Here is a 71,932-nt window from a genome sequence, read left to right on the forward strand (position 1 = left end):
TCAAGAGGATCATGAGGTACTTGAAAGGCACTTTGGACTTCAAATTGTGTCTTGGAGATGAAAGTATTGCTTTGCATGGTTATTGTGATGCGGATTGGGCTGAAGATGCAAATGATAGGCGGTCAACAATTGGTTATGTATTCTTTGTTGGAGTGGGAACAATTTCATGGAATTGTAAGAGGCAACCCACAATTGCAAGGTCCACAATGGAGGCGGAGTACATGGCAGCAAGCCAGGATGCAATGGAAGCAACATGGTTAAGGCAAGTTTTGGAAGACATTGGACTTGTGCAATTGGAAGCAATTCCATTGAATTGTGACAATCAAGGATGCCTTGCTTTTGCAAAGAATCCAAAGCATCATTCAAGAACCAAGCACATTGACATTCAACATCACTTTATAAGAGAGAAGATTGAAATGGGAGTGATTGACTTGAAGTATTGTGCAACAGAAGATATGCTTGCTGATTTGTTAACAAAGGCATTGGTCAAAGATAGACATCATATGTTGACAAAGGCATTAGGTTTGAAGGGCTTTGACAATAAGCAAAATGGGAGTGTTGAGGTAAAAGATAAAGATGAATAGATAATAGTTAAAGTAGAATAAGTTACCTCGTAAAGGATATTACGTTAGGTAAGTTGCTAATGGTCAAAGGCTTGACTCTTGGCATATAGAAAAAGTATCCTATGGACATAGGATGCAGTGAAAGACAAAGAGTCAAAGTCAAGAGGATAAAGTGTGTCCTAGGGAATATCCAAAGAATTAGGTAAGAGTAATTAGTATATGGCATAGGATACCCTAGTGGTATGTAAGATGCCATAGGATCCTTGGATACCCTCGTGGTATGAGCCAAAGGATCTAAGGAACATATGTGTAAAAGTCAAATGGTGGAAGAAGTCATTTTAGGGCAGCAACCACCACCTATAAGTAACGAGAGTTGGAAGAGAGAACCATCTCATTCCACACTTCTCTTATGTGCAACCTTGCTGATTTCTACTTACTTGTGTTATGCTTATAGTGTTCTTTTCTCAATAAGATGAATGCATATATAGTGTATAAGATAGATGCCATTCATTTTGGCACTGAGAATTTTAGAGTATTTTAGAAGCTATATTGGTTGATTAAATCTTTCAAAATAAATTTATATAATAATCAATTAAAAAATCCATGCCATGTAATAAAAAAAATTACCTGATCATATCTATCTTGAGCAAGTATATCTAGCATTTGATATTTTGTTCTCAAATCAAAGTTTTTCTTCATAAATAATATTCAGATGTATTTTCTTACATCCATCTTATTCATTTTTAATGCAAGAGGCTTCAAAAAGATGTTCTTTTATAACAAATATTTATTTTTTTGATACAATGCAGAATGAAGAGATCATGAGAAGGTTTTTTTTAATAAATAAAAATGAAAATGCAAATGAAAGAGATTTAGGAGTAGATTTTGTGTATTTATTATCATAAAGCTTTCAAAAAATAATTGCAATAATACAAGTATTATAAACAATCTATGCATTAAATAAAATTTACATATTATTTGCTATTTTTATAATCAAAAGGTATTATTATTATTATTATTATTATTATTATCAAAATTTATTATTTTTATTAAAAGACATTATTCAAATGTGAATTTTTTGCTCTCTTAATAGCTAGTATGTCAATCATTAATGGTTAAGCTATTACATAATAGAAACAAAGAACACTTGAACATATTGAGTGATATGTGGTAACATATAAAGAATATATAAGAAGAAAATTAAATGCCCAAGATAGGCGAAAAATTAATTTGAATAATGTTGCACCTTTTTGTAATTATTGTGCGATTGGACAACTAAGAAAAAAGGCACGTGAATACATTAAAGAACATAGTTAACAAAATGAATATATAAAAAAAGACATAGTAATATAATTATTAAAAATAATGGTGTTGGTTGAGACATTGCTTAACCTATGAATCATTAGAAAAATAGACAATAAAGACAATATGCAAGGGTTGAAGCAATTCTATGCACATTAAGAAAAGAAAAGAAATAAATGATAGAACCAAAGAAATTGATAAACAAAAGAATAACTTCCTTATGAATAATATAATGAAAGAAATATATTGAAAGGTTGTCATATATTGGAAATACAAACATTCAATGCTCACATTATAGAATTTTCCATCAAATAGATGAACAAACTATCTAATTGACAAAACTAAATCTACAATTTGGTACATATTATCTTCATAGAAATATTAAGCTTTTTCTTCTTAAAGATCTCTTGTTGTTAATTAGACAATTATTTTATAGAAAAGAAAAAAAAAAACAATGAGTTTTGAAAGAATATTTGATAATATAATAGAATACACATGTTTACATCTTTTAGTGCAAAAGTTGATAAATACTCTCTTAGAAGGATATGGTTCTTAAAACTTTTACAAACTTAGAAAGATTCCATATTAAATGGATATTCTTTTACTTGAGTAAGGTATAGAAGCAAGTTATATATAACTTTACATTTGTAAATCCAATATTGCACATGAAGTAATGATGGTACATAATGCCAATTTGTCAAGCTATATAATATCAAATCTTTAAGAATGTTTGAAATATCATTACATATTTTTTTTTTTACTTTGTCAATAAGTTCATAAAATATTGTATGAAGCAAAAAAGTTGAAAGAAAAATGATGATGTACATGAGTATTTCTACTTTAGTAAAGATTAAAAAAAAGACATTATAATCTTCCAAATTCTAATAAGGTTATTATTATTATATTTAATAATAGAAAAAATAAAAAATATATAAATTATATTTATTATTTAAATGGATTTTTATTTTTATCAATGTTTTTTTATAATTTAACAAATATTTGATTATCTAAAGATGTTAAAAGTTACTACAAGAATTTAATATGGATATTTGAGCAATAATAGAGTAGAATCAATTAAAATACTTAAATATGAATTAAGATGGATTATATACACATGTTTATCAAGGATTAGTAGACGTTTTTAAAAAATTACAAAATTAAGAAGTTAACATGCAAAATCTAGGACAAAGGATAATTCTTTAGTTATCTTTTGTTAAAAGTACAAAAAACTTGTTTAAATTTTTTCAAGATTCCATGACTGTTATTCAATACTTTTAATATCCAAATATATTTGAAACAATGATTGTAAATCCCAAATGGCTAGAAATTCAAGTATAGTCTTTTTAGGAGAAATATCCTAAGATTGTCTCAACTTAGTAGCGAGAGTATTTAAACAAAAGCATTGCATTGATTGATTGATGTTTGTAAGCATCACATCTTAAAACATGTTCTGGTAAAAGTCCATACTATTGAGATTCAAAAGCAAGGTCTTTTACACATGCACTTCTTGATCTTTTAAAAAAAAAAATAAAGTAAAAGATTGAATCAATGTTAATAGGATCATTTGTGCAAATGATTTTATTAAAAAAGAAGACATGTTCTTATTTAAGACAACCAATATTTGCATAGTTTATGGTCCATGTAAACCTCAAAATATGCAAGCTCTATATATGGTAGATAAGATATTTCAAAAGAGATATCCTAAATAATATTAAAAAATAACATCAATGAATGATGATAGCTATCTCTAATATTATAGAAAAAAGAATAAAAGAACTTTTAATATTAACAATCACATTATAGACAATTGAGATGTTATTCTATATTATTCTATTCTTAATAAAAGAAATAATTATCAAATCATTATTGAAGTTTTTGCTTCACTTCATATTATGAAACATATTTATAAATGCATCTTTAAAGGATATAATTATATAATAATAGAAATTATAAATAGAGAGAATAAGCATAAGCAATGTATTGATGCATGATATATTGGAATTTAAAAGATAGCATAGCATTTATTTAGAATGAAAAATGTATAAAGAAGTTTTAATGTGGTTTGATTGATATTATATTTTTTTAGAATGCATCAAGTAATTTTTGATTCAAATGATGATGCCATTGAAGTCTTAGTCTGTAGAAAGCAGATGAAAAATTTGATGATATTTTTTGAAATATATAAATTTGTAGAGATTACTTGCAAATACAAGTATTAAGAATTTCCATAGCATTTTATATAGAACAGAATTTCAAAGAAGTAGACAGTAAGATAACATGAATTTGTTTTGGAAGGTTATATTTTGTTGATTGTGTTCAAGAGAAAGATTCTATCTTTGGCTTATTTTAACAATAATATTTGGACCACGTTCATTTGAAGATTTGTATATTATAAATGGAGTACTTCAATTAAAATTTTAAGAATACTTGATTAGAAATGAGATTGTTGGAGGATGATAAAGAATAGAATCAATACTTGGAAGAAGCCTCCATAATAATATTAAAAAAATCATAGTAATTTTATTTATTATTATTATTATTATTTTTTGATGTTCAAACCATGTAACATGTTTAAGGAAAGTTTTTGTAATAATGTAGATTATTGATTGATTCAAGATCATGAAATTGAGATGCAAATAAAGAATGAGATATTAGATTATAGACTATATCTACTTAATGAAATTCTTTAAGAATCAAACAATATGCTTTCTGATTTTCTATTAATGCTTATAAAATTTTTGAAATTGCTAGAAATTGTATAATTATGAAGCATATGGGATTGAATCATAATAAGTTGATACAAATAATAAAAAAAAGTGTGAAAAAATTGAATGATGAATAATATATAATATATTTGGATATTATTACTTTAATATATAATAATCTTAGAAAATTATATTTCTTAGAAGAATAAGCATGAAGTGGAAAAATATTTGTTTATAATACAACAACAATGAAGTTTTAAAATTATAGAAAGATTAATTTGTATATTTCTTTTTCTCAAATTGTAACACAATTTTTAAGTGGTAAATGGATTCCATACTCTATATTTAAAATTCTACTCCATCTTAATAAAGAATTATTTTGTAATAAAATAAAGAAAAAATTATATAAAAATGAATTAAGAAAGATGGTTCTTATCATATAAAATGAAGTACCAATGTAATATTTCTATTATGTTGAGGCAATCAATAGAACTCTCTAAGACATAAATGACATCTATAAGTTATTTAATAGAATTATATTAATATATTTTAGATATTTTTAGCAAATTCTTCTTGTTATTATTAAAGATTTAAGAGAGAATTTTTTTTATGCTTCTTTGTAATAATAAAAGATTTAGTTTCATATTAAAGTATGTAAGTTGACCAAAAAAATATATTTGAAAGGTGAATCTAATAAAAACTAATTATATATCAGGGAATTTTTAAAGGTATATATTATATAAGAATTTTATTTTTGAGAATTTTTCCATGATACAATGTTTATGTTTAATATATCTAAGAATGATATCTATTTTCAAATTGGAAATAGATCAACAATTATAGATGAATTGAAAAGTCCTTTGATTCTTCTAAAATATATGAAAATAAGTCCAATATCAAATGATTTAATTCAAGCACTTTATTTGGAACTAGATGAAGATAAAATAATTATTGATGAATATTTTACCAAAATGTCAATTTTATCTATATAAAATTATAATATTGATGATCTAAATATGTGTACTATGAAGAGAATTCTTAGAATTTCACATGCTTGTCTTAGCACAGATATAGTAGTTATATAAGATGATAATGAAAATAAAAATTCTTATCTAAAAAAATATTTAAATAGCATAAGTCCATCTAAATTACTACCATTTAAAATAGAGCTAAAAATTGGATGTCCAATTATGTTTTTGCAGAATATTGCTTCACATTAAGGACTTTGCTCAAAGCTATCAAACTTGGTCATTACACAATTGATTGATTATATGATAAAATCAACATTGTTATCTAAAGACTTTAAAGGATAATTGGTTTTTCTTCCTATGATTATATTATATCCATCATTTGAAAGTTTTTGATCAAGTTGCAATAAAGGTAGTTTTTAATATAGATGGCATTTGCAATGACCATTAATTTTTTTTTCAAGATAGTCATTGAGGAAGATAGGAATAGAACTTAGAATCTCTATATTTGCATAAGGATTTGTATATTTCTCTTTTATGATACACTTCTTCAAAAATGATCAAGATCATATATCTTAAAAATAAATGTAGACAAAAATACCACCATAAATGTGGTCTAATCTAAAGTTTTTTTTAACTTAGCTATTTGAGTTATGGTAGTAAATAAGAATTATATTTATCAATTATATTAATAAAATATATATAATTTTATTATTGTATGTATAATTTATTTATTCTTATTTTATTTTTATTTTTTAAAATTTATTTCTTGATCAACACTTCAATAGGAGTAATCAATTTTTGACTAAGCTACCACAAATTAGAATTTTATAGCTTTTTTGTTTCCAATGGCATGGGTTGCCACTAGTATTACATATATGTAAATCTTTATCTACTAGTAATAATGCAATAATAATTTCAGTATTATTACTATCCATTTTTTTACCAAAACAACCATATTACATCTCAATAATGTCTCTAATATTAATATTGTTAACATCCATTATAAATTGATTATTTTCATCAATCCAATAAGTGAATGTGAATCCCCACTGTTATTATAATTCTTATTGGAATTAACCTAAATCATAATAGGTAGTAACTTTGCATAACACTGCCTGAATTTAGAGGAATAGCATGTAATACACAGCATCTCTTTAACCAACCGGGAGACTCTGCAGAGCCAGCTTGCAATCCAGAAGTTCAAAAAACGAAATATAAAAAACATGTAGAAAATATAATGAAGCTAGCATAGATTGTGGAGATTGGGCTACTTTTGGACTTGTAAAATGTCAGTGAGATTGTTTCAAATGACCAAGATTCTCGTGGTCTCTCAGCATAGTTTTACTGAACGTTATTTAACTTTGTGATCTTGCAGTGAATCAATCTCACTCCCAATCCAAATCAGACAACTTTCGAGAAAGATGATTGCTTCTTTTCCGGTAGGTAGTTGTGAGATTGTGTCTTCCAACTTGTTCTGAAGGAGTCTAGAATCTTCAACCTTGTCTCAGAAGTTTTTGCTAATTCTCAATTGTGATTGCCTCCAATTCCGAGTTCAATCGAAGCTGCATGATTGTCACAGAATGTTGAACTCCCCAGTTGTCCATTTCATCTTTGTCTCGGATTCCTTCTCTCCACATGTACCTCCTAACGGTCCACTCTAGACCACCATCTACGGTGTCTAACTCCATTTGTAATTGCAAAATAACATCATGGTGTCTCATTTTTCTGTTGCCTGTCGAGTCATGGGCTTCAGAGCTTTCTGCATGATTCAGCTTCGTTCATTCTTGCATACCATAATCTCCTAACCGTTTTGCAAGACCTCTTCAGCATGTGTCTCCTCAATAGGTGCGATTCTCTTGGCTCTTGGTGCATGAGTTTGTCGCCCCTTAGGTCGGAGCAACAGAAACGACTTGCAGTTTCCAAGTCGAGCGAAACTCACAGTCCCAAGACGAGAGAAAATTTTGAACCCGCCTCTAACGTCCAACCGCACAAGAAGTGCATCCTCAGCAAATTGGTTCCCGTGCATTGTCTCCGCTACAAGAGTTTCGATACAACTGTTTCGCTCCCTGGTATAGCGGTGAACAACAATGTCTAGCTGCGAAGTAGTATCCACCCTCGAACAGATCAAGGTGTGAGCCCATCGAAGCGAACCGTTTGTGACCATCTCGTTTCCACGTGACCGGACTAGTTCAGTGCAACGCACTTCAGGAGCATTGTCGCACAATGCGACATCCCATGGAGCGTGGTGCCGTTTGCTCTATGTCTCACATACAATGACATGCAACGTCTCATGACGGGCACAACAACACACCATAGGACTGGACCTGCATTGGACGCATCGCACACCACATTACAAAGGCTGTCACACGAGCACTGCGTGCCTGAGGTCACGGAACAGATTTGTCACATTTATAGATATTTTCCCGCTTTCACAGGGGAGTACACAATGCCACTCTACTCGGGTGCACGCTCAGAAGATTTCCATCCACTTCGACCCCACGTGGAGACGGCAGTGCTCCAGCTTGGACCCTGAGAGCTCAGCTTCCGGGGACTCGAATTCCTGCACAGCATGCAAGTCAAAGCCATGAGTGGCAACCCCATGATCGTGATCGGCTCCGCTTCGCACAAGGCGGTGCACTCGCCGCCGCACTGTCGGCAGCATGTCCACAACCATGACGTACGAGGCAAGGCAGCAGGAGCAAAGACATCACCGGACGACGCGAAGGATGGGACGTGACAATTCGCTGCTACAACCCACCCCCTGGGGCGGCTGGGCGGCTGGAAGGCAAAGAACTGCATCAGCGTGGGAGAAGGCGTGAAAGCGTATCTTGGCACACGAAGCCCCTCGGGACGGCGATGCGGCATTTCTGGGGGATGCCGAGAGCGATCCGGGGAGCCACCCCTTGCGACCTGGCCAGGGGGTGGTTCAGGAGAGAACACAGACAGTTGGCTCCCGGAAGCCCCTTGCCCATGCTGGCGACGTTGGAGCAGCATTGCCTGGAGGGCCTCACGTTGGCATTCTTGCTGGCTGCAATACACGGCGCTAGTTGGAAGACGTCGCGGCTCCCGGAAGCCCCTTGCCCATGCTGGCGACGTTGGAGCAGCATTGCCTGGAGGGCCTCACGTTGGCATTCTTGCTGGCTGCAATACACGGCGCTAGTTGGAAGACGTCGCAGCCGGCTGCTTGGGAAGTGACCAGCATCTGAGAGGTCACAAGCAGGATCAAGGACACAGCGGCGACCGCGAGGAGCTTCATGGCGCTGGGACTGCGGCGTAGTGCAGCTGCAACTCCTGATTGAGGGAACGAAGAAGATGGGGAACTCGGGGTGGCGCAGGCAGGTGCTCAAGCATCGAGAGCGGGTGATGAAGGTGGAGAGGGAGAGCGGCGGCGGGTGGATCTTATAGCGTTCAGCTGAAGCAGGGAGGGAGGGAGGGAGAGAGACACACGTGGTGTGTTGAATTGTGCGGCGGGGGAGGATGCTGCAGGGATGAGCAGGTTGGTGGGGGTAGCTGCTACAGGGAAAGGGGAAAGGGGCTGCTGTGCTGTCATTTGGATTGCGGGGGGCAGGTCTAATAAAGCCCGGGGCTGGGAATGTCAACCTGCTCCTCGTTCTGAGAGAGTCTGATGTGGGTGTGTGTGTGTGTGTGTTTGTGTCAGTCAGAAGTGTGTGGGATGAAGCACTCGGGCGTCGGGCGGAGCAAGTGGAGCTTTCGCTGGTTCGGTCTTTGATTAAGAAATCTCACCTGCTCGCCCCCCTGCAACCGGAACTCACCAAGATATCAGGTTTTAGTTTTCTGACATAAAGGTTATTTTATAGCGGCAGAGGCACATTAATATTGAGGTTTGAGCTTGCTAGCAGATGTCTTTCCAAGTGAATATTGGCGCATTAACATTGAAATTCGAGGTTGCTTTCTATTGGGTGACATCCATCTACATTTTACTTCCAAACAGTTCCTCGGATACTTATTGGTTCATTGGAACGTTATTGTTAGATTGCTACCATAACGATTAGATAGCGTCTGTGTAAGAGTGATTGTTTAACTCAGAGACTATAGAATCTGTTCAAGTCTCAAGTGATTTGTGTGTAGTAAATAAAGTATTGATTTTTGTATTACTGTAAGCATGTTTATGAGAATCCATTAACTACGTTAGGTGTTGGGCCACTTCCCAACACTACATTGAGCGATTTTACAGACAATCTCTTCTGCAGAGATTAACACAATTCAGTAGATAATATTTTTCACAAAATTATTTTCTTAAACAATTTCAGCATGGATAAGAACGACAAGTTGTGAACAGATTAGAGACACGTCCTATTATCGAACCAATCTCAATTACTTCTGATGATCAACTTCTGCTAGATGCTTGGGATGAGAAAAAAGTCAATGCTAGAATGTTTATTAGCTAATCTATTACACGAAAGATACTCGGAAAGCTTACTAGCTGCATGAATGCCGCTGCGATGTGGCACAAATTATGTTCGCTCCACCTGAAAAAGACCCTCGAGAGTATCTTCACTCTTCAAGGAATTTTTATTCGATTATAGGACGCAAGTTACAAACGACATTTCTTCACACATACAAAACATTACTGAAATGACAGGTATTCTTGCAGGTCTTGGACACAACGTACCAAAAAAAATGATTATATCAAAAATCATATACAGCCTACCACTTAGCTATAATAGCATTATAGCATTTTAGTAGCTTGGTCAAATGTTCCAAATATTAATCAAACCGTCGACAACTAGAGAAACGATTATTACGCCACGAAAGTTTGTTGCAGTGCCAAGGAGGAGCTGATATTAACGCAGATCAAGCCTTCTTTACCTGCTCCAATGCTTAACCTACAAGACCGCTGAACAGAAGAGAACTAAACAAGAAAGATATCCACTATATTCGTGATCTAAAGGCTCGCACTAAATGCTACAATTGCCACAAGCTCGGCCATTGGTCGTCTGATTGCACAAAGCCAAAGCGAAATTGTACAGCAAAGACCCTGGGAGAATCGATGGTGGTATGAATGATGCCAACTTCGCTAAAAGCCTCTATCTCTAAAATACCTCCGACGACGACTCCAAATCTGGATCCGACACAGATTTTGGATTCATAGTCAACACGGCAATTTCTAGTCATGCTAATGTTGTTCAATCTTCGGTTGATGCTTGGTTTGCGGAAAGTGGTGCAAGCGAGTACATTATCGATTGCCATGATTGGTTTTCACACACACACTATATACCCGAGGGCACACACACGATCCAAATCGCAGACAACACCAAGCTATGGGTTCGAGGCCGCAGCAGTATTCAGATCCAATGTTTAATCAACAAAAAATACAGAAATGGAGTAATCAATGATGTCCTCTATGTCTCGCAATTGAAGAAAAATTTATTCTCTGTGGGCCTCGTCTCTGAACAAAACATTTCATTTATAACACATCCAAGGCGATGTGAATTTCGAACAAAAAGTGGAAAGAAAGTGATGGAGGGCACACGTTTTCACAAGCTATATCAGTTATCTATCCATGTGATACCACCCCAAACAATTTCTTCAACTACATCAAAATCAGAAAATGATTATACTACAACAACTATTTTGAATTTTAAAACTGAAAATGATACCTTAAATTCTCAGCAGACAGCCAGTTTCCTCAAGCCAGCATGATATTTTTTTTTTCTTCATTTTTGCACACAGATGGCGCGGCTTTTTCAACTAGTACTTCTTTTTTGTCTAATGATTTACAATTATGGCATGCTCGTATGGGCCATGTTAACATTCCTACGATTCATGGGATGAATATTCGGCAGAGTCTACTGGATTTTAAGCTCGACAGCAACGATTTACTTCCGCATCCTTGTGAAGGCTACATGAAAGGAAAATAGCAAAAATAGTCATATAAACATGATCCAACAAAACAACGCTCGTCTTTACCAAGACAACTCATACATGGCGATGTCTCAGGAAAGAAAACAAGCATTCCTTCACTAAATGGTTCTCTTTATTACATTTTATATAAGGATGATGCTACAACATTTCGTTTCGTACATTTTGCTGAAAGGAAATCTGAAGCTTTTCCATTCTTTAAACAAGTTGTTAATCTTGTCAAACGGGATACAGGACACAATGTACTTGCATTTCGAACAGATCAAGGACAAGAATTTTGTAATATTGCTTTCGATCTATTTCTCAATGAAAGTTATATCAAGAGACAAACAAGTACAGATTACACACCACAACAAAATGGCTATATTGAAAGAGACAATCAAATATTTTCTCCATCAACATAAAAAATTACTAATCAAAAACCCTGATTACCTTCACCGCACTAAATATATCCATATAAAGTATTTTTCGATAAAAGAGCATTATGAAAACAGATTCATGGATTTCCAATACATATACATCAATGATTAGATTGCTCATATATTAACTAAAGCTTTGCCAAAAGACACATTTCAACAACTTCGTCATTTGCTCAACTTCCGACCATTCCATGAGAATAAGTGAGAGAAGGACTTGCATTCTTAGTAAAATGTTTTTGGATGAGTGGAAGTATTGGATGACATCCATCCACATTCTGCTTCCATCAAATTGAAGAATTCATTGGATACTTATTGCTTTACTGGAATGTTATTGTTAGTTCGCTACAATAACAATTAGCAAGTGTTTGCATAAAAATGATTGTTCAACTCAGAGATTAGAGAATCTGTTCAAGACTCAAATGATTTGTGTAAAGTAAATAAAGTATTGATTGTTGTATTACTATGAGCATATATATGAGAATCCATTAACTTTGTTATTATCTACTATTCTTTGTTTAAGTAAATATAGCCTTATTTAATGTCTCATGTATTTCATCTTTAAAGTTATTATAAATAAGATATTTTAAGCAAGACTTTAGAGCTAATTAATAATATAAAATAAAAATTATTTTAATTAAAAGATAAATACTAATTTTTACTTATAAAAATAATTAAGTTATTACAAAAATTAATGACTAAATTTTAGTTCAAAATAAAATTATTTTACTTTGCTAATTAATGTTAGAATCTTGCTTGAAATATCTTATTTATAATCATTCTAAAATTTATATGCTTTTGTTAAGGACAAGAATTCAAAAAAAGATATGTAAATAAGTGAGATATATATATATCAAAGAGAGATGAAAAAATTAAATAAGTATGTATATTCAAAAAGATATTAGAATGGTGTTAAAAGGCAAGAAAAACTAAAGAATCTTGAAACTAAATTAGAAATAAGAAAAGAGTTGACAAGAGTGAAGAAGACTTAATTCTTGTTTCTATATATATTATCTACTATGGAGCTATATGAGGATATTCTATAGGACCTTCAACATGTGTCTAATTTAGAAGACACTTGTTTTCATTTATAAAACAAGTATCTTATATATATGCCACATAGTTAATTTGTATCACAAGCTACTGACATATGAAACATGTGGCTAACTTGTTGACCAAGTGTTTATTCTTTTAATCACTTATTGACACTTGTAAAGATAAAATTGTATCTATAAAGCTTTTAAGAAGCTTTTCTATAAGATATCATTAAATTAATCTACTTTTATTTATTTCTACTTATTCATATTATTTAAAAAATTATTAGAATAAATATGTATGTTCCTCTCATTATCTCCCCTTTTAAGAACAAGTTCCACAATGAGCAGTGGTCATATGTTGATGAAGTCCAAAATTCAACAAATTGCATTTGTCACATATTTTCATCTTTTTTTTCTTTTAAAGATAATTGATAAGTCTTCTTAGCCATTGATAATGTCCCATTCTAAAGCAAAAAGACCACTCTAATATTTCATCATTATTGACGCCTTTATAACTTCTTTCAAACAAAATATCTATAATACTATCAAAAATTATTTCTACTTCCAATAAAATCACCAAATATTGGAAGTCTCTTTCAAGGTTGTGGTATCAAATTCATTTTATCTTACCATTTATTTAAGAAAGAACATATCATTTTTAAAGGTATTCATCTTTATTATGTCATCTTGAAAGCCGTAACAATTGCAATGACTTGTTTAGTAAGTTAACAAACAATAGCTTTTGAGTTGAATTTATTGGATGTTGGTTCTCTACCTTGTTAGTATCACTAATACAAAGAAATCACATTAAAGAATAAAAGATGGAATGTAATCTTTATTAAACATCTTTCTTTTTATTATTAATAAATTAGTTGATTCTGATAGATATTATTGATGAAAAACTTATTTTGATTTTGATACATATTGTTGATGAAAAACTTTGACTTTTTTTACTGCATTTATAAGATTCTTGATTGGTTTTTATGTATATTTACTAATATCATATGTGTACCAATGAATAAGCTAAACTTTTAAACCTATTTTAGAGATGTCTTGAGTCTAAGACTTCTTTCACTTCAAATTCTTCATTATTATCTATTTCTATAGAAGGTAGTGTCATTTGTCTCCTTTTTAAGATATTCACTATCATATATTACCCAAAGAAAGATAAGTAAAATACAAGATGGATCTTTATAGACTTTAATAGATGTAATCAATATGCAATTAGATTGATTTATTCATAAATAAAAAATGGCTCAAGTTCTTGGTAGTCAAACTTGTGACAAGCATAAATTGGCTTGATATTACAACAAAGTAATCATACCTTATCACCAACATAGAATTGAGATTGCTTCTTGTGATATATATTTGCATTGATCTTTTGTTATTCTTAAAGTCTTTTTACTTATATTTTTATTATTATATATAGCTCAAATAAATGATTTGTCATATCTTTTGCTATAAAAATATTAATTTTAAAAAAATCAAAAGCATCAAATTATAAATGATAATCATAATTAGTAAAAAAAAAAATTATTGAATAGAAAAATATATCATATTATTATAAGAAAATTCTACCAGTGATAAAAAAAAAGTTGTATAATCAACTTATTAGTAATTGATGATATATATTAAATATTATTTTAAAACTTAATTTACATGCTTTGTTTATCTATCAATTTGAAGATAAAAAACTGAAGATAGTTTTATGTCCACCTTTAAAATCTTGAAAAGAATTTTTTAAAATCTTAATATAAATTGAATCTTTCTATTCAATATAATATCCTTGGATAATCTATAATAGTATTAGATGTTGTAAAGGAAGAGTTTAGCTATTTTTTCACTTTTGATAGATTTTGTGCATGATACAAAATATACTATCTTGGTGAAACAATCTACTATCACAAATATAAAATCATAAGAACTTGAGATTGGAAAATTTGTTATAAAATCAATAAAAAAAAACCATGATTATTCTAAAACAGATAATAGTTAAAAAAAGTCCACAAGATTGATGACAAGGAGTTTTTAATCTTCAAGAAACATCATATGATTGGGCAAAGTCTTTAATTTCTATCTACATTTGAAGCCAATAAAAATCTTTGGATATTAGCTCTATTATTTTATTATATCAAAAATGTCATGGTACAAAAAGTTGTAATGAGCTTAAAGAACATGCAATCATTCTTCATCTTTTGGAATATATAAGTATTTCTAAAAAAAAAGAATAGATTATTTTTAAACTCAAACTTAGAAGTATCATGAGACTTAAAAGAAATATTCTTAATATTATGAAGAAGAAGATTAGAAGACATATTTGATTGAACTTATTTGAAAAAGATTGAAATAATAATATATATTGATTTCATTACTCAAAGATGAAAATGCTCTAATTTCAAGAGAATTATTTTTTATTAATCAAATGTTGTATTTTTTTTTTTGATACAAGATAAGAATGTCTAGAAAAGATGTTTAATAAATTTTGTTATTTTTTAATCAAAAAGTAATTTTAAATCCAAATTTCAATAAAGACATACTCTAATAGGCTTAGAAAAAATTCAAAACACATAGTGCCATGAAACACTCAAGGTTCTTGGATCCATATATATAATAATTGGATTGGAAGCACCTTCTAATTAATGATAATATTCTTGAATGAATTCATAATTGTAAAAAAACTCTTTATTGTAGATCTTATAGTTAATCTTGACTATGAAAAATTTCTTAGAATGGAAAGCTACTAAGTGGAATTTATTATCTGCTTTCATTTGTAACTATACAACACCTAAGATTTACTCTAATGAATTTATTTCCATAAAAAATGCCTTGAAAAAATTGATACAATACAAGATTGATATCAATATAAAAGGTGTCTTTAAAGTTTTAAAAGATGCTTTGGCTTCTTTTCTCTACTTAAGTTTATTTTTACATGTTAAATGTATAAGTAGAATTATAATTTTTAAAAACTTTTGATGAAGATATAATAATAATTGAAAAATTTTAAAAAACATTGGATATTTCTTATTATTTTTGAAACCTTATAATCCATGATAATCTAGACTTTTTTAAGATCCATCAAAAGGCTATCTTTTGAAATAATATATCATAAAAAGTTAACTTAAGTACTATAAAATTAACTTAAGTACATCATTTATTAAATATTAAAAAATTATTGGCATATTTGTAAGTCCAAAAGACATGACATTGTATTCAAAAAATTTATACTTGGTTTGAAATGTGATTTTTCATTCATCTCCTTCTTTGATGCATACCAAATTGTATGTTTCTTGTAGATCTATTTTGATATAGATCTTAGGATAATTTAATTGGTGAAGAAGTGATGATATTAAGGATAGAGGATATCTGTTTTTAATAGTAATCTTGTTAAGTTCTCAATAATCCATACATATTTGCAATAATCTATCATTTTATTTTTTTACAAATAAGATTATAGCTTATATTTAAGATTTAGAATAGTGTATTTTATTCTTGGCTAAGTTTTCATCAATATAATTCTTGAGTTCACTCAATTTATTTTATGAAAATTTTTAGATTGGTCCAATGGCAATTGGGCTCTTTCTTTAAAATTAATTAAGTAACTATAAGCGGAATGTTCTAGAAGAGTATCAATATTTTTTTTTTTTTTCCAAAAATATCTTTATAATCTTAATATTGGCTTAGAATACCAGCTTAAGTCTTTTTAACATTGGAATTAGATGTGGCATATATAACGTAAGATGATCATTTTTTTATAACATACAAAAAAATTCTTATACATATAAATATGGATTTGATCATATTAGACTTTTGACTTTCTACTTGTTTGACAAAACTTTCAATTATACTCTCAAAAAAGTCAAGTCTATAGAAAATCCAATTATTTAAGGATTATATTTTTTTAACTATGATAAATTCAAAATAATTAGATTAAAAAAAATTATATTAAATATCACAAAACTACTATGACCATTAGTTGCTATTTTTATAGGAAGAATTTTATGAATAATATCTTCAAAAGACAATAGAAAATTATCTATGATTTTCACATGAACAAGTTTAGTTTTTCCATACTATAGATATGCTAAGTTTTTTTTAACAAACCCTTCATGTAAAAAACAAGTTGAGACTCTTGAATTTAATGAGACAGAGACTTTGTGATGTTTAGATTTTAAACTAACATCTATTGTAAAAAAAAGAGAGAGTTCTAAGAAAAGGATATGACTTTCACTAGATATTACATAAGATTCCAACTCCACAATGTCTATTATAGCTTGACAAATTTGTTTTCTAACATATTATCTTTTTTGATAACCATACTTTTTATTTTGTAGTTACATTGCTTCTTTGAATAATGTTGAGTAATGTGCTTAAATTATCCATAATATAAATATAATTCTTTTTAATAATGACAAATCTTTTTTTATTCAATAAGAGATTTAAAATACATCACATCAATTTGTATATCCTATATTTTTAAGTGCATATATTGAAAAGACATTGGTATTGCCATTAAATTGTAATAAAGATAAGGCCTACTTATGTAATTTTTAAAATTGAAATATAAAAAATTGATTGTTACATTTTAAAGCAAAATTAATCACTTAACTTAATGTTTGAGAATCAAGTAAGTTGAGCATCAATTTCTTTATCTCATATTAAAATCCATAGAAAATTAGCTAATGAATGGAATATTATTCCACTTAATATTAATTGTAAGTTGTCAAAATTATGAAACATATAATATTATTGATTGATTGCCTTATTGTAAAATATAGATCTTATTGATTGTAATACAAATTGTATTATGTTCTTTATACATGAATTGAAACTCTACTAAGAAAGCCTCTAAATTATCTAATATTAGGCCATGTTATCAAGAAAAGATAAAAATTATAATAATGCAAAACTTAAAAGTAGTATTTCAATGTATTTGACCTATGAACTTGGATTTGGATAGCTTTAGAGTTGAAGTTTAATGACTAATTGTACTTGATTGATGAATCCTTGAAACTTTGAACTTGTGCCACTAAACTTCTTGGATAAAATAACTCTTACTATTTTAATATTTGAACAATGTTCCACCATAAAAAGAGTGACATGATTCAGTGTAGATATTGAAGTAGCTTCAATCATCTTTATATCTTTACTTCTTGTCAATCTTATTGTTTCTTATAGAGATAAATTGAATTGATGCATTGCAAGCATTAATTCAATAAATTGCTCTTATATTTGTACCATTGAAATCTTCATTTTAATAAGATGTGCTATGATAACTTTAAAGAAAAAGAAGATGTTTAAAATCACTTAAGACAAGTAGAATACAGGATTTGAAAACAAAAAAATGTGAAAAAAAATATCAATTTAGAAGTGGATAATCTATAACTTTTAATATGCTTATGTTTTATTTAAAAAAAAAAAAAAAAAAAAAAAAAAAAAAAAAAAAAACTTCAATCCACTTTTAATCAAGAAAAAACAAAGCTCTAGTATTGAAAATGTACTCTTGTCAATTTATCAAGGACAAAAATTTAATAAAGGCAAATAAAAAATCAAAAAAAGATGATAAAATAGAAATAAATATGTATATTTTGAAAGAAACTAAAATGGCTATTGCCAGAAGATAAAAAAATTAGAGTTCCTTGAAATTAGACTACAAACAAAAAAAGAATTGATAAGAGTGAAGAAGGCTTTATTCTTCTTTTTATATATAATATCTATCTAAAAGCTATGTAGCAATATTTTATAAGACTTGAAATATGTGTTGAATTTGTGAGACATGTGTCTTAACCTACAAGACAAATTTTCTATTTGTGCACTATATAATTAACTTGTACCACAAGCTAACAACATATGTAACACATGAATAACTTGTTGGCATAATATTCATCCTACCTATCACCTATAAATGCATATAAAGATGGAATTGCATCTATAAAGCTTCTTGGAAGCTTTCTACTAAATATTATGAAATTAATTTACTTTTATCTACTTCTACTTATCCATATTATCTACATAACTATAGAAATAAATATGTATGTCCATGACAATTGTATACTAAGTAATTGGATTGTGAAAGTTGCAAAATTGGAACACTTAAATCTCCATCTATTACTCTAACACTGATTGGAGCAATGCCAACCAACTTCCATTATCAAATGATATCTCGATCCTACTTTGCACATAATTAAAGGCCATAAAAAAATCCCCCAACTCCAAAATATGGGCTCGCATTAGCAATACATGGCAATAGATCGTCAAAACAAGTCACCTGAAGCACTCACACATGGGGCTTTGATTTAGCCTAGAACTCACCTTCCTCCTAAGACCAATTTTCTCCATGTAGAGGACAAATGCACTCTTCAACTGAGGACTCTATAGGATTGGCATGTTGGATACAACAAGAAAAGAGAAACCTAACATGAAAGGAAGTACAACAAAAATTCTGTGAGATGACCACAGAGGCCACCAAATTGGACCTATTCATAGCAGCCATTCAAACCATTTTTGGCACTCTTCTCCAGTGAGCCCAACATGAACTTTGACAGGGCAAATTAGGGTTGTATACATCAAACTCTGCATCCTAACCTGCCTTAGTTGCGCAGGCCTCCCAGACATCCCCCCCCCCCCCCCCGATCAGTCTTCCAAACAGAACTCCAAGGTGGTTACTTCTGTGTGAACCCCTGCAAACAAACCCTATTCCCCACCCATGTCCTCTCACTCATATTTTGGACCAACCCTCACCTCACCAACAACATCTCCACTGACATAGACGACAATTTGGACATTGACTGCACAACAATCGGTTAGGATCTTGGGGTGAACTAAGCACCCCGAAACGCCACACTAAATTCTTCTACTGTCTTGTCTACAATATTAGATTTGATCCCGCACGCTACGAATGGGACAATTACATGCAGATTTTGCAGTTCTCCACAAAAAAGGACGTGATTACAAAACCAATATCAAACAACAAGTTATTCTCACAGCTCGGGGTGGAGGCTCCATCTAGACAACGATCGACCAATAAGTTGACGCTATCTTTGGCACCCCAAATGAACCAGGAAGGAATGTTAATGTGCCTCTGCCGCTATAAAATAACCTTTATGTCAGAAAACTAAAACCTGATATCTTGGTGAGTTCCGGTTGCAGGGGGGCGAGCAGGTGAGATTTCTTAATCAAAGACCGAACCAGCGAAAGCTCCACTTGCTCCGCCCGACGCCCGAGTGCTTCATCCCACACACTTCTGACTGACACAAACACACACACACACACCCACATCAGACTCTCTCAGAACGAGGAGCAGGTTGACATTCCCAGCCCCGGGCTTTATTAGACCTGCCCCCCGCAATCCAAATGACAGCACAGCAGCCCCTTTCCCCTTTCCCTGTAGCAGCTACCCCCACCAACCTGCTCATCCCTGCAGCATCCTCCCCCGCCGCACAATTCAACACACCACGTGTGTCTCTCTCCCTCCCTCCCTCCCTGCTTCAGCTGAACGCTATAAGATCCACCCGCCGCCGCTCTCCCTCTCCACCTTCATCACCCGCTCTCGATGCTTGAGCACCTGCCTGCGCCACCCCGAGTTCCCCATCTTCTTCGTTCCCTCAATCAGGAGTTGCAGCTGCACTACGCCGCAGTCCCAGCGCCATGAAGCTCCTCGCGGTCGCCGCTGTGTCCTTGATCCTGCTTGTGACCTCTCAGATGCTGGTCACTTCCCAAGCAGCCGGCTGCGACGTCTTCCAACTAGCGCCGTGTATTGCAGCCAGCAAGAATGCCAACGTGAGGCCCTCCAGGCAATGCTGCTCCAACGTCGCCAGCATGGGCAAGGGGCTTCCGGGAGCCGCGACGTCTTCCAACTAGCGCCGTGTATTGCAGCCAGCAAGAATGCCAACGTGAGGCCCTCCAGGCAATGCTGCTCCAACGTCGCCAGCATGGGCAAGGGGCTTCCGGGAGCCAACTGTCTGTGTTCTCTCCTGAACCACCCCCTGGCCAGGTCGCAAGGGGTGGCTCCCCGGATCGCTCTCGGCATCCCCCAGAAATGCCGCATCGCCGTCCCGAGGGGCTTCGTGTGCCAAGATACGCTTTCACGCCTTCTCCCACGCTGATGCAGTTCTTTGCCTTCCAGCCGCCCAGCCGCCCCAGGGGGTGGGTTGTAGCAGCGAATTGTCACGTCCCATCCTTCGCGTCGTCCGGTGATGTCTTTGCTCCTGCTGCCTTGCCTCGTACGTCATGGTTGTGGACATGCTGCCGACAGTGCGGCGGCGAGTGCACCGCCTTGTGCGAAGCGGAGCCGATCACGATCATGGGGTTGCCACTCATGGCTTTGACTTGCATGCTGTGCAGGAATTCGAGTCCCCGGAAGCTGAGCTCTCAGGGTCCAAGCTGGAGCACTGCCGTCTCCACGTGGGGTCGAAGTGGATGGAAATCTTCTGAGCGTGCACCCGAGTAGAGTGGCATTGTGTACTCCCCTGTGAAAGCGGGAAAATATCTATAAATGTGACAAATCTGTTCCGTGACCTCAGGCACGCAGTGCTCGTGTGACAGCCTTTGTAATGTGGTGTGCGATGCGTCCAATGCAGGTCCAGTCCTATGGTGTGTTGTTGTGCCCGTCATGAGACGTTGCATGTCATTGTATGTGAGACATAGAGCAAACGGCACCACGCTCCATGGGATGTCGCATTGTGCGACAATGCTCCTGAAGTGCGTTGCACTGAACTAGTCCGGTCACGTGGAAACGAGATGGTCACAAACGGTTCGCTTCGATGGGCTCACACCTTGATCTGTTCGAGGGTGGATACTACTTCGCAGCTAGACATTGTTGTTCACCGCTATACCAGGGAGCGAAACAGTTGTATCGAAACTCTTGTAGCGGAGACAATGCACGGGAACCAATTTGCTGAGGATGCACTTCTTGTGCGGTTGGACGTTAGAGGCGGGTTCAAAATTTTCTCTCGTCTTGGGACTGTGAGTTTCGCTCGACTTGGAAACTGCAAGTCGTTTCTGTTGCTCCGACCTAAGGGGCGACAAACTCATGCACCAAGAGCCAAGAGAATCGCACCTATTGAGGAGACACATGCTGAAGAGGTCTTGCAAAACGGTTAGGAGATTATGGTATGCAAGAATGAACGAAGCTGAATCATGCAGAAAGCTCTGAAGCCCATGACTCGACAGGCAACAGAAAAATGAGACACCATGATGTTATTTTGCAATTACAAATGGAGTTAGACACCGTAGATGGTGGTCTAGAGTGGACCGTTAGGAGGTACATGTGGAGAGAAGGAATCCGAGACAAAGATGAAATGGACAACTGGGGAGTTCAACATTCTGTGACAATCATGCAGCTTCGATTGAACTCGGAATTGGAGGCAATCACAATTGAGAATTAGCAAAAACTTCTGAGACAAGGTTGAAGATTCTAGACTCCTTCAGAACAAGTTGGAAGACACAATCTCACAACTACCTACCGGAAAAGAAGCAATCATCTTTCTCGAAAGTTGTCTGATTTGGATTGGGAGTGAGATTGATTCACTGCAAGATCACAAAGTTAAATAACGTTCAGTAAAACTATGCTGAGAGACCACGAGAATCTTGGTCATTTGAAACAATCTCACTGACATTTTACAAGTCCAAAAGTAGCCCAATCTCCACAATCTATGCTAGCTTCATTATATTTTCTACATGTTTTTTATATTTCGTTTTTTGAACTTCTGGATTGCAAGCTGGCTCTGCAGAGTCTCCCGGTTGGTTAAAGAGATGCTGTGTATTACATGCTATTCCTCTAAATTCAGGCAGTGTTATGCAAAGTTACTACCTATTATGATTTAGGTTAATTCCAATAAGAATTATAATAACAGTGGGGATTCACATTCACTTATTGGATTGATGAAAATAATCAATTTATAATGGATGTTAACAATATTAATATTAGAGACATTATTGAGATGTAATATGGTTGTTTTGGTAGGCATTATTAGAGATCTCCAACAAACAGTTTGTTTTCATTAGGCTCACCTTCAAAATACATATTTTTGGTCAACTTGTACATTTAATTTGAGATCAAATTTTTCATTGTTGCTAAAAAACATCAACAATCTGGTCTTATAAGCCTTCAATAACAACAAGAAGAATCTACTAGAATCCTTTACCACATACTTTAGTTATTCTACCAAACAACTTATTGATGTTATTTATGTTTTGGAGAGTTCTATGTATTGTCTTAACACAATAGTAGTGTTGCATTGGTATCTCATCCTAGATAATAAAATTTGTTTTTCTTGGCACATTTGTGTATAGTGTATTCTTTGCAATATTGCAAACAAATCTTTATCAACATGGAGTGGAATTTTAAACATAGATTGGCAATCCGTCCATCACTTAAAAATTGTGTTGCAATTTGGAAGAAAGCAACATAAAAAATGAAATTCTCATTACTTTGGAACTTCATTGTTATTGTATTATAAACAAATATTTTTACACTTCTTGCTCATCCTTCTAAAATATGTTACTTTCTAAGTTTATTATACATTGAAGTAAAAATATCTAAATATTATATTTTATTATACTTTCTTCGACAAAAATTATTCTTGAGCTAAAAATATATTTAAATTATTTATTTTATTAAAAAAAATTAAAAATTAAAATATAATAAATTTAATAAATAGGATTCTATTGATCTTCATTTGATATTTATGAATCAAATGCCATTGTGGTTTATATTTAATAACAAATTGCACTAGATCAATGAATTCTTAAAATGTTAACTTAGTATTATCAAACTTCTTAAGAAGATATATTTTTAATTTTTAATAAATATAAATATAATTCTATGATAATTTATACTAAAAATATACTTCTATGAGAAAATCTTATTATTCTTCTATACTTATGACATATTATTCTTAATGATAATTTTAATAATAAACATCTTGAATTTATTGTAAGCACTATCTTTTATATATTTTATGTATTTTTTAAATTTATTTTGTGAGCTTGTGATATTTTATTTTAGATCTTAAAAATCCAAAATATTTTTATTAATCTAAATTTCTATTTAAAAAATAAAAATATTTAAAATACATTTGTACATTTTTTATTGTAATTTTATTATTAAAAACTTATACATAATATCTGATAGGAAAGAAAAGCTTAAAAAAAATATAAATATAAAAATAGATAAGATGATTATTCCAAAATTAATGAAGTTAATAAGAATTTTAGTTAATTTGATTGTAATCGAGGCTATAAAAAAATACTTTAATGTGTTAAAATTAGCTTAAACTCCATATTAGTATTATAAAAAATATTATAGATTATTTTTAAGAATTAATTATTTCAAAATTTTCTTTTATTTTATGTAAAAATAATTTATAAACTTGTAGACGCCATTGTAAAGAATTGGAGCAAGATTTGAAGGTCTTACATAATTTATAGAATAATTTGGCATTTCTAAAAACCATGATAAAGAAAAATCTATAAAAAGAATAAATTATATTATAAGAACCTAATATAATCATCAACTAGTAGAAGCTTGGATATGTTAGTTTCATATGAGTTGGAACACTTTTGAGATAGATAGAAAAATATGACAAAGTCTTTGAGGCCCCTCTAGGACATATTTTACACTCCTAATGATTCTTAAAGAAGCTGAAAGTTATTGATTATTTAAACAATTTATCTTCAAGTTAAATTATAATAATTTATCTTTCTAATTTTCATAACTATTTTATTACAAAAAAGTTAATATTTTTATTTTATATATTTTTTATGTCATTTAAAATATAAAATAGTTAGCCATAAAAATATATGTTTTTATTTATTGATTAAATATATAATAAAAATATATACTTAATTTTTATTATTTATGTCTTTTAAAGAACCGTTAGGTCAGCACTCTCCTTTTATTGCATAGGTACCCCTCCACATCATGCACCCCTACACACACAAAATAATATAATGGTCATATCATTATTATCTCAATTTAAAGTGCTGAAATAAATAATAAATAATAGTAGAAAAGATACTTTGTCTTTCATGCTTATAATTTAAATTTAATGTAATTAAATTTTATTATTATTTTTATGCAAAAATATATATTATAATAATAGATATATGCACACATACATAGATAATGGTTAGATTTTTATGCTTAGTGGTTGCTTCTATGATTGCTATAAGTTGTTATATCTATATATATATATATATATGACAATGATATCATTGTATGTATGTGGGGATACATAGTACATATGGAGGGGGATAGAGGTGTCTACTTAGTGGGTCCCTTCTTTTTAATTTCAATTTTAATATTTTTAAAATATACTTCTTAATCCCACCATTAATTTTAAAACTCATAATTAATGCTACTTTGCATTTAAGGTTGAGAGATAAATTTTATCTGCACACTTCTATTAGATGAAGAAAGAAGAGGATGGATTCTACCAATTAATTGATTTTAAATTGAAAGTACACATTGATGAATATAATATCTTCATCAATGGTTATGTTAGTTATAACCAAATCTAAATATTCTAAAAGAATATCATTTAACAACATTTATTGCACCTTAGAAGAAATTCACTTATGTAATTTTACTTTTTGGATCTAAACCGGAAATAATTTGAAACATAAAAATATATTTTTGGTATTTTAAATATTGTGCAAATTTTAATATATAATCATTCTACCTTCAATTATTTAAAATAAAGACATGCTTTTAAAGCAAAGTATATAATTTTAGTCTGATATACCACCTTCTTAGTATATAATAAAAAAATTAGTAATGAATTGGTTAGCTAAAAACATGTTTTTTCGATGTTTTGACATTGTTTTTGTTGAGAAGAATAGATGAGCAAAGTAGAGCACCAGAAGCGGACAAATATTAGTAACAACTTGATTCAAAATTTTACTGTTTTTGTCGTAGGACTTTATCCCCAAATCCTAATTAATACAATCACAACCACATTTGCATACTGCACAAGGCACCAATAGATTGAAAGAAAGGTCAATTACAATAGTGAGCTAATTATACTCAGAGCTACACTATATGTCTATTCCCTATGAGGTCACCCATTCAGTCGACAATAATGTAATGGAATTCCGTAATTCCTCCCCGTCCAACTAATCAATGCCATGGTGCTTTGATTCATGTCCATCTGCTCACCCATCCAATTTTCCCACCAGCTCCACGTTAACTTCTATATCATTCTCAGCTCCCTCGCCAGCAAGGAATGGGCCCATACTCAGCAAGAAGATGCCACAGAGCAGCAACGTTTGCTCAAGCATCTAAGCAACATTATTACCTTCCGAATCCGTGTCTACTGTTTCAGCTACCATAGCCTGGGGGGGCAATGATAAATTCCACATCATCAGAAAGCTCATCTTCAAATCCCAATTGTGCCATTTCCTCCGGGGGTAGCGTTGACGTCGTCCCTGATTCGGAAAACTCCGATACCAGCAGATGCTTGTACCTGCTGAAACATTCATACCAATCAACATCTAATTCTTCTCAAATAAAAAAACGCAGTTACAGATGATGAGCTAAGCAAGATACTTTGCGGCCACACAACCAATCTATCACCAGGGGGAAAACCCAAAACTGGACTTGAAAATACATCATTTTCTTTTCGTTGGGGAGAACACGTACTCATTCTGCTCAGGTGGGAAAGTTTCCTGCCGTACAGTGGCCCAAAAGGCAAGCTCTCCTCCATCTTTGCTAGATTCTGCTCGGTCAGCAGCTTCTACCACACCTTGAGCAGCCTTTTTCAGCCATGCTTGTACATCTGGAGCTCTCCAGACTAAGTAGTTCCTCTCTGTGTAAATATTGATTAGATGCTCCAGAGTAGGGCCTCCCGGAGAGGCATCGCTAAAGTGTTTGTGACTCAAGATCTTGGTCCACGCAGCATCCTCCTTTATGGGCGCTTTGTTCACTATCTTTCTCAAAACAGTAGGGTGAAGCATAAGTGCTTGCTGTAAAAGATCTAAAGATGATTTTTCATCTTTACTTGAAGGTTGTGATGGCTGCTTTCTATCACTTGAGCTCCTGCAATGTAGAGAAACTCGTAGGCACTTAGATAGAAGAATCAGCACGAAATTTTAAATAAATAGATAAATAACCATTAGTGGAAGCTTCAAGATGTTGATATACGTAGAGATAGCTTCAAGCCATAGCTGTACACGATACATGCCACAACTTGCGAGTGATCACACAGGGGATTTGAGATGTCCGCAATCCACAATTAAAACATGGGTAAGGACTAGGCGCAATCGAAAATACCTGGAGCTGGACCTTGTTGCTTCAATATGGAACTGAGCCAAGGCGAGCGAGAAGAAAAAATTGGGCAAAACCGGCAGGGGACTACCTGACCTATATTCCCTTGCGAAATTCTGCAACCACTCATATTGCTCGGCCCTTAATGCGAAATAGTCAATGCAAAAGAGAGCTCCCAGAGGATCATCCGAGTCCAACGAGAGTATTAATTTACAAACTTCAAGTGCTGTTCGATGACAACCCCGCCTACCCAGGTGTTGCATATGCTTGAATAAAGCATAAAACAGGGGTTTATTTTGTTCCCAGCTATATACAAGCCTACATTTTCCTGTCGTAATATTAAACCCAGGATGCCAAGCACACTCTAAGGCGTAAATACACCTCTCCAAAAGCTCAGCTGATTGTTGAACCTCACCCAGGTCTTTGTAAACTTCAGCCAATGCAAGAAGGGAGTCAACATGATAAGGATTCTGGTTCACTAGCATGGCGATGGTGTGTGGATCATGTGATGCCACACAGTCCTCATACCTGTTCTGCACTTTCTGGTAAGCACTTGAAAATACATACCTGCAGTTTTGAGTGCTGGTAAGCTAGAGATTAAGATAAAAAAACAAAAAAATGAAAAGAAATTCGCATCAACAACGAAGCCGATGAATGTAAATCCAACTACGATTCCAACCATTGATATTTCCTCAAATGATGCGTCATTCTAAAATCCCATTGGTTGTAAGACAGTCAGTGACTCCTAATGACACCAACAATAGCAATTCTCATGTATCCAAATCCTTCGAAACGAACCGCAACCCGATGCAATCAAACAAGTGCCGAAACAGCTCGAAAAGACGTTTCAGAGAACCCTGAAAGCCACGACACAAACCTGAAGAAGCTTAGACCTTCTTTTTGATCGGTGCACTCCATAGAGAGACCCCCCTCAAGTCGTGGCCAATGCTCAAGTGGCGTTACCAGTAAGCTCTTTTTATGTAAATTCCTGCCCCCTCTACGGGACGGCTGTCTCCTGCGACCAATCAGTAGTCCAGATCCCTCACCACTCCTTTCAACTGAGTTTATAACCTTTGACCCAAATATATGCCGCAACTCATCTTCAGCTCTCAAATGACGTGGATCCACAGCCAGTATATCAGACTCAATCAAAACTGCACAGTCAAGCAAAATAAGCAAGTGAGAAAACCATCGTTTCAACTGTTCCCCTTTGCTTTAATGTCAGCACGATCGATATCATGTCGCAAAAAACCAACACCAACTCAACTTCCTCAAATAAGTCATAAATCTCGCATAGGTAATGCCACCTCCTTGCAATGTGAATAAATGTGCGCTTAAACAATAATATTACATACTTCAACCATTTTGCGTTGTTACAAATAGCTTCGCTGCAGGGCATTAAGAGACAAGGAACAGGAGAGAGTCTAATCAATAGGCATTTCCTAGTACATCCATCAATCCTGAACAGAGGCACAATCCTCAACATACCACATGCATTGTCACCCCCACACACTAATCACATTGCAGTCCAAAGGTACCTGGTCGTGCACTCATTGTATCAGAAGCTGAAGTCGTTTCCCCATGACGTTCAAGAGCCAATTGCTCTAATAATTCGTCAACGGATTCTTCTGCAGCAGAATTAGTTTCTAGAGCGACAGATGTCGAGGTCTTGCCCTTGTTTTTACCCTTATTCTTTTTCTTCTTAGACTTGGTCACATTTGCCGTGGGTGTTACTTTCTTCTCAATGACACCATTGTTCGAACTGTCTCTGTTGTCCTCGTCCTCGTCTTCGTTTGCCAGCTCAACTTCATTATCCTAGAAAGTAACAGAAGACGCACTTAGAATTAATGTCACAATAACCACTAACACTTATACCCATGGCCTTCAATAAGATCAACTTTTATCGTCGCAGCAATTTACTCATGAGCAATAAATCTATATGAAGACTTCATCTCAAAATCAGGAAAAAATAAAGAAATAAAATACGCGCGCGCATACACATACACGTACACAAGAACAAGAGAAAACACATCGCGAAAGAGAGGTCTCCAAAATAGTTTCCATTAGAGAAAAACTTCAAGTCTGATAAATTTGTCACTGAATTATAAACTTGATGCCCCACAGCCAGTCATTTGCTTGAGCAAAAAGCTGACTGGCCAATTAAAAGAGCTACAACCAACTCCTCGAGAAACCTCCGCGCATCAAAATTAACCATAAAAACTACATTGAGTCCTTATCACTCAAACCATGTACAGATTCAGCTCAACCCTAAATCTCCAAAAACCACTTCTAAAATTAAAAAAAATCCAATTCCTTTTTTAAACCCCATCTGCTTAATAAATTGGAAACCAATTATCTATCCAGCTGTCTGATTTAAAACACAACTCGAAAATCTAAAGAAAAACCCACAAACATCACGGCCTGGTTAGAAAAAACCAGTCGATGGGAAATCGTTCGAAAGGAGCCATTGGAACGAAAACTGATAACATAGCCCCCGAAACTGAGGTGGTAGAATAGCTTCAGAGGCAAGAATTACACTAAAAACTAAAGTGATGTAAATTGGGCCTAACCTGGGATCCAAGAAGGTCGAACATATTGCGCACTGGCTGCTTAGCAACGTGAGATTGGTGGAGATCATCCTCACTGTCGGTACCATCTCCTTCGGGAACGGGAGGCGGAAGAGGCTGTTGCTCTTGAAGCATGCGTTTCAGCATGCGGCCCGACATTTGGCGTGAATTATGAAAGAGATCACCAGTGGAGGAGGAAAGTGGTGACAGCAGCAATTGACGATTGAGCAGACCGATGGAGAAATTGGAAGAGGAAGAAGGACGACCCCGGAGGACTGCACACACTTGCCTAGAATGCAACAACAGGGATGGATGAGTTCTGTGGACGAGCATCGGATGGTGGGGCTCCTTGCAAAACCCTAGCCGAGATCTGAGCTAAGTCTTTCCGCTGCGCCATTGTCTGTCTTTCTCAATTCCAGAGCTCCACTCCTCTTCCCCTTGCTTATCTCCAAGCACCGTTTCGCCACCATGGTTCGTTTTCTCTCACCCTCTCATACCCACGCTATTACCTTCTGAATCAACGTGTCATTAGTTGATTTTGAAACCAGACTGTCTTGGTTTTCTAGGGTTTATTTGTGGTTATGTCTGATTCATGGGATTGATGGGGACTGCGTTCAAGTGGGTTTCGTGGAATGTGTCCTTGCAGTATGTATTTCTATAAAATTCTTTGAATGCTTGCATGAGGAGGATGGGATTTCTGGGCAAGACCTAATTTATCGCCTTTGTACTATTCTGAGTATTAGACAAACGGTCTCATGCTAGAACACGCCTCTTGAGTAGTGTCTTGTCCTTAGTCTTGCCGGTAGATCTGTTACCTGTGAGCGTGAGAGAAGTGTAGAGAAAAATGAGTTGAATATGTACTAGGGAATGCATGTTTGTTATGCGCAAACTTGAAAACCCTGACAGCTTATTCTAAACCTCCTCCGCATTTCAGAACTTTGTTTTCAAACTTGTCAAGCTTCAGTGACGAATCTGCGTCACTACAGCTCATAGTTACTGATACAAAGGGTTCTAGAATGATGTTACGTGAGGTGTAGTGTGCGTGATACATAGTGGCTTAGTACGCCTTCGGAATCTGCTTCTTCATGTGAATAACTTATTTTCAGTGGTGGATATTAATTATACATCTAGCGGATGTGGACTGCTATCACGCCATATTCTTCATTCGGATATCAGACTGTTACATGAAGGCCTCATCAGCGCGTGAAAAGTTTTGGACATGGCACAATAGTGGTATTTTATGAGTAAAGGGAGTGACATGCACAATTTAAGGTTTTAGCTGACTTTGATGTTGGTATGGAACAGGGACGTGTAAGGACCAAAACCGTGAAGAAGGCCTCAAGGGTCATGATCGAGAGGTACTACTCTCGCATGACCCTGGACTTCCAGACCAACAAGAAGATTGCCGAGGAGGTGGCAATCATCCCGTCGAAGAGGCTCCGCAACAAGATCGCCGGGTTCGCCACTCACCTGATGAAGCGCATCCAGAGAGGGCCAGTGCGCGGAATCTCTCTGAAGCTGCAGGAGGAGGAGCGCGAGAGGCGCATGGACTTCGTGCCGGAGGAGTCAGCGATCAAGACTGACGTGATCGAGGTGGATAGGGAGACGATCGAGCTGTTGGCTCACCTGAACATGCCTCAGCTGCCGGGAGTGGTGCAGCAGGCAGCCCCTACCGCGGGAGGAGGGTTCTTCAAGCCCCAGGGGGGAGGATACCAAGGCAACAGGAACAGGAATTAGATGATAGCGAGAGGTTTGATCATGTAGCCAGGTTCTGTGCATGCTGGGTGCGGCTCCTTTTTCGTTGTTTGAAGAAATGTAGTTAATCCCCCCCTACATCATTCAACTCGGCCCTGGGCAGAAAACTCCTAGCTTGGCTGCTTCACCGAAATGACGCTGCATGCTTGTTTAACCAGATTCTGTTTACTAGATTCACTCTCATTGAAGCACTTGGCTGTACTTCTGAAACCTCTAACGCTGTAATGCACAGATGCTTACCACTCGCTGTGAGCTCCACGTGCACGAATTCACATATTGTCCAGTCCCATGTGTTTGTTTCAGGAATGTTACCTTGGCATTGTACTTAATCCCTAAGAAATGAATTCTTCAAAAAGCGCTAATCACAAAAGGTGAAGCATGTGCTGTGAAGTCATACTTGATTGCTAATTATCTGTAAGAAGAGTGCTTGGACTACTGCTCTGAAAGCAGGGCACATGACCTAAACAGATATTACTTGCTGATATTGTTTTCAGCATAGCTCGTCTCACTGCAGTAGTGACCCCACTTCGCAATGGCGTCATTCAAGAATCCAGATCACCTTCCACAAAATCCCTTTCACTGATTATCTATGATTGAGTCCATTAGGAAAATTGGGTGAATTCAGAGATTGTTTCAATTTCAAAACAATGAATCAGAGCATCGCTTCAAATAATGTCAACTGCCCACCCTAAACACGCTTTCAAATCAGCTGTACTGCCCCACCCAACCTCCTTTCAACCTTGTTGGTTGCTCTTTGATCCCAGTACTCTTATTGTACAGCATTCGTATTTTTAAATACCTAAATAAATATGTAAAAATAAAAGTTAGAGTTGCAACACTTTTCTTTTTTGTAATAGTATTCGTGCAATGTAAAAATGAATAAAATAAAAAATAATACTTCAACAGTATTAACTTGAATAAGACTGGTTTATTTATTTATTTTAAACCAATTTAATTAAAGAAAAATCTATTAGAATAGAAGTTCATTAAATTTTATAAATCTATTTATATTTAACAAATATTCTTTATCTCTCTTTTAATGTTTATAAGATATTATATGAAGAAATAGGTACATTAAAAACCACGATTAGACATCAGAAAAAATAACTAAGAAAGAGTTGCAATTTGTAGTAAACGATTTAGAATAGTACAAGCATCACTGTATGTGAGGGATTTAGATAACAACAATTCCTCAAAATTGTGTGCATTGAGTCGATAGCGAGAATTTTGAAGTGCATACCTTTACTATAGTTTGGGACCTATACTTGACAATTAGTTGAATTTGCCAAATAGTAAAAATTACAACTAATAGGTCAAAACAATTTATTTGATAATTGTTTTTGTTGTGTTTACTTTGTAAAAGTTAATTCTCTTTGATGGTTTAACTCTACATTAAAATATGCTTATCTAGTGTGTGTGAGATTTCTAACATGTTTCATGAAATTTGCTGACACTCAAATTATTCTTTGGTTTAAGGTAGGAGGATTTTAATCGAAATTTAGAAGGATAGTTTTGTTAAACAAAGAACCTGTAAATGAGTATGTATATATATATAGATGGAAATACACAATCCTCTTTGTGAAGTGTAAATGTCAACTTTAATTTATACGTATTGGTCACTGGAAGATGCAGCTGTTCAGACTCTGTAAAGTATGTTAGTGAAACATCTGCAGGAATTGTTCCAAGTTCAAAAGCAACGGTACGTTTCGCTGGTTCGGGACCAGGCAAGCACATCTCAGAAAGGAATTACGCACCTTATGATTTCCCAATTTAGTGCTGGTAATTGTATGGTATTAAACAGCATACAATCGTACATCCATCGAACAGAATAAAAGAGGCCGTATTTCCGAACAAATGAGCCACTGGCTTCTTTGACTAGGCAAAGAATCACATCGTGCAGAAACCAAAGGTATTCCTAAGCATAACCACGCTGGAGGCATTCATTTCTCCAAATCTAATAGCAGATAATACAATTACCCAGGACCGCTGTTGTCAACACCTCGCATGAAAGATGAGGCAAATACATAAACATGATACAGATAGTCACAGAAAGTTCGTTCAATCACAACTAAGCCGTATACCGGTAAACTGAAAAAGGTCATAGCCGCATTCACACAAAAATATGTTACCATAAACTTTGTCAACATCGTCCCGACAGCGAATGAGGAGCCGCACCCAGCATGCACAGAACCTGGCTACATGATCAAACCTCTCGCTATCATCTAATTCCTGTTCCTGTTGCCTTGGTATCCTCCCCCCTGGGGCTTGAAGAACCCTCCTCCCGCGGTAGGGGCTGCCTGCTGCACCACTCCCGGCAGCTGAGGCATGTTCAGGTGAGCCAACAGCTCGATCGTCTCCCTATCCACCTCGATCACGTCAGTCTTGATCGCTGACTCCTCCGGCACGAAGTCCATGCGCCTCTCGCGCTCCTCCTCCTGCAGCTTCAGAGAGATTCCGCGCACTGGCCCTCTCTGGATGCGCTTCATCAGGTGAGTGGCGAACCCGGCGATCTTGTTGCGGAGCCTCTTCGACGGGATGATTGCCACCTCCTCGGCAATCTTCTTGTTGGTCTGGAAGTCCAGGGTCATGCGAGAGTAGTACCTCTCGATCATGACCCTTGAGGCCTTCTTCACGGTTTTGGTCCTTACACGTCCCTGTTCCACCACATCCACAGCACAGTAAATACTCGAGGTAAGAAGCCGCGATTCAATTAAAAATGACCGTTATTTTCCTCCAGATACGTTTCTCATAACTCACTTCCGCAAAAACACATAATGTGATGCGAGGACCCAGCATAGGACTGGAGTCTATTGCGAAATCGCAGACGAGGTCCACTAAGAGTCCAATTAATCTCCACCACAGGAATTACAATTCACACATGTGATGCCCCACATGGAAGCACCTTGAAATGAATCCAGCGTCCAAAGGTAGTCTAAAGAAACGACTAGAGACCCGATGTGCAACACGAATACTCCACAACTGAAACATTCAAATGCTGCATGGGTCTCAAATGATCATCAGACTGAAACAAGTGTTTAACACTTCAAAATACTTTAATGTCTTTATCATCAAAAGCGCTTCACTCAAACTTTAAAATCCAATCTAAAGCATTCACGATAAAAATATGTGTCATCTCCAAGACATCAACCCAGGGTCTTGAACCAAGACACAGAAACAAGAAGCCACAAATCGACAGCACGACCAACTCGTTATCACGAAACCCCTAATTCACGAAGTTTGCTCTACGATTCAAGCTAATGTCAGCTTCTTCGTGGAGGTGGACGAAACCACACAATCGTCCGATACCAAAAACCTAACATGAACACCAATACCAAATAACTCCAAAATAAAAAATAAAAATCAGGGTCATTACAGTCTCAAATTAACCACCTCCCGTACAGCAAACAGGCAAGCAGCCCTTAGCCCTAAAACTATGGAACTCGGGTTAGCAAGACGTGTGCGGCATTCAAGACCACGACAGAGTTCGTGCTAAGAGGAAAATGGAACAGAAATAAAGAAGGAAAGGAAGAAAAGTAAGGCGTACCATGGTGGCGAAACGAAGCAAGCACACGCACTGGGGCGAGAGCTGGTGGTCCGGCGCGAGGGAGAGAGTGGGCAATCGATGACAATGGTGGTGCGGAAAGACTGAGCTTTACGCACGGCTAGGGTTTTGGGGGAGGAGAGCGCCAGACCGGTCTTAGGTTACCGTGCTATTGCGCTGGTCACCGCGGGCGACTGGGTTCGGCGGGTTTAGGTCACCAGGTGTGGATTTAAAGTTCGTTCGTTCATTGACGACGAGGAGGCCATGTAAAAAATAATAAATTAATTAAAATTAAAATTAAAAGTTTGATGTAGTGTTTAATTTTTTTCTTTTTGAAAGCTTGCTCTGGTTGCATCTTTAGCCACAAGCATCAGTCTTGTAAAATAAATCATCTTACCTAAATCATTAGTGTATTTGTTTTAATTAAGATATAATTCAATGAATTTTAGAAAAATGTTTAATTCTGGATAAACTAATTAATTGGTTAAAATATGAATATACATAAAATTTGAATCTAAAATATCAATTATTTTTACTAAATATATCGTAATTACACGTCATTCTTAGGTGCGGTTTGTGAAATCAAGTGAAAATTTTATGTTTTTAATTTGATTTGTACATATACATTCTTTTCCTCTTATATGATTCATTGTTAAACTTTAAGTTTTAAATAAATTTCTGACTAAATTTTAGGTATCGATTATATGTTTATTTTTTCATTTACTTACATACACCAGCACAAAAAATAATAAAAACCAAAAAAATGCAAGAGTGGGTAGAAATTTCTTAGTTATAATCATAACAATTATCAAAATAATCATTGACAAAATGGTTGCAAAATGACCATTATTTTTCTTATTTGTGAAACTTAAAGCTACGAAAATACAAATGCAAACTTAATGCATTTGTTCGTTTTTTATCTTTTCTTTTCTTTCATTCTTTCCTTCTATGCCCTATTTTCAAATTAAATAAAATAAATTTTGATTTTTTTGTAATTGAACCAAGAGAAGACTAATTCCAGTTAAGAGGTTAGTGAAATGTTAACGATGTATATGATCACCACAATTTTGATTACAATTTAAGCCTAAAACCATTCTGATTAATTTGCATAGAGTAAAAGCCAATGAGTTTGCACAAATAGAGTTGTGTTGCTTAAGGAATTGCAAAGGTGCATGAAAGTATGCCACTGGGTCATTAATTCATTTTTTTTTTGTTTTATTTTTTTAACAAAAAAATAAAAACATACATTTTTTCATGAATTGTAGATAGACCAATTACTCTTATTTTTTTATTATCATCCATTATTGTCTCATGTTGATAAATTACATTGAAAAAGAGTTTAATATTTCTTCATGTCAATATTAGAATACAAAACTTATTCATGTTGATCAAATGCACCATGAGAACACAGTATATATAATTAGTCAAATATGTAACATTTTTTAATTTCAAATATTATTATATTTATAAACACGAATTTGTTTATTGTAATGTTTTGAGATTCCAACTTCAATTTCAAACAAGTATAACCCATCACCAGTTATATAAATTTCACCCATGTAAAAAAATACCACAAAACTAAAATTGTGCTTATAACTTATGATGCACAACAATTCAAAGTTGTTATTTTTTTCAAAACAACTAGCTAGTATGCTAACCCAATACTTAATACTTAGTTCCTAATTATGTTGGGGTCTTTAGACAACACTATTTTGTTTTGTGGCATAATGATACTTGGTAATTTAGTTATCTCACTATTTAAAACCTGTGATAATTATGTATGTTATCAATGAAACAAAATCAATCATTTTTATCCGTTTTATACAATTAATATAAATGTTAGATATGGACACCATTAAACACAAAAATATGCTAGAAACAAGAGGCTAGTTTCATTACATATATTATTGACAAAGCAATAGTTGTAACTTTTTGTTACACATAAACGAGTTTGCATTAAATTGTATTATAAATCACTGAATTCTTCGTTTTGTAGAAATTTAGATATGATTTGTTACAGGTTATGATAAAATGTAAGAAACTTAAATTAGTTTAATATGCATGCTCTATATACACATACAGAAACATTGTATAAAAAATTAATTTAACTTTGAAAAAATAAACATAATCAAATACAAGTTACTATTGATTTCAAGGTCAAATAGTTAATTGTGTAAAACAATCTAAAATATGGCATTTAAATTTATCAACAATAATAATAATAATGATGTATGTATGTAACATGTATTTGTAGAGAGGTACATTTAACTTTAATACCTACAATGTTTCAATTTACAACATTTTGCATTATCCATTTTCAAAACTTTGAAATTAAATTAGATATTGCTGACAATTGCTTTGTTGAAATATCAGGATATTTATTTTATTGATCATAAGTTAAATTAATGGTATTTATATGTGTTCCAAATCTAAATAGGCTTAGAATGAATTTAATGCCACAATATACTAACTGGGTGATTTGACATGAACATTACTAATAGATTAAAATCAATGTTGATTGTGAGTAAGTAAATAAAATATTATTCATGTTGATTAATTTTTATTTAATTTTAATAATGCCTAAACAGAGGATGTTAAGACCACATATTAAACTCATTTGCATTGGAATCTTTGGAAACGAATTCAAGTATAACATAAAGACTCTTACGTGAATGCATGGACAAATACAAATATTTTACTAAAATACAAGCATTTTTTCAATAACCATGCTTTAAATTGTATGTAACACTAGAATTTAGTCGTGGTGTTTATTTTTATTTCAAAACTTTTACTTGATACACTAAGTTTCAAAATCAGAAGCAGTTTATTTACAGATATAAATAAAATAATATAATTGTAGTTAACATTTATTTTCACAAAAGCTAGCTTGATGATTCAAATAAAATAAAATAAAATAGTATCTTCTTCAAAAAATGGAAATATATATATATATATATATATATATATAGTTTGATTTTAATACTTAATATTAAATTTAATTGTATCAAATATTTTTACTAAATGTGGATATTAGTTGGTTATATATTTCTTTCTAATGTTTTAGTTGAATTCTGTAGGTTTGGTTCTTATTCATATCAGAAAACGTTGATATTACAACCATACCAGCAGACCAATTCATTCAACTCGTCTCATCTATGATCACATATTTCTTTCAGTTTTGTCGGATTATGATCTTTCAGGAAAAAAGTTGATGTTTTGTCACTTAGTTTTATTTTATTTTTGTGAGATTCATGAAAATAAAACATTAAACAGTGTTTTTAATTATCGTGTTGGAAAACTTACAAACTTTATGGATGTTGAACATTCTAAATTTTTGAAATGTAATATTGACATAAATAAAAAGATAAATAATAAATAATTTCAAGCTTTCACAATTCAACTCATAAGAAGCTTTAACAATATCAACGTTTCATCTAAAAAAAACTGATTTCTTTTTTTCATATTTAAAAATATAGAATTTCATTTTTGTACACAATCAGCTATCACAATATCTTGTTCTTGATATTCCTGCTCTCTAAAGTTTTAGAGATGCCTAAAAAACAATACATTCAGAAACAACAAGACTAGCTTTCTAATTCACATTGTTACTTTTTTTATACAATTACTTTTTGGCCTAAAGATAATCATTTATTTTAAACCCGTTTTTGCCATTCAAAAATATACATGTACCTTTGTTTTGCATGTATACGTGTTATATATATATATATATATATATATGTATAGTGAGAGTGAGAAAGAAAAAAGAAAAATAGAAAAAAACTAAAAATAAGTGTTTATATTACAACAAGCATATATATATATATATATATATATATATATCTGTTGTCGATTCATAAGTATACGTGACACATTGTATATGAAAATTACAAATACAATGTCAGTTGCAATAAAAAAAATGAAGTACTGATATATATGTATATATATATATATATTGTATCAGGAAGGTAATAGAACTTGTGTTTAAAGTGGGCTCTGACCTTCTTCCTTGAAAGTATGAAGACCCTGAATCATACAATACTGCATGTAATATTGAATAACATCACAAAAAACAGTTCTAAATCAAGCATCATGCAAGGTAGCTAATTTGTATTCTCAGAGAAGGAAATAATATTTCTGGCAACAATAATAACAATAGAATTTGTAACCCATTTCAAGCTGACAAAGAATATGTTATTTAAAATAATAAGAAACAATATAATAAACAGCATTTAAATGCTTCAACAAATGTTAGTTAATTCAAAGTTTGGTCGTAATCAGAATTAGTTTAATTCCACTTCATGGGCTTCAAAAAGTAAAGAATTTCCAGAATAAATCTACAATTGAAAAAAACCGATATTTAGTAGAAAAAAAATATATACACTACTCTGGAATAGGGTTAACACTGGTTGGAACTACGACTCTGATCAGAGGGCCGTGTGGGGCTCAAGACCGTGCCCTGGTCACGGCGACCGGAGACCGCGGGTCCCAAGGATCCTTCCCAAAACCCTAGCCGTGTCCAAAGCCCTTTCTCTTTCGCATCGCCACTGCTCGACTCGCAGCGCCGGAGCGCCATCTCTCGTTCCCGCGCGCCCGTCGTTGCCTCGTTCCGTCAACATGGTAATGCCCCCTCGCAAACGGCCCGTGCAGTGGTGCTGTTATCTCTCTACTCTTTCCAGTAGCCCCAAATTGCGTGACAATGGCGCATTTCGGTACTGTAGGGTTTGGTAGTATGACTAGAGCGCGTGGCGTTCTCGGAGCTTTGTAATCGATGAATTAGATGGCGTCCGTTTTAGGTTTGGGATTGTGTTTGTGTGGTTTTTAGACCAGGCTAGCGTCTGTTACGGTACTAATTTTTTTGGGTATTGGGAATTTATGGTCCTGCGGTGTGTAATGCTCCTCTCTGGTCGTGGTTTGATTTGGATGTCATTTGTCTTCATTACGGCGTCATTGCTCAATCAATATTGCTGTTGATATCCCCAAAGAAAAAGAGTGCAGGCCTTGCAGTGTGTAGTGTCGAAATTCTCCTGGAATGGTCTGTTTATTGGGGTACGTATTGGTTTTAATGGTGCTGTTGCTTGTTCTTTTGTTTTGGCAGACTAAGCGCACTAAGAAAGCCGGAATCGTTGGGAAATACGGTGTGTTCTGATGTCTCTTTTGGTGTTCATGGATGTGGTTCTCATTATAGTCCTGCTTGTGCGCAGAATGTCTGTTGTTTCGTAATCTGAAGCCTTCATTGGCTATCGTTTTGCTCATTAGCCTCAGTATTCAGGTTTCTGAGGACGTGCACCACTTATTGTTCCTGCAGGTACCCGATATGGTGCCAGTTTGAGGAAGCAGATCAAAAAGATGGAGGTCAGCCAGCACTCCAAGTATTTCTGCGAGTTCTGCGGGAAGGTTTGTCTCGGTTTCTGCCATAGGTCTAACGCAATAATTTTAAAAACTTAAAGCACTGATGCATGCAGAGGCCTTTCAATTGAGAAACTTGAATTGCATCAGCTCGCAGTGAAATGTCGTAGAGGTGATTGTACGCCTGAGATGCATTCCTATTTCATTGAGGTGGTCCAATGTTGGATCTGATCTCTCCAATTCTAATTTCGTACATTTGATTCATGTTTCTACCGGACGGAAAGGAGGTGTGCTCATCTAAGTTTCCTGAGTCGTCCTCTCTTTTTTCAGTTTGCAGTGAAGAGGAAAGCTGTTGGCATTTGGAACTGCAAGGACTGTGGCAAGGTTAAAGCTGGAGGTGCTTACACCTTGAAGTGAGTGATATCTGTACTTTGTGATTTACGCTTGAGCACTTTATTAGGTTGCAGTTCTAGGATGCGTATGTGAAATATCTAATTCAAACCTACGCACTGTGCAACCAAGTAATTTTTAGCAGCTCACTTGTCACATTCCAACCACAGTTTGGTGATCTGACGATACATTATGTGTTACAGCACGGCTGCTGCAGTCACTGTGCGTAGTACGATCAGGCGTTTGAGGGAGGCTACCGAGAGCTAGACTGTCTAACTATTATAGCCCTTTGAAGCTCCTTCTATTCATTTGACGGAAGGCCACAGTGCTTGCCACTTGAATATGACATAAGCTCTTATTGAGGCTTCTTTTCCTTCGTGCCTGGGAAGTGTTTGCAAATCTTAATGTAAGCTGATATCATTTCTTGGATGTGAAATATGCGATGACTCATGAATTGAACAATTGCTGCCAATAGTGTGCAACTTGAGGTACTTTAAATAGCCTAGATGATGCTAGAGAATTATATGTTATTTATTTACATTTTAGAATAAAATTAATCACATCATACCACGAAACAGTAAAAATTGAATTGGTCTCAAACATTTTTGTTAACACATATCAAGTCTTCGTTTCATTGAGAAATAATCAAATTGTGACAAAGAATTGCATTGCAGATATATTTTATTTGATTTACATTGTCTATTACATTTATCACCTTAAAAGACATCTCTTAAATATCCTAAAAAAAATAAATTTAATGAATGTTATGAGTGATATTCATTTTTCTTGGAACTTAATATTATAAATGTGATTTTACAAATGCTTCTATAAATCTATGATTCTTCTTACTCAATATCTCTTCTAATTTGATCTTCTAATTTGATAATAATGAGAACATGTATAAATGTTCTTATGATTGTTTTATAATTTGGGTTCTATTTGCCCTAAATACATGTTAAATTTATAAGATAATTTTCAAACCAAATTTTGAACTTTTTGAAATTTTGTTGCTATATAAACAAATGAATATACTTTAAACCTTCAACTATTCAATATTTGATCTAAGAAGAAATTAAAAACATCCATTTGACACCAATGGATGGATTTTATAATTATTATACTTGCATAAATGAGAGTAAGTTAGGAAATTTATTATATTAAACTCTAATTTATATTATAAAATATTTATATGTTAGATACCAAAGTTGATTATTACATAAGTTATTTATAACTTATATTATTTTAACTAATTAATTGTTATTTGACTCATAAACTATAGAGATGTTTAAGAATTTGTCTTATGTATGTTTTAAAGTTTTCTTATAAAAATAGAGATGTTTAAGAATTTATTTTACATATTTGCATGTTATTGATTATGTCTTTATATAAGAGCTTTAAATTAATTTTATTTCATTGACGATTATTATTATCAACTCTTTTGTAAGAAATAAGATGGAAACATTTAAATTCTATACAATATTGAAAACATTTATCTTAGCTATAATAATGAATGTCATGTTTATATTTGAGTAAGTCAATAAAGAAATATAAGTCAAGATAAATTAATTAAATAGATTAAATTAGAGGACACCATCTTTCTTAGTTTGACTTTGTTTTTATATAACTTCATTAAAATAATTTTTATTTTCCAAAATTTTATTCAAGAATAATTTAATACATTATATCCAACACTCTTCTACTTGATTATATAATATTTCTTAAGATCTTAATTTTTATAATCAAACTTTAAAACTATATTTATTTATTTATTATTATTTTTTATATAATCATAAATAAATTATAATTTTTCTTGCATAGTAGCATAGATTTTATTCTTTCAAAATATACTCATAGTTTCAAAAATAAATATAAAGTCTTTATTTTCTCGATAATAAAGATTTTGTTATTTTATATTTATTAAAGAGTATTATATATAAATAATACTAGTATTGATAAAAATCAAGTCTTTGTTGAAGAAAAGAGAATTTAGAAGTCACAATACTTAATATTAATAAGGTTGTATACAAAGCTAACTCTCACTTCCAACATTCTTTATTTATAGATGGTGGTTAATGCTTGAATAGACATCTTTCATTCTTTCACTTTTATATTTATCAAAAAATATATCTAATATATCTTTTAGCATCTTATTTACTACAAGGATATTCTTTGATATATATTTTATACTCTTATTTATTTTTTGGATATTCCTTATTAAATCTTTTATCTTGTTGACATTGTCTCTTAGTCCTTGATCTTATGGTTGGTCTATAGGATAGCCCTTCAATAATCCAACAACCATTTCTTTGGCTACTAGCAACTTATTTAAGATTAAATCTTTTACATAATAGTTTATTCTACTTTTATTCTTATTTACTTTAACACTCTTATTTTGCTACTAGTCAAAGGTTTTCATACCTAATACATTTGTCAATATGTAATGTCTATCTTTCACTAATATTTTTGTAAGAAAATCAACAAGTATGTCTTCTATTGCATAATATTTCATGTCAATCCATGCTTATGCCAACAATTGTATACATAAGTGAACATAGTATTGCCTTATATAGAACACCTTGTATTTGACCTTCATCTTTAATAAACTCATCATTTGTGAAGTTCATTAACTTCAAATTGGTATCCAAAGGTGTTTCAATGAGCTTGTACTCCATTATATTGAATTGTTTCAATACTTCTTCAATGTACTTGCTTTCACTCATTGTAATTGTCTTATTAGGACCATCTCTTACAAATTCCACTCCTAAACAATAATATAATTCTTTCAAATCACTCATCTTATACTCATTGTTTAACTTTACGTCCAACTAATCTATTTTCTTCAAGTTATTGGTCAAGTTGATTAAATCATCAATATATATGATAAAAATCAATAAGAATTCTTTTGATTGTATCACATATATACAATGATTAGCCTCATCTCTTACAAATCTCTCATTTACAAGGAATGTGTCATTACATTGGTACCATGCCTTTAATAATTACTTGAGGCTATACAAGAATACCTTCAATTTATAAACAAGGTGTTGTTTGCTTTCTTGAATAAATCCTTGAATTTGATATATATATATATATATATATATATATATTTAAGACATATGTTTTTATAATCATTTGATGTATTTATAAGTCAATTGCTATCCCAAATTGCCAAAAAGGTTCTAGTTGTGGTGAATTTTGCTAAGAAAGAATATGTCTCATTGAAATTAAAACCAACAACTTGTGAGTAGTCTTTGGCGACTATTTTTGTCTTGTATCTCATAATAACATCTATTGCATCCCTATAGGTTTTAAACATCGACTTATAATCAATTAAAGATTTGGTAGAAGTTGAGTTAATTTTCATGTTCCATTATTTATAAGTAATCGATATTCTTCTTCTATGGTCTTTTTTTTACTTCATAGCATTTTTAGGGTTTATTGCATTATAAAAACTTAATGAATCAACAAGAATTGCAACATTGGCATATTCTTCACTTACTCAAAAGAAAACATAGTTCTTCTATTATTTACAAAGAGGTCTTTTTTGCTCAAAAGACATATTTTTTTATTTTAAAAAGATATATCTTTTTATTTAAAGGTTTTTCTTTATGCTCAAAAAATGTAAGACATCTTTTAATTTGATTCTCTTCATTTGTCTTTTTACAAAAATTTCTACGATAATAGAGCCAATTCCAATAGTTTGGACTATGCCAAAGTTTTCTATCAAAATTCTTATTAATAGATTCTCTTGATTAGTGTTAAATAAATATTTGTATAGAATTGTATGCTTGGTTGCATTTGAATAAAAAAAAACTAATTAGACTTTGCAACCATGGATGCCCCTTTTCTTGCTATGAATGCAAAATCATTTCTTCTATATTTTTTATGTTCATTTTAAGTATTTTTTAATCTTTATTTTTGGCCTTGTAATAATTTTGTACAAAGTGACATGATCTTTAAAAAATATAAAAAATTCTCACATTTCTTCTTACATTTTTAAATTGATTAGAATAGCTATTTTTGCCTTGTATTAAAAAAAGAGCCAAATCTTCACTTTAAAGCTCATTTTTTCCCTTCTTTTTAGTTACATTATGGACAATTCTTGCTATTATATAGTTTATTGTGAATTCTTTTAACTTGATGGATTCTAATCCCACAATGAGGTAATTTTAGGACTTAAGAAGGTTTATGAATAAAGTCATAACAATATCACTATCTTCTAGAGGCTTGTCAACAATTGTTAATTAATTTGCAAGAACATTTATTTTGTTGACATGAGCCATTAGATTTTCATCTTTTTCTATCTTACAAGTTAAAATCTTTCTTCTTGTAAAGAGAATGTTAAAAAGGTTCTTGCTCTCAAGAATATTACAAAGAGTCTTTTATGCTTTAACTAATCTTTTGCAAGAAATAATATATAAAAAAATTAACTTTACCAAAATTAGTAGAAATTATGCTAAATGGTTTCTTTTCATGTTGTTTGAAGTCATTCTTTTCCTTCATATCAACATGCATGCTTGGAAGATCATTACTTTTATCTATAATATCTCATTAATATAATGAAGCCAACAAAAGCTTAATTTTTTATCTTCTTATGGTAAAACATTTCTCTTTGAAACTTTTCAATGACCATAAAGTCCTCACTTTCAAGTAAATCCATGTTTAAAAAACAAATTTAACAAAAAAGATCAAGTGAAAGAATTCTAAAGCTCTTAAAATCAACAAAAAGGTATTGGTGGCTTACAAACCTAGAATGTCCTTTTTATAAATAAATAAATTTTTTTACTCTAAAAATACTATCAACTTCACTTTTAAGACTCTCACAAGTCCTATAAATCATATAAACATCTCAAGTCAGATTTTTTTATCATTAGATCACTTCTATGCTCACAAATCACTTCTTAGCACTATTAGAGGTGTTTTTAAGTACCTTGAGCATTTTTAAGATATAAAACCACAAAGTTAGTCTACCAAAGAACTAATAAAATAAAAAAAATTAAAAATTAGAATTTTAAAATACTAATTTGAGAAATAAAATATATTTTAAATTCAAAATAAATTTAATAATAAGTAAGAGTAATATAAGATCTAAATCTAAATTTGAATTTAAAAGTTTGGATATTCCAAATCTTTACATCAATAACAATAATATGATCCTTCTTCACAACAAAAAAGACTCTATAGAACTTCAAAACTCACAAGAAAATGTGAGTGGGGCTACAAACTACTAAAGAAAAACAAAGTTAAAAGTCACAACAATTAATATAAACAAGATTGAAAATAGTTCTTTTTTATTCTAAAAGCCATCTCTTTGACTATTAACAACTTCCTTAAGGTAATTTTATTTATATGATAATTTATTATTATTTTAATTTTACTTATTTTAACAAATTTTAATAGTAATAAAAAATAAGAGAAATAAGAGCAAGAAATAAAGACACCAGTTTTTCTAAAATCCAAGTACCAAGTAGAATTATCTGATTCCAATCTAATCAAAATAAAGTACAATTTTAAATTATATTTTGAATAAATAATAAATTAAACAATTTATTTTATAAAATATCTTAATAATCTATATCAATATAAAAAATAAGTTTTTGATTATATTATATAAAACATTATTTTTATTTTATTTTATATTACCTGGTTTTATTCGTTTGATTTATTTTATTTCTGTAAAAATAAATTCTGGTCTTCAATTATTACATGTTATTATTAATAAATTATTTAATTTAATATTTTTTAAAAATAATTTAATTCTAAATTTATATGTATCAAATTATTATTATATTTTACTTTATTTTAAATTCTTAATAATAGGTATAAAAATAATATTTTATCTATAATTATAATTATTAAAATATAAAATTATATATTTTTTTATAGAATTTAAGAATTCAAATTGAATAGAAAATATTAAAATCTTAGCTTTGAGATAGTAATTTTTTTTAACAATATTTTGTTATTTTTTCTAAACTAATTTGATTAAAACAAGTATTATTAAAAATACTAATAATTTTTTGAAATAATAATTTAAATTTAAATATTTAGAGATATTATTTTTTCTAAATTATATCATGAATATAAAAATAAATTAGAAACATAAAAATTATTTTTGCTAAGAGATAGTAATAAATCCTGGTTCATCAAATTTTTTAAAGATTAAATTTATTTTAAAGATTAAATTTATCATCAATAACCTTTAATTATTTTTTTAGTTTATTAATTTTATTTTTTAAAATAAATAAATAAATAAATAAATAAATAAATAAATAAATAAATAAATATTTTAACTTTTTTTATAAATGTAGCAAAAAATCTTTGCAAGATTTTATATTCGAAATTCAACAAATAAATTTTGTAAGATTTTTATGTAATATGATTTTGAAATTGTTTTTGTAAAAAATGTGTTCAATTTTCAATGGAGCATACACAAAGGATTGAAGATATGAACAAGACAAACAAATCTAAAAATAAATTATAAAACTAATTATAAATTATTTCCAATTTATTTATTCAAGTAACATATTAAATATTCAGTTTTTTACATGTATAAAAAAGAATATGTTTTCTTCAACTTACTAAACTCAATTTAAAAAAGACGAGTTTTGAATTTTCACTTTTTCTATAAAATTTGTTGTATTTTACTAAGTTTTTTTTTGTAAAATTATTAAAAAGTCTAATATATATATTAGACTTTCAAATTATTTCTAATATATATATTAGACTTTCAAATTATTTCTAATATATATATATATATATATATATATGAATGAAAACTACTTGGTTATCTTTAGATTAGGCCACATTATTTGTAACCAACAGTTGATTGCCGAAATCCAATCCTTTTTGAGTTGAGATCATATTTTGACTTGATTTTTACTATATTGCACCTAATATTCAATATAAAATTAACTATTTAACTTAAGGATTTTTTCGACTTTACCGTTTTATTATTTTATCAATTAGTTTATTTTTCAAGAGAATAGGTTAACAAGCAGGTTGGAAACAGCAACCACAATTATCAAGTTTATTTATTTTGGTAGATTTGTTCAACATGCACCCATCAAACAACAGTAAATGCAATTTCATAACAAATAGAAAGAAAAAAAAAAGGAAAGCAAAGACGAATTCGGACAAAGATACAAACAATTCTCTGTAGTGAACGTTGTGAATAGGCTCTAATATTTGCACGACCTTGAGGAATACTGAAAAATTCACAAAGCTTTCTACACTGTCTCCAATGGACACAGTTGCCGAAAGGTGGGTAAGAGTTAAATTAAACGAACATGGTGCTTGAGGACAAGCCCTCCATTGTAAAGCCCACAACGCAAAAGCCTTGAATCCAGAGCTAAAAACAAACTAACCCAACCCCTACAATATTGATTTTTGGCCAGTACCCAATGGAGTTGTGCATCCAATGCCAAGGTCCCAAGCGAACTGCTGATCATGAATGAGCAACTCTCTCTTCTTAGCAGATCACCTTAATTAACACTAACTTCAAACATATATTCATGTTTGAGTAAAGAATGCTTATTCCATGAAGTCTTAAGCCTAACTGATCCTGGTAACTACATACATACACACACCATGTCCCTGCAGTAATGGATCAGACTTATGGAGTTGACGGCGAGAATTTTTGTGGACCTGAAGCTAGTTTGAGGTGTAATCTGAGTGGACTCTTGACACACTGGGAGGCATCAACTTCACAACCCTAATCTGTACAAAATCAGAAACAAAAGTGAGGCGTCGAAGGTGCCGCATGATACCGTAGAGAGAGAGAGAGAGAGAGAGAGAGAGTATGTTTTTTCGTTTGTTTGCTTGTGTCAGGCTGGACCAACTTTGCGGGTTTGACTTGACGACGGAGCACAGTGACAGTTGACGTGGCACAAATGGGTACCGTATGGCTTTTTATTAGGAGATTCCAAGAGCTACTGTGTTGTATTTGATACTGTGATAGGAACATGCTGCGATGCGCAGTTGGTCATGATAAGCGAGTACCAGGAGGCAAAAAAAGGAGGAATGATATATGTACGTGAAGATGACGTGGAGTATCTGTGGCAATTGCGAATACATTATTTCACGATGCATGGGGGAGGGTTCAGAACTGTAGACCAGTCTTGTTTTTCTCTCGTTTCGGCATTCATCTGAGCGAATGGGGGCGAACAATTCACTGGTGCTTAGTGAGAGGAGAGAGTCAAGGAAGAGGACATGTGGTTATCCACAAGGTGCGATGTATCAGCCGCACCGCTTGTGGGGTCGGCCATTCGCGAGAAAGAGAGTGGTTAGTGTGTAGAAAGTTGGAAACGGTCAGGTTTGAGGCTGTTTACAAGAACTTGCAAAAACATTTCGAAGACCGTAGAGTTGTGGGATAGATCACTAGCCTCGGTGTTGCACCGGGTCATGTCCATCATCAAGTTGATATCTACAACGTCAAGTTTGTGTCAGCCATGCACGCCGGAGCCTTGTCGAGTTGCCAGAAAGCAGGTGGCCCCTGTTGCGGGTCCATTTGTCACGATCTTTGAAATCCAATGGCTCTGAGTCCAGTAAGTGCAATTCTTTAATAAGTTCTGGAGAGTTCTCTTCAATTTTTTTTTTCATCTTTGGCAGAAAAGTATGACCTAGTCCTGCGATACTTCTCTCGCACTTTTCGCATACTTGCAATCTTTGTTGAGGTTTTCGAATCTTCTAGATCCTGGAAAATGAATCAGAAATATGCTACTGTAACCATCATGCTACGGTAGTGGAAACAAATTTCCTTGTGACTTGCACGATGGTGGGGTTGTGTGCGGTTGCGAGCCTATGGTCAATACATCAACATGACTCTCTCCGCCCTCGGCATTGTAATTAACTATGGACTTCTTGAAGATGCGGTTGCAATAAACTGTATTTTTACTCATGAAATGAACTTTACGGCAACTAGACGTCACGAAAATGATTTTTGTAGATCCTATGTTCAGTTCCTGCTCAACAGCTAAATAAAAAGGCTCCAGCAGCTTGCTTACCACAATGCGTTTTTTGTTTTTGTTTTTGTGAAAACTTGAGACTGCTTATGTGCTTACATACCCAAACCACGTAGTCTGCTTTTATTAGTCTCGGAATTAGGCTGTAGGTGAGATTCTATTTTCTGCTACTCGTGTCAACTAGTTAGGTGATTGTATACCACAATTAATCATGCTTTGCTTTTGATGGGGATGACCTCACGAGACACTTTATTTACAGAATTCATGTGTTTCATCTGGTACGTCATGCAGACCAACCACACAACTCATGTTAAGAGTGGCCCGATCCTCCTTTTCCTCCTTCTCCTCCTCCTCCGATGATGCTGCGTTAAGTCTGTATATACAACTGTATCAATCTGCAAGCAGTGGGACGCCACACTGTCTGATGAAGCTTCAAACAGACATCGTCGTTTAATATCCTTCACGATCCGATGCACTGAAAGAGCTCTACCTTGCAAGTTATTAGCGAGACGGATACGGTGCAACAAAATGACCTCTCTCGTAAAAATTGTGTTCGGAGTCCTGGGTGAGTCCTGCTGTGACCAAATGCCTGCTTCGTGAAGACATCGAATTCATGAGTAGTATGACTCTAAGTGCTTCAGCTACTCAAATGCAGACAATAAATGAAATAGAAGTCTGGCTATTTATTTATTTTCATTTATTCATGTATCTTTAAAAACGAACTATATAATAGTCGTTGTATTGTATGATAGGGATACTTCAGGATCTTTCTTCGTTAAATCGCTAACATATCTTGTATTTAAATTTTTTATAGAATTATCTCATTTTTCCCATTTAATTTAAGGTAATATATGCATGCATATACATACACACACACACACACACACATCTATATATATATATATATATATATATATATTACTAGTTCTGTCATTTATTTGTTCATTTCCTGCATGAGATCTTATATTTTAATTAATTCAGAAAAGAAAATGTAGTGAGCATCTGATCAGTTGTTTGTTGAATGTGTGAACATGCGCGTGGCAGGTAACATAACTGCCTCATTTTTATTCTTGTCACCAGTGTAAGGCTCCTAAACCTCCTACAGCTAATCAAAAACACAGAAGTTACGACCTGTTGTAGGAAGGCTACATGTCATTTCCAGTAGAATGTGGAATTCTCTGGCCATTTTCCATCGGCGGATTCGCTGTAACCACACATGTCACATCTTGTCTACGAATTATTGTTCCAGATTCTAGACTTTGACATGTGGTCGTTGTCAATATTATGAACGTGATAGCTTCCTTCACTTCTGAAGCTTCGATGTAACTCAAAGAGAACTGAGGTTTCGGTGACGTCCTTGCAGGCCAACATTCTGGAGGATTGTGAAGAGCCGGAAAGTAGATGATTTTTCAGGGATGCCGTATTTAACAGCGGCGCTCAACACCTGTTTGTGGACTCTCTACGGCCTCCCTTTCGTCAGTTTTCAAGTGCTGGTGGTCACTGTAAATGCCGCTGGCGCTGGCCTTGAGATTTCCTACATCATCATCTATCTGATGTACTCCGAGGGGAAAGCTAGAGTACGTCACACGTCTTAGTCTGGCTAATTTTTATGTCCCAGTCCAACTGGTTGTATTAAGGCAGTCTTTGTTGTATGCCACACTGCACTAACATGCCGCCTGTTTCGTTGTGTGCAGATGAGGGTGGTGAAATTTTTCGCAGTTATGGTTTGTGGCTTCATCCTCATGACAGGGCTGGTCCTAGGCCTGGTCGATAGTGTCGACACTAGGAAAACTATTCTGGGGGTTATGGGAGCTTTTCTGGGATCGCTCATGTATGCAGCTCCTCTCACAGTCATGGTGCGTCACTCGCAACTGTTCACACATTTTTATCGCTCAGGCTCCATTGTACCCAGAAGGCATGCATTCTTTGTAGTGACGTCCATGTTTGATGGTGCAGCGGATGGTGATCCAGACGAAAAGCGTGGAGTTCATGCCTTTTCTGCTGTCTCTCTTCGTCTTCTTGAACAGTACCACTTGGACAATCTACGCAGGTGTTCCTGAGACCGATCTTTACATCCTCGTGAGTACTCTCTGCAACAGTGTCTTGGTTAAAACTTGCTATACATGTTTTGGTGCTTCTCAGCTTCTGTGCGAGTGTGTGCGCATGGGTGATTTAGTTTACGAATGCTACTCGCATATATCTTTTTCCTGTACTGCAAAACATTCTCTGAAACCATACTCCATATGCAGATTCCGAATGGACTTGGACTGCTACTGGGGACAACACAGCTCGTCCTGTACGCGATGTACCGCGGATCAACTCCACGGAAGCCATCCCTTCCAACTTTCAGTTACAAACTGGCAGTGGAGACCCCACCCAAGTTTGCTCCTGCTCCAGATAGCAAGGCAAATCGGCCCTTAGGTCCTGGTAATCAGAAAGCGCCTGAAAATGTGTAAAAACTATCAATGCAAGTTTCATGTACTTGTTCCTCTGTAAATAGATCACTCTTGTAATCACCTTCCAGCGTAAACAGTGTTAATATTTAGAACTTCAGCAAAATACCGAACAGCAACACTTCCCGCAAATATTGACTGCTCATTCCGACTCATTCTAACATCATCTAATCAACTTCCGTTACAAGCAATGAGAAATATCTGGCTTGAAAACTCCCAGATCGATAACATGGATACTTCGGCGCGGTATGGGTATCCCTCGATAACTGGCAAGCACGACAGTGCAGACCGTCAGTAGTTAATCCACAGCATCACCGAACTGAACGATTTCGACCCACTCCAATTTAGATCGAACCTGGTATCCACAGAACAAAGTGCCGGCTGTCCCGTGTTCTAGATTCTGCGGATCCACCGCGTTGCGAAAGCGTCGGCTGGGTACCCAGTTTCCGAGAAGGGCGAGGATGTGTTCAAAGGCAGATCATGTGCCGCAGAGCAGCAGCAATCAGACAGTCTTGTGACCAATTCCGGATCTTTGCCAGCTGATAGTGTTTCGATCCATACTGCGAGGTCTCGATCGGATCTCTGCGGAGCTTCTCCATCCACAGGGACAGTCGCAAGTGTGCCAGATCTCTGCCGTCGACATAGATTCCGTTTGCTTCCAGGGTTGCATCTCCACGAAAGCTTGTGTTTTTTCTACGCTCCAGCAGGAGCTGATAACAGTAATAGTGTTCTGGATTCAATGCCTACTATATCTTGATTGGAATGGGAACATACTATCCCAGACGATTTTACCATCCCATGAAAGTTTCTGACAGGAAAGCATTTTTTGCATTACCGTTGTTGCGATTGTTGCAATGTTTTTGTTTTTTGATGTCAGATGAAAGAATAGAGACTGATGAAGACTTGACTGGATAAGGTTGTGTATGGTGTCAAGGAAAATTGTGTTACGGTGTTGTATTTTGTTGAAGAAAATGAGCTCGTTGTCGTTTCTTTTTCAGCGGATCAAGCATTTAAATAGGAGCTTCTAGAGATGAAAAAGTTGTTTGTGGCTATTTTGTGGACATTCATTTATCAATAAGTAGGTCTTTTATGAAAAGCATTTTGTGGAGTGATGTGGCAGCATGTATTAAATCTGTTTTCTTTTCAAAGCAAATGAAGTACATATGCAATTCACTAATGAAATTTTAGTTATGGTCTACATGATTTCAAAGGTTCATGATTAAAGGATGTTCATAAAATGTATCAAATTGATTTTTACAATATAATAACACTAAGTAAAATTGCAAAAAAGATAAAAAAATAATTTATAGCATGAAATTTTAACAAGTTGTTTTTAGAAAAAAATAAAAATATTAAAATTTAAAAATATTTTAATTGAATAAAATCTACATTCTTTTAGTGATACAAAAATCAATTAAAAATTGATATTCCTATGTATATATACTACATGAACCTATATCATTGTCATAGAAAGTATGACTCAAATGAAGCATTTTTTGAGCCAAATAATATTTTTCAAATACAACTACAATAAAAATAAAAAGAAATAAAATACACAATGGAGCTTTCAGTTATGAAGTAGGATAGGTAAAGCCATGCCATTATCATGGATTATATGCAAAAAAGTAATTAATTTTGTTCAAGGAACTACTTGTGAAAATAAAAAGTGTATAAAATTAAATTAAAAAATCATAAAAGTATATTAAGATATTGAAAAATATATTAAAGTCAATAAAAAAAAATTATAAATAAAATATAAAAAATAAATTACTAATATTTATCTAATTAAAATATTTAGAAAAAAATATTCAATGTGGAATTTAAATTTTTATTTATAGGAAGAAGAATCTTAATAGAATGAGAGGAAGTACATGAAGAGAGTACTACATAAAGTTGACCATGGAAAAAAATAGGTTGTTGTAGATCTAAACCAATGTGCTTCATTGATTATCCTTAGGATTTTTTTATTTATTTATTTTTTTTTATTGTTATTACAAATGAAAGAGAGATTGGAAATTACTTTTTCTTTAGAATGAATGGAAATTCTTTTGTAGAAGTTAATATAATTTGTAGAATAAACTCTAAGTTTCTAGCAAATTTTTCTCTAAGAATTCTTGCTTTAAGAATTCAATGCATTAGTTGTATAATTATCAATTAAATTCTATTGCAAAGTCCTTGGTAAAGAGCAATATTTCTTAGTAGTATCATTGGAGTTTCAATCTTAAGACAAAGCCTTAATGTAGGCATTGCAGATGGATTAAGCAACTTGATGAATTTGACTAAATAAACATTATTTTCATTGATACCATCTTTGACAAAAACTTCATTGGTACTTAGATATTCTTGTTCTTCTCTAGAAAATATAGCCATAATCTTTTCATTAATATTCTTTAGATCATCATTTTGTGCAGATAAAACGATTCTATCTCTTAAATAGGCATAATTTGCTACCCGTCTTATGTTAGCCTTAGATAAACAACATCTATTAATTATTGATAAACAATCATAAAATCAAGAAGTGTAACTATATTATTAGGCAATAAGTTTGTACCATTTCTAATGTAGCAAGTGATAAATAGAAATATTAGTCAATAATAATACAACCATAAATAATTCAAATACACTATCATATATATATATATAATGTGTATGTGCATTCTATATTTGAAGAATCTAATTAATAAACTTGATATTTACTTGAAGTACTCTTTAATTTAATCTTATGTTTTTTTTTTTTTTTTTTTTTTTTTTTTTTTTTTTTTTTTAATGTATGAATTTTTAATTAAAGCCAAAGTTTTGAACATGAAAAAGATACTTCTATAATTTCTTCTTAAGTTCTTTTCACAATCATTGGCAAAATTTAGCAAAAATCTCCATCAAAAACTATTATAGTTCCTCCAAATGGGTAATCAATATCTAGAATGTCTTTAAAAGAACAATCAACTCCCTCAAGATAATAATAATATTGCATTAGAAGTTCATTCCAAATAATAAGTAAAATTTGGCAAATAAACTTAGTATGGTCAAAATTCTTAGTAATTATATAAAAATAGTATTTATTACAATCTAGTAGAATCTTGAATATAAAATAGGTAATTCTTCCTCCTTCAAGTAGCAATGTAGCAATTCCTAATGATGCAACATATATAACAATTTTTTGCATCAATTAAATTTTAGTTACTAAAGTGTTATAAATAAATATCTTATCAGTTCTTACAAGTTTATTTAAAAAAATATGTGTCCATATTCTTCCATTATAAAGGCTACAATATCATCATATGCCTTTCTTTGTTTAAGATTCAACTGTAGAACATATTGCTCCAAATTTGCTTGTAATTATTGAATATTTTTTGCTCTTTCTTCAACAATAAATTAATTTCTATTAATTGTTACATTCCAATTGTTTCTTGATTATGGCATTGAAGGAAATTGTACAAGTATTGTGTTTGAATATTCCAAAATCTTATCTAACAAGAAAAGTTCAAAATCTTTAATCTATTCTTCTATTGAATTGATAGTTCTATGTTTTCTTTGCAAAAGGGCATTGAAATCATTCAAGATTCTTCTTCGAAACCTTAACTATAGATTTAATGGATTTAGAAATTTTTTGTGTAATAGCAAAATAACAAATAACACTCTCAGTTGAGATGTAATTTATAAACTCGATGCTTCTTCCAAACATTATTGTTACTTTCCATCATTTTCAAATAATCATAAAGGTGCACATGCACTTTTAAATGTTAAGATGGAAAATTCTATGAATAATCTTCAAGTGCTCAAATGATTGTGGACCTTTAACATGGATTAACATAAGCCTCAAATAATATCTTTTTTCTTTTGCAAGATTTACAAAATATAATCTTTTAATAAGTAAATTCATAATTTTTTAACGTCCATGTCCTTCTTGTCTTATACTAGATATAATGTTGTGAAAATTTTTGGTATGTATAATGTCTTGCCACTATAATTGCTATATACATCTCAAAATATGAAATTAATATTTTTTTTATCTTTCAATACATTTTCATGTGGCATGATTCTCTATCTAAGAATATATTGGATACCTAGCTATAGAGAGTTTAGTTTTAACTTATTAGACAAGTTCCAATAAGTGATGTTTTCTTATTATAAAAGTAAAAAAATAAAAATAGTATCTAAATATATTTTATGAATAAAATCATTCTATATTTAAAAAGCTTCATACATAAGACTTTCTAAAGGATTTAAAAATTTCCTAACATCCTTTGCTATACCAAATCATAATTAACTATTTGTTGATTTTTTATAAGCTTAAAAAAATTGATAATCTTCTTATAAATATCTATCTTTATATCATAATTCTTTCATAGCTTTGTATCTCCATCTTTAACATATATATAAATTATTGGCTCCCAAAATCCCTTTACTTTGCATACAATGCCCAAATTGTAGCAAAAATTCTATAAAATATTTTTTCTCTCTCTAAGGATTTTTTCTCCTTGAACTTTAGAAATTCATAACTCTTGATTCAACCATTTAGTTTATTTCAAATTTTTAGAAAATGTATGCTACATCCTTAAGCTTTATCAAAAAAAAAATTAACCACAAATCCATTACAAATTATCTGGTATATTAGAAATCCTAGTAAATACTTTAAATCCTAATTTACAAGCACTTAAACACTATTTTCTCCATATCTCAAAAATCCAAACTCCATATGCCACAAAGCTTTAATATAAAGTTTATTAACATCATAACACACATTCTTAGAAAGTTTTAGCCAAAATCTTATCAAATTGCTTAAGATATGGCTCAAAATACAACCACTAGTCAATCAGGTCACTTACTACTCTTAGATTGCAAGTGTTGACTTCAACTTCCTATTACTCCTTCATCCTAGCCTAGAATTTATTAAAAAATATACAAAAAGTGTAGCCACAAAAATTTTATCTTTAATCCTAGTTGCTAATCTTTCATTGCTTGCCGAACATGTATATTATGTCCAAAAGAATGATAGTAGGTACAAAATCCACATCCTAATTTTGAGTGCCTATATCTTTTCCATAAAAATTCTAAATCACCCAAAATTTGTATCAAAATTATAGCCAAAAACCTAATTTTTTTGATCTTATCCTTTTAAATTTGAATTTCATCGAAAGAATAACCCTAATCCCTAATAAGGCCTCAATCAACCTCCTTGAAGTCCATTGGATATGCTTTTGGCCAATAGCAATAGAGATTTTTATCATCTATCTCCATTCATCCATGTGAATACCCTAATTACTCTTTTTGCTACCAAAATTCTTCTCTAATTCTTTTTTTATAAGATTTATATAATATATGTCTTAAATACCAAATAAAAAAAATAAAATAAGATTTTAAGAATCACCAATGTTTAATAAAAGTAGCTTTAAATATATAAAACTATTAATAATATAAAATCAATCTCAATAATATCCTTTTTAAACTAACCACTTCAAAGTAGTAATCTAATTATATTTTGTAACTAATTAAAACTTTTATCTATTTCTATTTTTTCATATTATCTAAGTAACAATTATAGTAGATATATATCCATGACATTAATTCTTCTTTCATAGACAAGTTCCATAAGGAGCAATGACTACATGTTGAGGAAGTCTAAGATATGGTGAATTGTATTTGCTATATACTTTAATCTTTATTTTTTTTGAATGTAGTTGATAAGTCCTCTTAGCAATCGGTAATGTTCTATTCCAAGGTAGGAAGACTACTTTGTGATTTGATCATTTGTGAAACCTTTATAACTTCCTTCAAACAAAACATTTGTAACACTATGAAGAGTTGTGCCTACCTCCAATAAAATTACCAAACATCAAGAATCTCTTCTCAAGTCATGATATCAAACACGTTATATCTTGCCATCTATTCAAGGAAGAACATATTATTTTTGAAGGTCTTCATTTCTACTATGTTGACTTGAAGGCTATGATAATTATAATATCTTATATGATAAGTCAGCAAATGATAGTTCTTGAGTTGAATCTATTGGATATTAATTCTCTATCTACTTAATGCTATAATTATATATAAATTACAAATAAGGATAGAAGGTGGAATGTAATCTTTTCTAAATTTTATTTTTTTTATAGCAAAGGTTTGCTATCCTTCATCTTAGTTTTGATAGATGTTATTGATAAAAAGCTTTGACCTTCTTTGCTGTATTTGTAAGATTTTCTATTGGCTCCCATAATCATTTGCTAATATCATATCTACGCCAATGAATAAGTTATTTTAACCTATGTTGACACCACCTTGAGTTTAAGACTTCTTTTACTTCAAATTCTTAATTATTATCTACTTCTATAGGAGACAATGGTATTTATCTTCTTTTTGAAATATTCACTTTTTTATATGGCTCTAAAAAAACATGTGAAATATAAGATGGATTTTCATAGAATTCAATAGATATAATTGATAAGCAACTAGATTGATTTGTTTACAAATAAGAAATAGTCTAAGTCTATAATAATCCAACTTGTCACAAAAACAAATAGTTTTAATATTATGACAAAGTATCCATATCTTATTATCAATGTGGAAATGAGGTTGTTCTTTGCGATAAGCATTTGTATTGTTTTTTTGTTATTTTTGAGCCTCTTTTAATTGCACCTTCATTGTTGTATGTACCTTAAATAAATGATTTGCTAAAACTTTCGCCCTAGGATTATCAACTTTTGAAAAGTTAAAAATATCAAGTCATGGATGATATCCATAATTAATAAAGAAAGATGTTTTTTGCATAGAAAAAAGTACCATATTATTATAAGAAAATTTTACCAATGGCAAAAGAGTTGTTCAATTATTTTGTTGATAGTTGATGGTATATTTCAAATACTAGTCTAAAATTTGATTTACATGCTATGTTTGTCCATTAGTTTGAGGATAGAAAGCTAAAGATAGTTTAATATTTTTTTTTAGAATCTTGAAAAGTATTTTCCAAAATCTTGATACAAATTGAGTTCACTTATCAAATATAATATCTGTAGGCAATCTATGATAGCTAGATATTGTCAAGAAAAAACATGGATGTTTCTTCATCTGTGATAGATTTTTTACATAGTTCAAAATGTGCTATCTTAGTGAAATGATCTACTATCAAAAATATAAAGTCATAAGAACTTGATATTAGAAGATTTGTGATAAAATCCATAGAAACAAAAGACCATAGTTGTTTTAAAATGGGTAATGGTTGGAAAAGTCCATAGGATCAATGACAAGGAGTTTTTAACCTTGAACAAACGTCACATGATTGGACAAATTCTTTCACTACCTTCCATATTTGTGGCCACCAAAAATCTATAGATATAAGTTCTAAAGTCTTGTTGTATCCAAAATATCTAACTACTAGCAAATCATAACGTGCTTGAAGAACATGTGAACATGCTTTTTGTTTTAGAATATATAGGTGTCATTTGAAATAGAATAGGTTGTTTTTGAAGTCAAACTTCAAAGCACCATAAGACTTAGAAGAAAGGTTCTTGGTATCATAAACAAAAGAATCAGAGGACATACTTGATTAAATTTTCTTGCCAAAGGTTGAATCAACAATTAATGTTGATTTTATTGCTTAGAGATGAAAGTGCTTTGGCTTCAAAAAAAACATTCTTTGTTGATCAAAAATTACATCTTCTTCTTTTAGTGCAAGATAAGAACATTTAGAAAAGATATTTGACAAATCTTGTTGTTTTTTTGAATCAATAGATGATTTTAAAATCAAATCTTCATAAAAGTATGCTCTAACGGGCTTGGCGATAATTCAAAATACGGTCTAATATAAAATATTTAAGATTCTTGTGGTTGGTACAAACAATGATTGGATTAGAAGCGCCTTGTAGATAATGGCACCATTTTTGAAACAAATCCACAATTGCAAGAAATTCTTTGTTGTGAATCTCGTATTTGATGTCGATTGCTGAATTTTTTTTTGAATGAAAAGCTATTAGATGAAGTTTATCATTTGTTTCTATTTGTCATAATATGACATCTAAAACAAAGTTCAATGTATCTATTTTTATAAAAAATGGCTTAAAAAAGTTAATATGATATAAAATTGGTACAAAAATAAAGGCCGTCTTCAAAACTTCAAATGTTTCTTCTTCTTCTTGATTTCATTAAAGTTTGTCTTTACAAGTCAAATGTGTAAGTGGAGCTATAATCTATGAGAATTTTTTGATGAAGATGTTGGTAAATCCCAAAAAATATTAGACATCTCATATTATTTTTGGGATTTCTCAATCCATAATAGTCTAAATTTTTTTAGGATCCATCATAAGTCCATCATTTGAAATGATGCATCCTAATAAATTAACTTGAATAGTAAAGAATATATACTTTTCTATTTTGGAATAGTCTCACATCTTTTAGTTTTTATAATACGTGTTGAATATGAAGTTCATATTTTTCTATATTCTTAGAATAGATTAAAATATCATACAAGTAACAGACAACAAATTCATCTAAAAACTTTCAAAAATCATCATTTATTAGATGTTGGAAAGCTATTGGTGCATTTATAAGTCCAAAAGGTATGATGTTGTATTCAAAATATCCATACCTTGTTCAAAACATAGTCTTTCATTCATCTTGTTTTTTGATGCATACCAAATTATTTGCTCTTTGTAGATCTATTTTTATATAGATCTTAGCTTCATTCAATTAATTAAGAAGTCCAGATATCAAAAATAGTGGATATTTATTCTTAATGGTGATTTTGTTGAATCTTCAATAATTGATAGACATTTGTAATGATCCATCTTTTTTCTTCACAAATAAAATTAGAGTTCCTGCAAGAGATTTGGAATGGCATATGAAGTTCTTAGTCAAATTTTCTTGAATATACTCATGTAGTTCAATGAACTCATTTTGTGATAAACTGTAAATTAGTCCAAACAATGATTGATTTCATTTTTAAAGGTCAATTGAGCAGTCATAGGGATGATATTTTAGTAGAATGTTCATATTCTTTTTCTCAAATACATCTTAAAAATCTTGATATTGACTTAGAATGCCATTAAAATTCTTTCGACTTTTAGAAACGGATGCAATATAAATAATACAAAGTAATCCTTCTTTTGTAGCATACAAGAAAGGTCTTATACTTACAAGTATAGGTTTAATTGAACTAGAATTATGACTTTCTACTTGATCAACTATACTCTTAGTTATACTTTCAAAAAAGTCAACACTACAAGAAATTCAATCTATTTTTGAATTATATTTTTTTAGCCATGATAAACTTAAAATTATTGGATTAAAAAGAAATCTAATGATATGAAATATTACAAAGCTATTATGATTATTAACTGTTACTTTAATAGGAAGGATTTTATGAATAAAATTCCCTGAAGATAATAGACGACCATCTATGACTTCTATATGAATAAGTTTAGTTTTCTTCACTAAAGATATGCTATGTCTTTTAGCAAATTCTTCATCTAAAAAATATAATGAGGCTTTTGAATCTAATAAGATAGAGATTTTGTATTGTTTAGATCCTAAAATAATATTTATTATAAAACAAAGAGAGGATTTTGAAGAGAAAATAAGACCTTCCCTAAGTATTGTATAAGGTTCCAACCACACGGTTCTTATTATAGCTGGATAAACTTGTTTTTAACATACTATCTTCTTTGATAATTGTACTCTTTATTTTGCAAAATTTGAGTTTCTTATTGAATGCAGCCATTAAGACTTTGATATGATTACAAACTATTCATTTTCCAAATTCAAAAAAAATTTCACATTTTGTTAAGTTTTTGTGAATTACAATAAAAAAAAATGTATCGAATTAATGAAATTGCCATTTTGTCCATACAAGACATTACTAAATCCATTCATGTTCAGTTAAACTTCCTTTCAAACTGTAGATACTATTAAGTTTTTTGATGAAAACCAAGAGGTATGTATGTAGTAAATGAGAGCCACCACTTGTCTCTTTGAGCAATATTAATATATAAATATATAAATATATAAATATATGTATATGAATTATAATCCTATTTTAATATTAAAGATGAAAAAAGATAAAATCTTTACTAAAGGATCTTAAAATTAAGAAATGTTTTAAATAAAAATATGATTAAAAGCACAATTGTAGAAGTGTCACGGACATATGCATGTAAGCAAGTAATTACATGTATAAATAAGTAGAAGTAAGGAAAAGTAGGTAAAAGTAAGTTAATTCTATAATATCTTCTATAAAAGCTTCTTAGAAGCTTTATAGATGCTGCTTTGACTTTATAGGTGTCTTTAATTGATTTTTTGGATTAGAAACATGGTCAACAACTTAGTCATATGCCACACATGTTGTTAGCTTGAAGACCAAGCTAATTATGTGGCCTATATGTAGAAAAACTTGCCTTGTAAGTCAAGGCATGTGTCCTACAAAGTCAACACATATTGGAGGTCATATAGAACATTGTCACATAATTCTTAGTTAGATAGTATATATAGAGACAAGAGTGAAGCCCTCTTCACTCTTGTCAACTCTTTTATTACTTCTACTCTAGTTTTAAGGGTCTCTAGTTTTCTTGTCTTTTAGCAATAGCCATTCCAATTTCTTTTTTAATATACCTATTTAGTTATTTCTATTTTGTCATCTCTCTTTGAAAAAAATCTCACTTTTTTATTTATTTTTATCAAGTTTTTGTCCTTGATGGATTGACAAGAGTGCACTTACAATATTAGAACTTTGTCTAATCTTTATTAAGAGTGGATTACTCCTTACTCTTGATAAGATATAAACGTATTAGAAGTTGCAGATTACTCTCTTCTTAACTGATATTTTGCTTAGTATTTTCTTTATTGTCAAGTCCTCTCTTCTATTTGTTTTGAGCGATATTAGAGATCTTTTCTTTTCTAAGTGTTATCATGTTAGAATTTGGTGAAATGAAGAGTGCAATGGCACAAATGCAAGAGCAATTGAAAGAATTAATGCTTATAATGCATCAACTCAATTTACTACCACAATGAGCAACAAGATTAAGAAGAAGTGAAGATGTAATGATTGGAGCTGGTCCAACATCTACACCAAATCATGTCCCTTCTCCTATGGTGGAATGCCCTTCTACTGTTAAAAAACCTAGAATTGTCCTACCTGAGAAGTTTGATGGCACCAGATCAAAGTTTAGAGGATTTATTAATCAAGTACAACTTGTGATTGAACTTCAACCCCAAAGCTATCTAACTCCAAGATTGGAAGTTAGATTCATTTTGTACGCTTCTTTCAGGTTCAGTATTATCATGATTTTCATCTTTTTTTGAACGATGAGATCCAATATTGGATAATTTGGAGGCTTTTTTGGTGGAATTTTGATCCATGTATGAAAAACATGATACAATTCATGTTGCAACCAACAAGATCTGTATTCAAAATGCAATTGATCAGTAATATTATATGCTTCACAATTTTGACAACTTGAAATTAACATCAAGTGGGATGATGCTGCACCTGTTAGCCAATTTTTCTATGGATTATAATATAAGGTAAAAAAATTAATGCTCAATTTACCTGATCCTCAAACATTGAGTCAAGCACTTGACTTTGCTGTGAAGTGCAACAATCGTCTTTTTGAATTTTGATCTGAGAACCGTATAAGTGGACCTCAACGTTACTAATTCAATAGCAACATCAACATCTCTTCAATACATACATTCAAAAGTAGAGGATATATAAATTGATGCGATATGTTTCAAACCTCTTACTGAGCAAGAAAAGACTTGTCGTCATCAAGAAGGATTGTGCTTATATTCTAGAAAATCTAATTACACTGCTCAATATTATCCAATGAAGCGATGCAACCATAAAATGAAGAGTATGGTTATCAAAGAAGATAGTATATCAGAAAATGAGTTTATCCAGCTACAATAGGGACCGTGCGGCTGGAACCTTGTACAACACCTAGTGAAGGTCCTATTCTCTCCTCAGAATCCTCTCTTTCTTTTACGATAAATGTTATTTTAAGACCTAAACATCACAAAGCCTCTAGCTTGTTAGATTTAGGAGTCTTAACATGTTTCTTAGATGAAGAATTTGTAAAAAGACATAGCATACTTTTAATGAAGAAAATTAAACATGTTCATGTAGAAGTCATAGATGGTCGTCTGTTGTCTTCAAGAGATGTTATTCATGAAATCCTTCCTATAGAAGTAGCAACTAATGGTCATAGTAGTTTTGTAATATTTAATATCATTATATCTTCCTCTAATCCAATCATCTTAGGTTTATCATGGGTAGAAAAATATAATCCTAAAATAGATTGGACTTCTCGTAGTCTTGACTTTTCTAAAAGTATAACTAAGAATGTAGTTAGTCAAGTAGAAAGTCTAGTACAATTAAACATGTATTTATAGGTGCAAGAATTTTCTTACATGTTGTAAAGAAGGATCACCTTGTGTCATTTATTCCACATCTATTTCTACTAGTGGAAAGACTTCAAGTGGCATTTCAAGCCAATATCAAGATTTTTAAGATGTATTTGAGAAGAAGAATGAGAATACTCTTTTGGAACATCGTTCCTATGATTCTTCAATTGACTTTTAAGTAGGAGCACAACCACTATTTGGACCAATCTACAGTTTATCACAAAATGAGTTGGCTAAACTCAAGGAGTGTATTGAAGAAAATCTAGCCAAGAACTTCATACGCCATTCCAAATCTCCAACAGGAGCTCCAATTTTATTTCTGAAGAAAAAAGATGGATCATTGCAGATGTGAGTCGATTATTGAGGACTTTACAAAATCACCATAAAAAACTAGTACTTGCTACCTTTGATATCTAGACTCCTTGATGAATTGAATCAAGCTAAGATGTATACAAAAATAGATCTATGAGGAGCATACAATCTGGTACGCATCAAAGAAAGAGATGAATGGAAGATTGCATTTTGAACAAGGTATGGATATTTTGAATACAATGTCATGCCTTTTGAACATATAAATGTACCAGTAACATCCAACATCTAATAAATTATGTCTTTCCGGAGTTTTTAGATGATTTTGTCGTCTGTTACCTAGATGACATCTTAATCTATTCTAAGAACATGGAAGAACATGAACTTCATGTTTGTCATGTATTACAAAAACTAAGAGATGCGAGACTCTATGCCAAGATAGAAAAGTGTGTATTTCACACTACTTAAGTCGACTTCTTAGGATACATCATTTCAAATGATGGACTTATGATAGATCCTAAAAAAGTTCAAACTATTATGGATTGGAAGATCTCAAAAATGGTAAGAGATGTCCAATGCTTTTTGAAATTTGCCAACTACTATCAGATCTTCATCAAAGACTTCTCTCAAGTTACAGCTCCACTTACACATTTGACTTGTAAAGACAAACTTCAATGGAATCAAGAAGCGGAAGTAGCATTTGAAGCTTTAAAGACAATCTTTATTTTTGCACTAATTTTTATTTTGTGTCAATTTTTCTAACCATTTTTTATGGGAGCAGATGCATCAGTCTTTGCTTTGGATGCTATATTTTCACAAATGGGAACAAATGATAAACTTCACTTAGTAGCTTTTCATTCCAAAATTTTTTCAACAGTCGAGATTAATTACGAGATCCACGACAAAGAACTTCTTGCAATCGTGGATTTATTTCAAGAATGGTATCATTATCTAGAAGGTGCTCGTAGCCCAATCACCATATATATAAATTACAAGAACCTTGAATATTTTATATCAGTATGTATTTTAAATCGTCGTTAAGTCCGTTGGAGTATGTCTTTGTTAAATTAAATAGAAACTTAATTGTTTATGCATGAAATAATCTATTTTAAAAAACATCAATATAATTACACATATTCTTATAAAAAATTTAAAAATTAAGTATCATTACTATTATTTCTATTTTTATAATTTATAGATTTTTACAATTTATAATTAATTTAAGGCAAATAAATTCTCACTTAAATTCATTAGATAAAGTTAATGTATCAAAGTATGATTACAAAGTTGAAGTTAAGCATTACACTTTTAAAGTTTCTGTTTAAGAAACATGCTATTAGCCATTATATTTATAATAGGTCAAATTAAAAATTAAAAATTTATATAATAAAACTTGTAATATTTTTTTATATATTTAGAAGTGACTTCATGATATACATAATATTATAAATAAATTAGATTTTTTTTTTATTAACAGAACAATAAACATCAATAAGCTTTTTGCACTAGGCTTATTTAAAATAAAATCTACAAATTCAATATCTTTAGATGTGTTTGTAATATCTATTTTTGATAAATCAAATATCAAAGACATCAATATAGTTATCTATTAAGTAGGTTTTTTTAGTTGATAAAGATTATTTTTAATAAAAAGAAAAAACATCAATAGACAAGTTTATATAAAAAAGAGTTATAAAATAGTAGTGGTTAGAACTTAATAAGTAAGCATTTATTTTAAGTAATTACAAAAAAAATATATCTTAGCAAATAGATTGATAATTTTATTTTTTCAGTTTTATATTTCTAAATTTGTTAATTATTTCTTACTTAAATTATCAATAGCTTGTTAGATCAACATGGAATACCAAATAAATTGTTACATTTCAATCAGTAGTTAAAACCAAACATCTTATAAAAAAAATAGAAATCCAATAAAAAAACATGCTCCAATTAGAAAAATGTTGCCAACCAAGAAGGATTGGATGATGATAAAACATCTTCTTCTAAAAAATGTTTGATCCCAAGTATTTGTTATAGCATGCAAGGTTATACTAAATAGAAAGTAGTTTGTCTTGAATCTAAGACGGGCAATAGTAGAAGTATATTAAATATCTATATTAGAATTAAGTAATTATCGAATTGGCATTGTATTCCCATTAAATTACCAAACTCAAATTACTAAGTGTTGGCAGCATTGTTTGGAAGTCAAGTCAGATTTGGATTGTTATTGTATTTAACCCAATTTGGCCTGTTATGGTGATTTGAGACTATCTTTGGATTTGCTATCGAATTGGATGAATAACTTGGTATATGGCATTTTTATTGTTGTTAAGAAAACAAATTAATATTAAAAATTGGTAGTTTAATAACGATTAATTGTTGTTAGAGTTTAATATTAATGACCTCTTGTTTGAATTTATTTTTGGCTTAAATAATGTACATAAAGATGTAAAAAAGTAATAGAAGTTAATCATATAATTTAATTGATTATTAATTTCATAATTCCGATTGATTCAAAGTCTAGTGCAGCACAAATATTTAGCAAGAATTATTGTATTGATTTAAGTTAATATCAATTGATGTAAGATTCATTTTTTTGTAATATTTTATCAATCTAAGCTAATTGCCACATCTTTATGCTTGTCTTAACTTTCTTTTTGGGCAATTTGGCTACTTATATTTGAACTCATAGAAATGTTAGCTAAATAAAATTAGAAATAAAAAACCAACGTAATTTATATAAAAATATTTTTTAAAATATATATATATATATAGAATAATATAATATAAAATATACATAATTAATTTATAAATATAAATTAAAATAATATAGAGATAAAAAAAATAAAATTTTTTATTTAAAAATAATATTTACATTAGATTTTATTTTATGTCATTTAAATATTTTTAAATCAAATTTTATAGAAAAAATATGCATCAAAATTTTTATTAAATTTAATTTATCAAAAATAAATAAAAGTAAAAAAATATATTCTATTTTTTTTATTTGAAAAGTTTTTTAATAATTAAAATTAATTCTAAAATTCTAAAAAATAAAACTTTTTATTATTATAACTTTATTTCAAACATTTCATCATGTCACAAATTATTTATAATAATTTTGATGCATAAATGTTTATGTTATTGGAATAATAAAAAAATATATCTACAAGCAATTTTATTTTTAAAATTTTTTCACTTATATTTTTTATCAAGTAAAAATCTAATGAATAGACTATGATTAGTTTTAGAGTGTATATTTCTTTGATTTCTTTTTTCTTTACTTATTTTATTCCTTCTTCTTTCTTCTCTACTTGCTAATTGTGCTTCTCACTTTACTCCATCAATTTCAAACAACTCTTAATTAGGACCATTTTATAATTTTGGTTTAAAAAATAAATTTTATCTTGACATTGGTCATTTGATTCAATATACTTTATCACATGTTTATTGATTTGAAATCCTTACAAATCTATATTTTTAAGAATATATTATTTAATCAAAATAAAAAATTATATCTTGTATAAAAAAATATTGTTGGTGAAATGGATAAAATTATAAAATAATAAAAAATCAGATTATTAATATTTAAATATATTAAATAGATGTGTTCTTCATTGAAATATTTACTTAATTAGATATTTTTTATAAAAAATTTAAAAGTACCCAATTAACTTTTGATATGTTGTTTCAAAATAATACTCAACTAAATAATAATATTATTATTTAATTATCAACTAATAACTTGAAAATTTCATATTTCACCAAAAAAATTACCATAAATACACTGGTTTTCTCCAAATAGTTCAATCTCATATTATTAATCCAAACATTTACTTTCTCCAACTGTAAACCGAATGTTAGTTCAAGTCGTAGATGATTCGTCTTCGTCGTCTCCGTCGTCGTCCAAGCGGTGCTTCGCGAATCTTCTGAATGCTTTGTCATGTTTGTCGTCGTCGTCCAAGGCATCCGTCACGACTTTTCTCGAATCTTTGTCGTCGTCCGACAATCGGCAGGATTTCGTCGGGATCGTCACCCTCGTCGACGTAATGAGTAGGGGACAATGAGCTGATCAAGTCCAGCGGTGGACCCATCACCGCGTCTCGAGCCAATCTTCACATGGCATCGCAACTTCGACGTCGTGCCCTCAGATTCTGATGCTCGCATGAGGGTTGACGTTTTTAGTTCTAGAACCGGATTGTACTCGGCTCACACTGTGTCGCAATTGGGTTTGTGTCGGCTCTTCTGAGAATTCGCTCATCGGGTCCTCGCCACTCCTCCAGGTATTGGGTGATTCGACCTATTGGAAATGGTTGTAGTTTGTGTGTGTGACTTCGCTTTTAGTTGCTGGGTTTTGTGGGGAGTTTCTGGTAGGGTGATGGGTTGGTTTTCATAAATGGTTTTTGATGCCTATTTGTTGGGTTGTGGAGAATTTCGCATTTAGGGTGCAATCGTGCGGTACCGAATGTCTTTGGGTACTTGAATTTCTGGCTAGAAGGGGGAGTTTGATTTCGATTTGTCTTGTTGATGCTTTTGCAGCCATGGGGAAGGTGCCGGTTAGGCTGAAAGAGGTTGCGTACACCATCTCCCCCTACCACCAGCATGTTATGACGGGGTTGTGGAAGGATATCCCTTACAAATTGAGCAAGAAATTTCACGAGAACTGGGTGTCCGCCTTTACTTTGGTGGTCCCTATCGTCGGGACGTACATGTAAGCCTCCCTTCCCTTCTTAAGTTTTCTCTTTGAGTGTATAAGTTAGGGTTTTGATGATAGTGGTTTGGTCTTGTAGGTTTCTTAGTGGTTTAGCGAGTGATGCAATTTTCTAGGTCCTGTAACTTTGGAACAGTGGTTGGTGCAAGTTAGTGGAATCTCGAGTATTCTGATCCGGCGTTGTAAGTGAGATGGTTAGTTGCATCCTTGTAATGATTAGATGTAATCGCTTGTGAAGATTGATAGCTCTACGTTAAGGCGATCTCCTCCGAGTCCTCAGATAGAAGTGCTCGGAATATGTCCAAATTTGTTCAACACATTTGTTTAATTTGCTGACTTCGTCGAATGAGGATGTTGTTCTGAGTATGTGGATGTTATGCCAGGTATGCTGAAAACTACAGGGAGAAGGAGAAGCTTCACCACAGATATTGAAATGAAGAAAGGATGGTTATGTTTACTTAGGGTACTGAAATCCCCTATCATTATTATTGAGGACTGTAGGAATGGGTGAACTTGATATGTAATGATGAAAGCTACTTTGGTTCACCGTCCGAGACACGTCTCTCCCCCTACAGCAAATAATGTTGTCTGTGCTGCTTTTTTGTTACATTTACAAATCAAAGTGGTGTTGACCTTGGTTGTTTTCACTTTTTAATTCCTCGCAGTGTATGTGCTTTTATTTTATATTTTTCTCCCTTCCAAATATTTGTTAATTCAATCTGTGCTTAATCTTGTAATAACCGCTAGATACTAGCTCTTTGCATATGTGAAAGGATGAGCCTGTGTGAGTTTCGGCTGCAGTTGAGCTACATCTTCACCAGTAGCCCTTTATTTCTGCGACTTGTTGTAGAAATAATGTATCATAGGAAGATTTATTCGTACCTCACAGAGGAGAATTCCAATTTGCTTATGTTGGTGATTAAATCAGATTGGTTCTTTGACAGCAGGGAAGTTGGAAACATTTTTTTTCCTAGTGTTTCAATGCTATGTGATGAAAAATCGCATTCAAGTCCCATAACCGCTGCAAAATTCTTATGTTTACATAATGCAGCTGTGGTGTAGGTCTACGAGTATCACACGTTCATCTCTCATGCCGATCTAGCTTAGTTGATAGAGACCTTATCTTAACCTGGCAGGGCATGCTTTGGTATTGGACGGAAGAGTAGTCATCTAACTGGATGGCTGCCGAACAAAAGTAAACAAGTCAACAATCCTTGCATAGGCGGGTAGTCTCCCTTACTTTTTCAAGACACAGGAACTGTTGAAAGGAGTACTGATGCAATTCTAAGAGATTTTGCAGTTTGATGTGGTGGAAACTTAGCTTTCCAAGTTATCTGGTCAGAGTGCGAACCATCCCCGATGCTCCAGACCCTCACTTTCGACCATATTCATGCATATGGATTTATCACGACGTCCAGGACCCAATGAGGTTGGGTAGAGTGGATTCAGTGAGCAGTCTATGTGCATGGAAATGAGATGTTTGCAGCAGAAATCCACAGCGATAACAAACAAACGAATGTGGATGTTCTGAATCTACTTCAGGAATGTGGTTAATTTGTTGGCATTTATGTAAGATGTTGAATGTCAAGTGCTCTCTCAAAGATGTGGGATGAGTGGTTCGGAATTATCTCAAACTTCCAATTACCAAAAGATGAGAGTTGTGTTCAAGTTTGCAATACATCATCAAGTAGGTTTAAGGAGGTTGGTGGTTAAAATTTTAGCTGTGAAATTTTAATCATGCTCGATAGGATGTTGTGTAAAGTTTTATCCATGCTGTAGTTACATGTTACTCTAAAGAATTAAAAATTAAAAATTAATTCTTTGGAAAGTTTTGACTATGCTAAAAAAATTGAAATTATATGATTTTTACCGAGATGATGTAATTGAAAAATTCGGGCAATTTCCATTAATAAAAAAAATGTCTTTTGCTAGATTCTTTTTGATATTGAAAAATTTGGCTCGATGATTTTTCGTAAAAATCTTTGGAATGTATGGATTAGGAATAAAGTTGCTGCATGTTACTAACCAAAACAAATCTAAACAGAAATGAAACTGGTTTTCTAACTGGTTTTTCTTTTTTTAAGATATGATTAGAATTTACCTTATTTATTGAGAATCCTCATAGAATATCAAAAAAATCATATATGCACTTCTGCAAATTGACTTGAAAAATCTCATTTCATTTCCAAATAAAATCTCATTTAATCTCATATAAGATTTTTATTTGAATAGTATCTTTGCATATCTAAATTTGAATTTAGTATAATTTTTTTAATGTTCAAGAGTTTATTTATATTTGGGTCGAAATATGGTAGTCATTATTCTGTGCTAGCATTCTTAAAGCACAACAAGAGATTTATAGGTGGGATTTTA

At 32.2% G+C, this 71,932-nt stretch overlaps 8 protein-coding genes across 12 annotated transcripts; 5 read left to right on the top strand and 3 right to left on the bottom strand.

Annotated features, from left to right (window-relative positions):
• Positions 1-7,915: 7,915 nt before the first annotated feature.
• LOC112288684 (uncharacterized) lies at positions 7,916-20,465 on the bottom strand. The gene is made up of 5 exons (XM_090253984.1): positions 20,386-20,465; positions 20,210-20,291; positions 20,063-20,121; positions 9,286-9,297; positions 7,916-9,111 (listed from the first exon to the last, which is right to left on the bottom strand). Exons 1-5 carry the CDS (start codon positions 20,463-20,465, stop codon positions 8,340-8,342), a joined length of 1,005 nt encoding a protein of 334 aa, XP_090110110.1. The 3' UTR covers positions 7,916-8,339.
• LOC141045923 (uncharacterized) lies at positions 20,259-22,875 on the top strand. 2 transcript variants are annotated; one of them, XM_073537179.2, is made up of 2 exons: positions 20,259-21,066; positions 21,218-22,875. In XM_073537179.2, exon 2 carries the CDS (start codon positions 21,614-21,616, stop codon positions 21,974-21,976), a length of 363 nt encoding a protein of 120 aa, XP_073393280.1. In that variant the 5' UTR covers positions 20,259-21,066; positions 21,218-21,613; the 3' UTR covers positions 21,977-22,875. The 2 variants fall into 2 exon arrangements, with proteins under 2 accessions (XP_073393280.1, XP_073393281.1); XM_073537180.2 differs by having other exon boundaries at positions 21,218-21,403.
• A 2,965-nt stretch (positions 22,876-25,840) lies between these two features.
• Positions 25,841-30,040, bottom strand: LOC112288562 (uncharacterized). 4 transcript variants are annotated; one of them, XM_090254030.1, is made up of 7 exons: positions 29,711-30,040; positions 28,679-28,955; positions 28,018-28,294; positions 27,147-27,707; positions 26,517-26,912; positions 26,173-26,340; positions 25,841-26,025 (listed from the first exon to the last, which is right to left on the bottom strand). In XM_090254030.1, exons 1-6 carry the CDS (start codon positions 30,038-30,040, stop codon positions 26,196-26,198), a joined length of 1,986 nt encoding a protein of 661 aa, XP_090110156.1. In that variant the 3' UTR covers positions 25,841-26,025; positions 26,173-26,195. The 4 variants fall into 4 exon arrangements, with proteins under 4 accessions (XP_090110156.1, XP_024388613.1, XP_024388614.2 ...); XM_024532845.3 differs by having other exon boundaries at positions 26,173-26,343; XM_024532846.3 differs by having other exon boundaries at positions 25,841-26,340.
• An 83-nt stretch (positions 30,041-30,123) lies between these two features.
• On the top strand, positions 30,124-31,739 carry LOC112288563 (small ribosomal subunit protein eS17). Its single transcript, XM_024532848.2, has 2 exons — positions 30,124-30,178; positions 31,013-31,739. The coding sequence occupies exons 1-2, from the start codon at positions 30,176-30,178 to the stop codon at positions 31,442-31,444; spliced, it is 435 nt and encodes a 144-aa protein (XP_024388616.1). The 5' UTR covers positions 30,124-30,175; the 3' UTR covers positions 31,445-31,739.
• A 1,801-nt stretch (positions 31,740-33,540) lies between these two features.
• On the bottom strand, positions 33,541-35,094 carry LOC112289027 (small ribosomal subunit protein eS17). Its single transcript, XM_024533933.3, has 2 exons — positions 35,007-35,094; positions 33,541-34,116 (listed from the first exon to the last, which is right to left on the bottom strand). The coding sequence occupies exons 1-2, from the start codon at positions 35,007-35,009 to the stop codon at positions 33,685-33,687; spliced, it is 435 nt and encodes a 144-aa protein (XP_024389701.1). The 5' UTR covers positions 35,010-35,094; the 3' UTR covers positions 33,541-33,684.
• LOC112288266 (large ribosomal subunit protein eL43z) lies at positions 35,008-41,112 on the top strand. The gene is made up of 6 exons (XM_024532285.3): positions 35,008-35,073; positions 39,432-39,620; positions 40,099-40,138; positions 40,309-40,397; positions 40,680-40,762; positions 40,943-41,112. Exons 1-6 carry the CDS (start codon positions 35,008-35,010, stop codon positions 41,004-41,006), a joined length of 531 nt encoding a protein of 176 aa, XP_024388053.2. The 3' UTR covers positions 41,007-41,112.
• Positions 41,113-48,894: 7,782 nt separating this feature from the next.
• On the top strand, positions 48,895-52,206 carry LOC112288686 (bidirectional sugar transporter SWEET6b). The gene is made up of 7 exons (XM_024533156.3): positions 48,895-49,023; positions 49,115-49,226; positions 49,350-49,479; positions 51,066-51,279; positions 51,397-51,558; positions 51,659-51,781; positions 51,952-52,206. The coding sequence occupies exons 1-7, from the start codon at positions 48,895-48,897 to the stop codon at positions 52,156-52,158; spliced, it is 1,077 nt and encodes a 358-aa protein (XP_024388924.3). The 3' UTR covers positions 52,159-52,206.
• A 16,865-nt stretch (positions 52,207-69,071) lies between these two features.
• Positions 69,072-70,214, top strand: LOC112288312 (cytochrome b-c1 complex subunit 8-2, mitochondrial). Its single transcript, XM_024532399.3, has 3 exons — positions 69,072-69,131; positions 69,388-69,559; positions 69,943-70,214. The coding sequence occupies exons 2-3, from the start codon at positions 69,390-69,392 to the stop codon at positions 69,989-69,991; spliced, it is 219 nt and encodes a 72-aa protein (XP_024388167.1). The 5' UTR covers positions 69,072-69,131; positions 69,388-69,389; the 3' UTR covers positions 69,992-70,214.
• Positions 70,215-71,932: the final 1,718 nt, after the last annotated feature.

Source organism: Physcomitrium patens, chromosome 11 (genome assembly GCF_059467195.1).
Source record: "Physcomitrium patens ecotype Gransden chromosome 11, ASM5946719v1, whole genome shotgun sequence".
Taxonomy (NCBI): Eukaryota; Viridiplantae; Streptophyta; class Bryopsida; order Funariales; family Funariaceae; genus Physcomitrium; species Physcomitrium patens.

What these genes read in the sequence shown, in the direction of transcription:
- LOC112288684 (XM_090253984.1), bottom strand. Translation starts at nt 20,465, where the DNA reads ATGGGGAACTCGGGGTGGCGCAGGCAGGTGCTCAAGCATCGAGAGCGG. An exon ending in GAGAGGGAGAGCGGCGGCGG is followed by an intron (nt 20,292 to 20,385) that starts GTGGATCTTATA and finishes AGGATGCTGCAG; the next exon opens with GGATGAGCAGGTTGGTGGGG. An exon ending in ATTTGGATTGCGGGGGGCAG is followed by an intron (nt 20,122 to 20,209) that starts GTCTAATAAAGC and finishes TGTTTGTGTCAG; the next exon opens with TCAGAAGTGTGTGGGATGAA.
- LOC141045923 (XM_073537179.2), top strand. Translation starts at nt 21,614, where the DNA reads ATGGTCACAAACGGTTCGCTTCGATGGGCTCACACCTTGATCTGTTCG.
- LOC112288562 (XM_024532845.3), bottom strand. Translation starts at nt 30,040, where the DNA reads ATGCTCGTCCACAGAACTCATCCATCCCTGTTGTTGCATTCTAGGCAA. An exon ending in GAAGGTCTAAGCTTCTTCAG is followed by an intron (nt 27,708 to 28,017) that starts GTTTGTGTCGTG and finishes TCAAAACTGCAG; the next exon opens with GTATGTATTTTCAAGTGCTT. An exon ending in TTCCCACCTGAGCAGAATGA is followed by an intron (nt 26,344 to 26,516) that starts GTACGTGTTCTC and finishes TGAATGTTTCAG; the next exon opens with CAGGTACAAGCATCTGCTGG.
- LOC112288266 (XM_024532285.3), top strand. Translation starts at nt 35,008, where the DNA reads ATGGTGGCGAAACGAAGCAAGCACACGCACTGGGGCGAGAGCTGGTGG. An exon ending in TGCCTCGTTCCGTCAACATG is followed by an intron (nt 39,621 to 40,098) that starts GTAATGCCCCCT and finishes TTGTTTTGGCAG; the next exon opens with ACTAAGCGCACTAAGAAAGC. An exon ending in GGAGGTGCTTACACCTTGAA is followed by an intron (nt 40,763 to 40,942) that starts GTGAGTGATATC and finishes TATGTGTTACAG; the next exon opens with CACGGCTGCTGCAGTCACTG.
- LOC112288686 (XM_024533156.3), top strand. Translation starts at nt 48,895, where the DNA reads ATGGGGGCGAACAATTCACTGGTGCTTAGTGAGAGGAGAGAGTCAAGG. An exon ending in GTCGAGTTGCCAGAAAGCAG is followed by an intron (nt 49,227 to 49,349) that starts GTGGCCCCTGTT and finishes CATCTTTGGCAG; the next exon opens with AAAAGTATGACCTAGTCCTG. An exon ending in CAGCTCCTCTCACAGTCATG is followed by an intron (nt 51,559 to 51,658) that starts GTGCGTCACTCG and finishes TTGATGGTGCAG; the next exon opens with CGGATGGTGATCCAGACGAA.
- LOC112288312 (XM_024532399.3), top strand. Translation starts at nt 69,390, where the DNA reads ATGGGGAAGGTGCCGGTTAGGCTGAAAGAGGTTGCGTACACCATCTCC. An exon ending in CCTATCGTCGGGACGTACAT is followed by an intron (nt 69,560 to 69,942) that starts GTAAGCCTCCCT and finishes ATGTTATGCCAG; the next exon opens with GTATGCTGAAAACTACAGGG.